Here is a 71721-nt window from a genome sequence, read left to right as displayed (position 1 = left end):
CCTCGTAGTATCGGCGGCCATCCGAAACACCGCCCGTCACTACTATGACATGCTTGCAAGCACCATGTACGATTCTATCGTTTGCAGAGTTGTAGATCTCGCCGGGTTCAAGAATATTAAACCGGAACCCAACGTAAGTAGCCACCAGAAAAATGATGATTACGGCGGTGCAAATTCCCTTCTTCAGCATGCGCTATGCTCCGAACGGAGCGGTTATGATAAACGTACTGTAAAAAGAAAAAGCCTATGTTTAAGAAAGAATACGCTAATAGTAGACAGTGATTGTTTGTTCCATGGGAAGGGTAAACTACATGTAATAAACAGAAATGAAAATACCAGAAGCTCCCGAATTGTCGGACCGAGATTATTCCGCACATACGGGAAAACAATGTGTAAAGGTAGACCGACTTGGTGGACATACGGAGACAGATCTTTCAAACGGCCATAGTACATGAACCCCGGCCGGGCACCGTATGCATCAACAAGTGGCTGACCGGAAAGGAACCCTTACACTAATACGAATATAGGCTTCGGATGCGACAAAAGTAGCATCCGGTAATCTATCGGATGCAACTTTAGATGCGACTTTGTCGCATCCGAAAAGTCGAACAATACAATACATATATTGGATTTATAATAAAACATAATGACAAAGTTAAACATGAGTTATAGTTTGCGTTTATCTTGAAAAACTCAAGTGATAGATCGTCAACCGAGATGCGGCCATATTCACCATCACACCATAAGACTCCCAACATGTTTTTGAACTCGTAGTATCGTAGGCCATCCGAAACACCGCAGCCCGTCACTATTATGACATGCTTGCAAGCACCATGAACGATTCTATCGTTTGTAGAGTTGTAGATCTCACCGGGATCAAGAATGTCAAACCGGAACCAAGCGTAAGTAGCCACCAGAAAAATGATGATCATGGCGGTGCAAATTCCCTTCGTCAGCATGCGCTATGCTCCGAACGGAGCGATTATGATAAACATACTGTAAAAAGAAAAATCCAATGTTTAAGAAAGAATACGCTAATAGTAGACAGTGACTGTTGGTTCCATGGGAAGGGTAAACTACATTTAATAAACAGAAATGAAAATACCAGAAGCTCCCGAATTGTCGGACCGAGATTATTCCGCACATACGGGAAAACAATGTCGAAAGGTAGACCGACTTGGTGGACATACAGAGACAGATCTGTCAAACGGCCATAGTACATGAACCCCGGCCGAGCACCGTATGGATCAACAAGTTGCTGACCGGAAAGGAACCCGTATACTAGTACGAATATAGGTTTCGGATAAGACGAAAGTCGCATCCGGTAATCTATCGGATGCAACTTTAGATGCGACTTCGTCGCATCCGAAAAGTCGAACAATAAAAGACATATATTGGAATTATCATAAAACATAAAGACAAAGTTGAACATGAGTTATAGTTTACGTTTAGCTTGAAATACTCAAGTAATAGATCGTCAACCGAGATGCGGCCATATCCACCATCACACCATAAGACTCCCAACATGTTTTTGAACTCGTAGTATCGGCGGCCATCCGAAACACCGCAGCCCGTCACTACCATGACATGCTTGCAAGCACCAGGAACGATTCTGTCGTTTGTTGAGTTTTAGATCTCGCCGGGTTCAAGAATGTCAATCCGGAACCAAACGTAAGTAGCCACCTGAAAAATGATGATCACGGCGGTGAAAATTCCCTACTTCAGCACGCTCTCTGCTCCGAACGGAGCGGTTATGATAAACGTATTGTAAAAAGAAAATCCAATGTTTAAGAAAGAATACGCTAATAGTAGACAGTGATTGTTAGTTCCATCGGAAGGGTAAACTACATGTAATAAACAGAAATGAAAATACCAGAAGCTCCCGAATTGTCGGACCGAGATTATTCCGCACATACGGGAAAACAATGTCTAAAGGTAGACCAACTTGGTGGACATACGGAGACAGATCTGTCAAACGGCCATAGTACATGAACCCCGGCCGAGCACCGTATATATCAACAAGTGGCTGACCGGAAAGGAACCCGTACACTAGTCCGAATATAAGTTTCGGATGCGACAAAAGTCGCATCCGGTAATCTATCGGATGCAAGTTTAGATGCGACTTTGTCGCATTCGAAAAGTCGAAAAATACAATACATATATTGGAATTATCATAAAACATAATGACAAAGTTCAACATGAATTATAGTCTACGTTTATCTTGAAAAACTCAAGTGATGGATTGTCAATCGAGATGCGGCCATACTCACCATCACACCATAAGACTCCCCACGTGTTTTTGACCTCGTAGTATTGGTGGCCATCCGAAACCCCGCAGCCCGTCACTACCATGACATGCTTGCAAGCACCAGAAACGATTCTGTTGTTTGCAGAGTTTTAGATCTCGCCGGGTTCAAGAATGTCAATCCGGAACCAAACGTAAGTAGCCACCAGAAAAATGATGATCACGGCGGTGAAAATTCCCTACTTCAGCACGCTCTATGCTCCGAACGGAGCGGTTATGATAAACGTAGTGTAAAAAGAAAAATCCAATGTTAAAGAAAGAATACGCTAATAGTAGACAGTGATTGTTGGTTCCATGGGAAGGGTAAACTACATGTAATAAACAGAAATGAAAATACCAGAAGCTCCCGAATTGTCGGACCGAGATTATTGCGCACATACGGGAAAACAATGTTTAAAGGTAGACCGACTTGGTGGACATACGGAGACAGATCTGTCAAACGGCCATAGTACATGAACCCTGACCGAGCACCGTATGCATCAACAAGTGGCTGACCGGAAAGTAACCCGTACACTAGTACGAATATAGGCTTCGGATGCGACGAAAGTCGCATCCGGTAATCTATCGGATGCAACTTTAGATGCGACTTTGTCGCATCCGAAAAGTCGAACAATACAATACATATATTGGAATTATAATAAAACATAATGACAAAGTTCAACATGAGTTATAGTCTACGTTTATCTTGGAAAACTCAAGTGATGGATCGTCAACCGAGATGCGGCCATACCCACCATTACACCATACGACTCCATACGTGTTTTTTACCTCGTAGTATCGGCAGCCATCCGAAACCCCGCAGCCCGTCACTATCATGACACGCTTGCAAGCACCAGGAATGATTCTGTCGTTTGCAGAGTTGTAGATCTCGCCGGGTTCAAGAATGTCAAACTGGAACCCAACGTAACTAGGCAACAGAAAAATGATGATCACGGCGGTGCAAATTCCCTGCTTTAGCACGCGCTATGCTCCGAACGGAGCGGTTATGATAAATGTACCGTAAAAAGAAAAAGCCAATGTTTAAGAAAGAATACGCTAATATTAGACAGTGACTGTTGGTTCCATGGGAAGGGTAAACTACATGTAATAAACAGAAATGAATATACCATAAGCTCCTAAATTGTCGGACCGAGATTATTCCGCACATACGGGAAAACAATGTTGAAAGGTAGACCGACTTGGTGGACATACGGAGACAGATCTGTCAAACGGCCATAGTACATGAACCCCGGCCGATCACCGTATGCATCAACAAGTGGCTGACCGGAAAGGAACCCGTACACTAATACGAATATAGGCTTCGGATGCGACGAAAGTCGCATCCGATAGTCCAAATGTCGCATCCTAAAAGTCGAACAATACAATGCATATATTGGAATTATTATAAAATATAATGACAAAGTTCGCACTCGGCTTGCGTTCGTTTTCTGTCCACGAACCCGGCGTGTTTTCCAGATGGCGTGCAAGAAACACTAGCCAACTGAGTGAGTATGTCTTGCGGAGTTAACTTCTTAGGTTTACGACGTTTCTTGTGGCGATCTATGTAGTGATCGCTACTTTTCCTCAATCGATGACACGTAGGCAAGAATCGGCGATGGTCGTAGTAGACGATCTTGTTTCTAGTCAATGCAATGAGATTTGAACAACAATCAATAATCGTTGCTTATTTGTTGATGATTAACGGTCTTGAGACTTTGTAATGGTGATATCTCATAGGTAGAGCTAGTAGAGCGTTTGGTGTCATTGGCAGAATCGTTTAGCTAGCAATGAGTCGATCATTGTAGATGTTGCCTTTGTATATAATCCCTTGTTTTTTCCTTGTCAGATCTTCTCATTAATATATTGATGCTATTTGTGTTTGAGAAAGAAAAAAATGAGTTAGCATCTATTTTTTATTTGAGATGGTTATTGAGATGGTGATTGAGGTCCATGAGTGTGGTTGATTTATTTTTATTTGAAATAATTTATGTCAATTGTTGACATATATGTCAATAAATTGTGTAAGTTGTTGACATCAATGTCAACAAATCAACAAAGTTTTCACTGTTGTCATTTGTTGACGTATCAACAAATCATGTTATTTGTTGACATTTATGTCAAAAAATTAACAAACTTTTCAATGTTGTCATTTGTTGATATATATATATATATATATATATATATATATATATATATCAATTAATTGTGTCAATTATTGACATATATATTTCAATAAATCGTCAAACAAACTCAGATTAAAAAAAAAAACCCCAATTTTCTTGCGAGACTCGGAGAAATTTTTTTAGAAAAAGGGTAAAAGTGGATAATAAAAAAATATCCTCCCTCCTCTTTTAACTATTATTTTTGTCCAAATTATACTTTTTGTGAAAAGTGAGAATTGGGTTATGAAATGCTAGTATATTGGTCCTTTTCTCTTAGAAGAATCGAAAAAAATCGTTTGAAAATAAAAAAGAAGTATCTATATAGAGGTTTGAAAATGTGAGCCGTTCTAGGAAGTAGCATCTTCAAACAAATGAGAAATTGCTCCATTTGCCACCAATTTCATAACATTTTCTCATTTTCTACAAAAAAATTAATTTTTCTCAAAATGCCACCATCTATGTCAACAATGTTAACATCTATTTTTGTCATTCACTATGAGATGTCAACATTGTTGACATTTATGTCAACAATGTTGACAACTCGGTGGTATTTTGGGCCAAATTAATGTTTTGGTGGAAAGTCGGAAAATATTATAAAATTTGTGGCAAATGGGGCAATTTCTCCAAACAAATTACCTGTGAAACTTTCCCGTTTGTATTTGGACAGACACATGGTACTAGGGTTTTTTTTTTTTTTTTTGAAATTATGGTACTAGGGTTCGGACCATGTTCATGTAATTTCCCCGTTATTGAAAGATGGTGAGGCCGTTTGGCTTCCGGGCCGGGTCGGGATGAAGCTTATCCAGTTCAAGATGAAGGAGATTAAAAGGCGTGTAGCCCAAGATCTACCACAACATTCAGACCTTTCTCTTGCGCCTCTCTCTCTCTCTCTCTTACCGAAGATGATTTACATGCGCGAACTAGAAGGTCCCTTACCCTTTCGCCGCCCCACTACAAGTATGTGTTTCCCTAATTCTTTCATGATCTATGTATCGGCTAATTAACACAGCCTAATCTAATCCTTGGCTTAAATTACATAAAATTAATTTTAGTTTTGTCATAATAATAATAATATGCCAATTGCAGGCCCCGAGCTGCAGAACTACGTTGATATGATGAAGAAATATGAGGTATCGATGGTTTATGTATAGTTTTTATTATTTACGTAAATAATTTATTGTGTTATGGTGATGAGATTGTTTCGTATATGCGTTTGTCAGGGATATTATGTTGATCCAGATATAGCTGGTCTCTGTGGTTTCGGGACTGGTATGTCCGATATGACGAACCCTCTCTTCATTGCGGTAGCGAACTCCGGAGTTAACCAACATAACATCAAGAATGTATGATTTCTTCTTCGGATTTTGTCTCTTGTTTCGATCAGGTTATAATAGTAATATTGCTTCAGGGTCTTAATCTGACAATTAAGAGAATCGTGAGAGCTTATCAGCGAACGGTACAAGGAATTATGCTTTTTATAACTCTCGAGGCGTCGGATGAGAAGTTTTATGAGATGCAAGTTGTGTTGCTGCCCCGCCCGATTTTTCAGACAGAGCTTCTTGAATTCAGGCCCGCCGTTCACTATTCCGAGTAGTAACAACTTCAGTTTGAGTATTAGTGTTAGTATTTAGGCTGTGTTTATTTCCATTCAGGTTTTAGTCTCTACTAGCAATAGAGCATCATGTTATGTTATATTATGGTCTTATTAGTATTTAGACTGTTTATTTTATATTTAGGTTTTAGTCTCTACTAGCAGTAGAGCATCATGTTATGTTATGGTCTTAGACTGCTGTAATTTTCGTTTTCTTGTGCTGAATATTTTCTATCTTCATTCCTATGATATGTTTGGCATGTCGAGCAACTTTAAAATCTGATTAAGGTAAATTAGAATTTCCCCTTTAATCCTCTCTCTCAACCCTTCTCAACTTCACCTATCCCTTTATTTCACGATTTCCCTCTCTTTCCATTCTTCCATGGTCATCAGAGAAGTAGAGGTAAAAAAATATATGCGCCGTAGATTTTTAATTTTATTTCATTTGGGTTAGAGATACTAATGTTATGTGGCTCTGTCAATTATCAGCCATGTGTTTGTTGAATTAACTTTGACAGTTTGGAATGTCATTCAGATTAAATTGTAAGAAACACGAATATTATTTGCCTGCCGTGTGTTTGTTGAATTGACTGTCAGGAGTTTTTTTCACTTCTTATTAGACCATCGATGTATTCTTTGATTCCTATTCTGTTTCGTATGCTACTCTAAATTTAGAGCTTTGGACTTTATCACACTAGTTGTTGTGCATCACTAGAGCCATGATAACCGATGAGGAAATTAAATCACTCGGAAAAAAAAAATTGCGATCACTGGATTTCGTTTTGCTGATCAGAATAGTTGGAAGAGAGAACGAGGAAAGACCAATTACCAAATATTCTTCTAGTATATATGTTATTCAAATCGAATCACATTTTATTGGCATCATCAGTCTCTTCATATAAAGCATAAACCGTATGAGATTTACGAAATGATCTCTTTTCCATGTTTTTTTTTCTTTATCATTGGAATTTCAGCGCGACGAGACTTGCAATCTATCAGTGGTATAGTTTTTTTTTCACATTTATACTATATATGTATAACCACCACACATCCCAAAAGAGATTTAAAAAAAAAAAAAAAAAGAGGGTAATCACGTGAGGTAAATATGCGTTTCCAAGTTTTGGAAAGAAAAACAAAAAGACAATGCAAAGTTGGCGCTTTTGCTAGAACTTTAGTTTATTAGTGTACTGCTGTGAATTGCCATGTAAAAGTAACTTATTCACTTTGATCATGGTTTATATAATATGCATTGCAGATGTTTATGTTACTGTACAGCTGTGAATTGTGATTTTTAGGGCTATGATTTATGCCAATGATGAGGAGAGTACAGAATGCATATAAACCCATGATTTTAATTTGAATTCCCAATGAACATGCTATGAATGTGCATTTGTAGTGAGACATCAGTATCAGCTTCTTTTTTTTCTCTCTTTCTCTCTTTTTTGTGTGTGTGTGTGTGTGTGTGTGTGTGTTTGTGTGCTCATCTGGTCTTTTGGGTGTCTTGACTGTGCTCATTTATAGGTGATTTGGTTTATACTCTTCAAGCGAGCTTCATAACTAAGAAAAGTAGACTTTATTTACCTCAAAAGTAAATTCCCATGGCTGCGATGCATTCAATTCTTGTGCTGCCTGCCTTTGTTAATGTTTTATCTATATTCATAAGTAAAGTAGTCACTTGTATTTTTGTGTAACTTTTTTTATTGTATTATAATAGAAAATAAATTTCGCAATCATTTTTAACCAACTACAGCTTTTATAGGAAAGGTGCTTTGTATTTACTATGTTGACAAAACTTTAAAATTATCATAATAGCTCAGAATGTTGTGGCCTCCGAGAGCAGTGCGTTTTTGCGAGGGAAAAACATTAAAACTTCTTCTTTAAAGACACGGCGACTCCAAAAGGAGTTGCCGTTTCTAGGATATGCAAGAACTCGCCATTATACTAAAATACACATAGAATATCAAACATATATATATATATATTGGGATTTCCTTATTATTCACTAAATTAGTTAGAACATTGGCTAAATAAACATAAAGTAACGCATGGTTGTTCAATAATTTTTCATATGACTAAGACATCGAAAATGAAATTATTTATAAAATTTAATTAAGTTTTCTTTATTAGTGTCTAATATAACAACCATCACTTGTTGTTCTATGATTTTTCATGTGATTAAGACCTCCAAAATGACTTCATTTATAAAAATTAAAATAAAACATTAAATTAGTACCCCCCAACTCTTAATAAGCTACAAAAATAACTTGTTTAATGTTATATATTTTTTTTAGTTGTAATTTTGTCACCTATCCATTAACAATTATATTCTAGAACTAGCATGATTTGTCAAATTGATTTTCAATCAAATCTTTAAAAAATAATTGAAATTAGCTATTGCAAGTGATAATATCAAATATATGTACTAAGATTTCTTTATTAGTTTTTAAAATATAGAGAACAACCACAATCAAGACAGAACAATCACTAAATACACAGAGAACAACTGCCGGTTGTTCCATGATTTTTCATGTGATTAAAACATCGAAAATGATATAATTTATAAAAATTAAAGAGAAACATTAAATTAGATACTCAAAACTTTTAATAAGCAACAAAAATTACTTGCTTAGAGCTATTAATATTTTTAGTTTTAATTTTGGCCACCTTTTCATTAACGATATTACTCTAAAAGTAATATGATTTGTTAATTGTGTTCGATTTTTGATAAAATCTTTAAGAGAATGATTGAAAAGAGCTATTTCAAGTGAGAGTATTAAACATATAAACTAAGATGTCTTATTTAATTTTTTAAAATATAGAGAACAACCAAAATTAAGACAGAACAATTGCTACATACATAGAGAACTGTTGTTGTTCCATGATTTTTAATGTGATTAAGACATCGAAAATGACTTAATTTAAAAAAAATTAAATTTGATACTTCTAAGTCTTAATAAGCTAAAAAAAAATAACTTGCTTAGTGATATTAATCTTCTTAGTTTTAATTTTGGCCACCTATCCATTATCGATTATACTTTAAAACTAGTATGATTAGTCAGTTGTGTTTGATTTTCAATAAAATCTTATAATAAAAAAATGATTGAAAATAGCTTTTTCAAGTGAGAATATCAAACATATCTTCTAAGATGTCTTAATTTATTTTTATAATATAGAGAACAACCACAATTAGGACAAAACAACCGCTAAATATACAGGGAACAACCCATTGTTTTTTTTTAAGAAGGGAACAACCCATGTTGTTCCATGATTTTTCATGTGATTAAGACATTGAAAATGACATAATTATTAAAAGTAAAGTGAAACATCAAATTAGATAGTCCTGACTCTTAATAATCTACAAAAATAACTTGCTTAGTATTATTAATATTTTTATTTTTAATTTTGGCCACCTATATCCATTAACAATTATACTTTAGAACTAGCATGATTTGTCAAATGTGTTCAATTTTCAATAATATCCTTAAAAAAATGATTGAAAATGGCTATTTCAAGTGGTAATATAAAATATATGTACTAATATTTCTTAATTTGTCTATAGTGTAAAGAGAAAAACCAATAATAAGACTGAACAACCATTAAAGATACTGAGAACAACTGTCGATTGTTCCAATGAAAAATGACATAATTATTAAAATTAAAGTTAAACATTAAATTAGATACTACCAACTCTTAGGGGCTGTTTGGTAACGTTTTTATTTTTTGTTTTTTGTTTTTAAAAATAAAAAAGTGATCTTAAGAAGAAAAAAAACGTGTTTGATAAAGTCATTTTTAAAAAAAAAATAGGGGAGAGAATAAAACAAAAACTGGAAAATAAAAAAAACTTGTTTTCAAAATTTTTAAAAACAAAAACTCTCGAGATTCTTCTTCTCTTTGAACGCCGATCTCCTCGACGCCGACGCTGTCTCCGCCGCCGTCCGAGGCTGCCGAGGCGTCTTCCACGTGGCGTCCCCCTGCACGCTCGAAGCCCCGCGGGACCCGCAGGCCGAGCTGCTCTCGCCGGCGGTCGACGCGCGCCGCCAGAGACGCGGGCGTGAAGCGCGTGGTGATCACGTCGTCAATCTCGGCTATGGTTCCGAATCCTTCGTGGCCTCCAGGGAAGGTCTTTGACGAGGATTCCTGGACTGACCTTGACTACTGCAAATCTCGTCAGGTCTATAGTCTTTTTTTTTCTTTTTCTTTTTCGTTATGTTTAGAAATCTTATCCGCAAAAAAAAAAAATATATCATTATTTTACGAGAAAATTTGTTATTAAATAATTTCACATTAATTTGTTGCTTAACAGATAAATGAATTATTTAGCCTTATTTAGTAATCTTATTTCTAAATTATTGTATATGTTTATAACCCATTCCCAGAATTATTAGCTCATGCTATAGCTCTCTCAAAAAAAAAAAAAAAACAACAAAAAAAGACTTTAATTTTTATTTTTTTTTCTTCGTATTTTATACTTTAAATAATAACAAATTCACCCCATGATTTTTGTTATACTTTAAAAGCAGACAAACCAAACATGTTTTTTATTTTTTATTTTAAAAATGTGATTACCAAACATGCTTTTGTTTTTTCGTTTAAAAACAAAAAAACAAAAACGCAATTACCAAACATGTTTTTATTTTTTAAAAATTAGAAAACAAAACAAAACAGAATTTGTATTTTGAAAAACAAAAAACAAAAATGTTACCAAACAGCCCCTTAATAAGCTACAAAAATAACTTGATAATTAATATTTTTAGTTTTGATTTTGGCCACCTATCTATCAACGATTATACTCTAGAACTAGTATGATTTGTCAACTGTGTTCGATTTTCAATAATATCCTTAAAAATGAATGAAAATAGCTATTTCAAGGGATAATATCAAATATATGTACTAAGATTTCTGAATTCGTCTCTAATGTAAAGAAAACAACCACAATCAAGACTGAACAATCGCTAAATACAATGAGAACAAATGTCGGTTGTTCCATGATTTTTCATGTGATTAAGACATCGAAAATAACATAATTTATAAAATTAAAGTGAAACATTAAATTAGATACTACAAACTCTTAATAAGCTACATAACTAATAAATTGCTTAGTATTAATAATATTTTTAGTTTTAAATTTGGCCACCTAGCTATTAACGATTATACTCTAGAACTAGTATGATTTGTCAAATGTGTTCGATTTTCAATAATATCCTTAAAAAAGGATTAAAAATAGCTATTTCAAGTTATAATATCAAATATATGTACTAAGATTTCTGAATTTGTCTTTAATGTAAAGAAAACAAACACAATCAAGTCTGAACAACCGCTAAATACAATGAGAACAAATGTCGGTTGTTCCATGATTTTTCATGTGATTAAGACATCGAAAATAACATAATTTATAAAATTAAAGTGAAACATTAAATTCGATACAACAAACTCTTAATAAACTAAACAAAATGACTTGCTTAGTATTATTAATGTTTTTAGTTTTAATTTTGGCCACCTATCTATTAACAATTATACTTTAGAACTAACATGATTTGTCAATTGTGTTCGATTTTCATTAGAATCCTTCAAAAAAGATTGAAAATGGCCGCTTCAAGCGATAACATCAAATTAATCTTTAACATCCGCTAGTATTAGAAATAACTTGCTTAGTGGCCGCTTCAAAAAAGATTGAAAATGGCCGCTTCAAGCTACAAAAATAACTTGCTTAGTATTAGAAATATTTTTAGTTTTAATTTTGGCCACCTATCTATTAACGATTATACTCTAGAACTAGTATGTTTTGTCAAATGTGTTCGATTTTTAATCATATCTTTAAAAAATGATTGAAAATAGCTATTTCAAGTGATAATATCAAATATATGTACTAAGATTTTTAATTTGTCTCTAATGTAAAGAGAACAACCGCTAAATACACTGAGAACAACTTCTGGGTTTTCCATTATTTTTAATGTGATTAAGACATCGAAAATGACATAATTTATCAAATTAAAGTGAAACATTAAATTGGACCCTACAAACTTTTAATAAGCTGAAAAAATAACGTGCTTAGTATTATTAACGATTATACTCTAGAACTAGTATGATTTGTCAACTGTTTCGATTTTGAATAAAATCCTTCAAAAATGATTGAAAATAGCCGCTTCAAGTGATAACATCAAATCTTTAACATCCGCATCTTTTGAAATAACAACCGGCACAATGGAACCTCCAAATATGGGGCTAGGAGGTTTGTGTGTTATTTCAATAGTAACTTTTTTCTCGATCAATGCTTGTTCTCTTAAAAATAGTTGTGTCCACCACTTTTTTAACTTGACGATTCTATCAATTGCAAATCCCTTGGCCATACCAACTTCAATCTATTTCCAAGAGCCACCATCAGTATTCTTCAACTTTTTCATCACTCTATATGTGAATGTAAATGCAACTCATATCTGTAAAAGATTGTGAAACAAATTTGTTTGATAACTATAGTTGATCTCAAAGTATTGTAAAGCAAAGTTAAAAAAAAAAAAAAAATTATACACCAACTTCACTTTCCTCTAAAAACTACAAACTATTTACAAAACAAAAGTATATTTTCAAACTTATTTCATAAACTATTTTCAATCATGAACCAACAAAGAAAAAGCAACAAAGAACAACCACCATGAACACATAAAATTGTTTCATTTCAAAATCGGTTGTTCATGACCAATAACGGTTTTTCCAATTTGATGTTTGTTCAAAAACTATAATAACCCTTTTAATTTTATAATGAGTTTATTTATATAAACAATCATCTTGGAAAAACTTATTATCTTTCAAAATACAAATAACAGATAGAACAACCGAGAACAGCCACAAATAACACGAGTTAGTTGTTTTCCATATTCGGGGTTGTTCCCAACTGTAACAACAATAGAAGCTCGAATGAATTTTTTTTTTCAATTTTCTAAAATGTCGCTTATAAATGTAAAATAAAACTCTTTAACTTAAGTTTAACAAGATCTTGAAGCATTATATTTGTAAGAACTTAACCTTTCTTCCATTCACTTTCAAAATCCACTTTTCAAATACCATGAAAACTCTGGTGAGTTCGCTCCGGGATCTGAGAAACAAAAAAAAAATGTTTTGTTATGAAGCTCAAAAGTAAGAAGAAGGAATGTGAAAGCAAAGTGAAGTTTGATCAAACAAAAAAAGTGGAGAGAGAAGAAAGTGTTACGTATTGGACAAGTATGAGGAAATAGAGAAAGACTCTTTCCCTCTCAGCAGATTAAGAAAAAAAATGAATAAGGTGAATTTTGTTTTCTTTTTTATTTATTTTTTGTTTAAAAAGTCGTTTTGCAAATAATTTTTTTTGAAGTGTCAATTAACTAATAAAAATATGTCAAAGGCCTCCACAATTTTTTTTTTTATTTAAAATCAGTGAGTGTAATTGATGATTTGTTTGTTTTACAAATTGCCATACTTGTAAAGAAATAGTTTGTTTGTTTACAAATGTAAATATTTGCATTAAAAAAAAATCAATGTGTAATTATTGATTTATTTGTTTATAAATATAAGTGTTTGTTTTATAAAAATATAATTTAATTTTTTGTTGTTGTTGTTGTAACTTGCAATTAGTTCTCAGTTTTTTGTTTCGTTTCTGTTTTTTTTTTTTTTTTTTTTTTTTATTTTATTTTATTAAATGCAGTGTGAATGTCATTATTTTTTTTTCTAGAAAATTGATTTTATTTTATAGACTATTACTAGTATTTTTTAAATTTATTTTCAAAACTAAATGAAGAACAATTCAACCGTCTCTAATAGACTTGATGGTCTACTGATTATTTATTTAAAAATTAAAATTATGAGTATTTATAAATGGCTAAATTTATTTTTGTCTTTTATTTTTTCATTTGTTACTAAACTCATAATGGTTGTGTTTGACTTGGTTTATTAAGTTTGGTTTTAAGTTTTTATTTTCTAGAAGCCCAACTGTTTTAAAATGTTTGGTAAAAATAGTTTTTAGTAAAAGTTGAAAAATATTTTTGCAAAATATAAAAAAAAAATTGAAAGCAAAAGATATTACTTAACTCTCATGTCACTCTGTTAAAAATAACTAAAACTCTAAAACTCATAATTTGATGATTTTATTACTAAAATGAATGATAATTATTTTCTTACATAAATCTCATTTAGTGATCGTTTTCTTATTTTGTGTTGTTACAAAAAAAAAATTAATCGGTCACAAAATATAAAATTTCGTGACTGAAATATATTATAATATTTATACAATTCATTTATTAATAAAAAAATTTAAATTTTAATTGATTTTGATCAGCACCGGCCTAATACATATTGAGGCCTTAGGCGAGAACACAAAATTAGGCCTTCTTAAAAAAGAGTATCAAAGAAACGATGATACATTTAAAAAAAAATTATAATCTTCAGCTATAATTATTATTTTATGTTCTCACGGCTCATAAAGGAAAAAAAAAAACACAAATAAAAAGATATAATTTAACTAACCACAGCCGTCTAAGAAAAAAAAACCCCAAAAAATTAGACTTTTAAGAAAATAAAATATAAAACCTGATTTTTCTTTTGTTTCCCTAAATTTGTGGAAAAATCACAGCTCTCTTTCTTTTCCAAGCTTTTGGAAAATTTCAATTTCCTACCTTTGTTTTTTTCTTCGGCGGCACACACAAGCAAGGTTACCCAAAAAAAAATGTGAACTTTGAGATATGCTATTTTTTTACATTTTCACTTCAAAATTGGATTTGTATTTCTTGTAAACAAAGGTCCATTATTATTTATTAGTAGTATAAGTGATAGTCATCGTACACACTACTACGGCTAGTTGAAAGTCAAATATTGGACCATCACAAGTTTTTTTTTTTAAGAAGCCTTCAAAAGATTATGACATATGCTATGGCCGATAGTCTTTTAATGTTTTAAAATTGGGCCTTTATTTCAGCCAAAAATAAATGGGGCCTTAGGCATTGGCCTAAGTTGCCTAAGGCATGGGCCGGGCTTTTTGATAGTAAAAAAAAATAACGTAAATTTAATAATATTTATGTTAAAATCTTTGTTTTAGACTTTTAGACTACTTCAAATAAAATTTCTTCCCGGATTACATTTTTTTTAAAGGATAAATATTAAATTAAAGTGGGACCGTCCAATGAAGATGTGGGTCCATAGCTTTCCACATTGGTCGCGACGGTACATCCAAAAGTCCTCATTATTTATTCATAAGACCCCCCATCAAGTAAAATAAAATTACTTCAACCAATCATGTCTGGATCCTCGTGTTCATTGCTGTTCTCACATGCACCAAAAAGACCTAACTACCCTCACTTAACGTCGAAAGACTAGTGTATTGATGGAGGGCATTATCGGAGTTTCTCCATCTAAAAACCACGTTATGATACCACGTAAGCCAGTTTTGTCTATTTCTTTTCGTCACTATCTATGTTTTGCTTTTCCAAAAAAGCAATATTAAATATGTATATATTATAAACCGAAAAAAGAGATAAATTAAATAAAATATGTTGGGTCTCTCGATTTACGAGTCTTTAAAATTTTAAAAACGTTCTTTTTATTCTTCCTCTTCTTCTTCTTCCACCGAGGAAAGAACAAAGCAAGTAAGAAGAGAGTGGGAACGAGTGATACCAAGAATGGTTTCTGAGTTGGGTTTTGTGTGTATTGCTACGGCGATTTGAAAATACTTCATTTTTATTTATTTTTTGGGTTTTTTTGTTGTTGTTTTTAAATACGAAGCTCTCTGATGGGAAACTGCTTGGGAGGTGTCTCTAACGTCGAAAACACTCTCAGCTCTCGAACCAACACTTCTGGTGATCTTTTTTCTTTCATTTCTGTCTGTTTTTTTTTAATTATTTATATAAAATTTGATCATGATAAACTCGAATCTGAATCTGCTCGTGATCGGTGTTTGTAAAAAAATAAAAATAAAATTATATTTCCAATTAGCTTTGGATTTTGTTTTACTTCATTCTATATATTTCACATTGAATAAATTCAGTTCATTGTTCCCCGATTAGCTATAATTAGGTAAGTATTTTGCTTTTTTCTTTTCTTTTTCTTTTAATCATTGGTATGTGTTTTGGAATTTATAATTTCGTAGCTAACATTTAAAGCTTGGTCCCTCTCAATTGGCATTGCTGTCTATTCTCGCGTGGGTTTTGGAAGTTTCTAGTTTACATTATTTTCCTATATTGCTGTTAAAAAATCAATTAATATTAAAGTTTTGTTACCGTTTCTCATCAATCGAACAACTAGGATTTTTTTTTTTTGGTTACCTCCAGTTCTTTCCGTGCATGTTTTTTTTTTTTTTTTTTACTTCTTTAGTTTTGAAACTATATTCTATTTTTAGTATTGCTTCTACTTCATTAAAAAAATTATTTATGGAATATTTCATCTTTCATGTGGGCTTTGAAGTAAAAAACCAAAAATAATTTTTTTTCTTTTTTTATAAGTAGATGCTTGAGTACTTGATTTGTTATTGCCTGAATGGAAGACTATTTTTTGAAGGCCGACAATGGGAAGACTTGTAGCGTCAACACAAAGAAGCTAGTTTCTTTACTTGACCTGGTATATGATAAATAAATGATTAATTATTCATATGAAGCGTTCAATGGAAACAAGTCAAGAACGAGTCAAGAAGACTTGTTCCATTGTTGTGGTAGCTGTTTTTTGCTCTTTAGAATGATTGGAATCATTGGATATTGTGGGTCCTTAAGCTGCTAATAAATGGAACTCATTACTTGTGATCTAATCACCAACTTCAACGAGATTTTAGGGATAGATATGATAAATGTCAAGTTACCAAGTGAAAATGACTCTGGTAATCACAAAGGTAAAAAAATAATTGGGAAAACACATGACAATGAAGGCGGTGACTCGAGTGTAATCAAAGACTTAAGGGGTTAGATAGGAAGTACTAATTGCTTGTTGTGGCGATTTTATTTGTTTATTATGCTTTAACATAATTAGTTTTAGGATGGAAAAAAGGTCATGCTCGTGAACTGAAGATAAGTTATGGATTTATTTCCTTGATACCTTCATTGTACTCTGTTAAAGGCGCATTATTTTGTGATAGGCATACGGGTTATGTATGGTTAATGCAGAAGAAGCGATATCTCAGTTGGGGAATAATCATTGATCACCATTGCGAATCATTATAGGCCGTGTTGATTTCTTGGAGAACAAGCAATTAGGATACCGAAGCAGCTACGCACTAGTGCTTTAATTGTGCTAGTAGTCTTAACAGTGTCTTGATGCAGTTTTGTTTTATTTCAATGGTACTTAGGAAATCTTAAGACTACCTAAGTTGGCATACGATTGAACTTAAGGCCTAGCAAAACCCCGTATTGTATTTGAATGGCAAGCCCTAGGTAATAATTGGTGGTGAACTGGTGATTATAGCAAGTAGAAAAAACTTTTGCACGGTGTTGTACTTGTATGGTAGGTAAAGAATAGAATACTACAAGAAGGGCAAGATTGGTCCTCGTGAATTATGTTTTATGGGACAATTTCATTAACACAAATTGTTTATTATGGTAATTAGGGATTTTATAACGGTATTTAGGGGTGTGTTAGTTAATAATTTCTTATTTTATTTCCAATTTGAAAGTCACAGAAATGTGCTTCAAACTTGAATGAATATGAATACTAGCATTAAAGAAATATTGGATTGTATTTTTTGTATAGATATTCAATGTAGGAGCAGAGACAATATGCCAAGTGGCTATATTTTGAATCACTATATAGGAATTACATGATGTGGTATATTTGCATTACAATTATTATTCTCTTCTGCTGTTCCTTCCCAAAAAATGAGTTATCTCTACACTCAATTTATCATGGGAAATAAATTTTGGTTGATTATTATTGACGAAGATGATGTCGTATTTTTATAGATACTAAAGACGAAATTTGATGTTTATTTTTTGGCTTGTTAATCTCAGGAACCGCGCATGGCGTGTATAAAAGCAACGTTTCTTCGGCTCTTTCGAGTCTGACGGTCCCAACACACAGCGAAAGATCCACGTCTGGTAGTCTTTACGCGTACAGGTCCGAAGAGGAAATACTATCGTCGCCGCATCTAAGATCTTTCACACTGAACGAGCTCAAGAAAGCGACGCAAAGCTTCCGGTCACACCACCTCATCGGGGAAGGAGGGTTTGGGTACGTCTACAAAGGGTGGATCGATGAAAGCTCGTTTGGGACGTCAAGGTCTGGAACCGCGGTCGTGGTCGCGATCAAAAAGCTCAAACCCGAAGGCCTTCAGGGCCACAAGGAATGGTTGGTAAGCTTGCTTTCTTCATCAATAAACACTCCATATACTTTCATGTGATATTGTAATTTATATATACATATAGTTGTGGGTTGCTGATACTTTCCTTGCTTTACCGTTTTTCCTATGTTTTCGAATGATCTGCATTTGTGACCTACTTTTTGACATAGTGAATTTCTCTCATTTGTTCGTGGTTTTTTCGGGTCTTGGGTTTTCCACGTAGATATATCTAGACATGTTCTTGTTAGAAGTGCGAGTCTAACTCACACCCAAAAGCTAAGCTCAAACGAGCCAGACATTTATAAAGAGCACATTGCACAAATCCCAGTCGACAGGTGACATTATAATCGATTTATAACATAAATACACCAAACATTTTTGTGTGGTTGCAGTGTGAGGTGAATTATCTCGGCCAACTTCATCACCCGAATCTGGTCAAACTCATCGGATACTGCGTGGACGGCGATAACCGGCTGTTGGTTTATGAGTACATGCCCAAAGGAAGCTTGGAGAATCACCTTTTTAGACGTACAGATCCGAAACTCTACTATTGTTATAACCACATTCTTGTTGTTAAGCTTGAACCGAGCTTTGTTTTGCAGGTAGCGCCAGGCCGCTTTCTTGGGCATTAAGGATGAGGATCGCCATAGACGCGGCTCGAGGGTTGTCGTTCCTGCACAATTCCGAGGAACAAGTCATTTACCGCGATTTCAAGGCCTCCAACATTTTGCTTGATTCGGTCGGTTTTAAAATTGAATATGAATCCTTAATTGGTTGTTGTTTGATGATGTATTTGGCGGTCCCCTTTTTTACCATCTTTGTTTGTCATTTTCACCCATCAGGAATTCAATGCGAAACTGTCAGACTTTGGTCTGGCCAAAAACGGCCCAACTGGCGATCAGACTCATGTATCTACTCAAGTAATGGGTACTCATGGCTACGCTGCCCCTGAATATATGGCTACAGGTTCTTTCTTTTCTTAGCTTTTCAACGTAAAATAGTATCTGAACTATGACGCGCTTAGTACTTAGGTCACTAAACTAATTTCATGAGCAAAATAGTCCTCAAAGTTAATTCTTTAACATTTTAGTCTTTTACTTAATAAACTTTTTAATAACGTCCAACAAATCCAAAAAAAAAAAAAAATCGCTTTTATCTAGCATTTTCATGATTAGATTGTAATTTCATTAGTATTTTGTTATGTATATAAAATTAATAGTTGATTTAAGTTGGCAATTATGTTTTAAACTTTTAGGTGATTGCTTATAAAAAATAGTTTGAAGACTATTTTGCTCCGAAAATCATTTAATAGTACAGGGACTATTTGCAGAAAACCTTTTTCTATTTTCCTTTTTGTTTTTCCTTCAGTAATGAGAGAGTGTTTGCGTGAACAGGTCGACTAACTACGAAGTGCGACGTGTACAGCTTCGGCGTCGTGCTCCTCGAGCTTCTCTCGGGACGCCGAGCCGTCGAAAAGACCAAAACCGGGACGAATCAGAACCTGGTGAACTGGGCGAGACCTTTCTTGGGAGACAAGCGAAAGCTGTTCCGGATCATGGACACGAGATTGGAGGGGCAGTACTCGAAGAAAGGGGCTACGAAGGTCGCTTTCATGGCCCTCCAGTGCCTAGGGCACGCCAAGGACCGGCCTTTGATGTCCGAGATCGTTCAAACACTCGAAAAACTTCCGCAACACTCTGTGCCTCCCTCCTCGTCCCCGACGAGGCACAGCTGCCACGCTTCGCCTCTCCACAAAAATAAGAGCCCGAGAGGGTCTCCGATGCCTCAGTTCTTGAAGTCCCCGCTCGTTAAGTTTCCCCATCGCCAACCTCGAGTGTAAATTCATTTCGGAAAGAGAGTTTTTTTTTTTTTTTTTTTTTTTTTTTTTATATAGGTATAGGAAGAATATCATACAAACTCTTACGGCTACCATTGAAAGAAAAACAAAAGAAAAGAAAAATGTCGGCGTCCTTTTTTTCCCGGATTGGGGTCGCAGGTTTCGAAGTCTCGTGAGGAAATTCAAGGTTTGACTGTATGTTGGGGAAGTTTTATTCCTAATGGAAGATACTCAAATTGTGTCTGAAATACTAACCTCTGCGCTTGTCAGTCAAAGTAAACATTAACAACATGAATTATTAAGGATAGAGACAAAGGTGCTTATGCAGGTTTTATAAGATCATATGAATTATTAATCTCTCATAACTCCATCAGAGAAACTAACATCTTCAAGCACTGCTGTTAGGTTTTTGGAGGATTTCATATGAGACTCACTTGGTCCTTACATTTGAATTGGCTACTTGTGTGATAAGGAAGATCTTCTATTGCTGTGCATTCTGTGTAGTTTTCATGTGTTTTTTTTTTTTTTTTTCTTTTTCTTTAATGAGATCAAAGAAACTTCTTTTACGCTACTTCATATACATTATGAACAGCTAAAATTAGAAAGCAAACAATGATGCAGTACATCTATTTTTATTATTTTTCTATAGGTAATTAAGTGGGAGTGTAATCAAAATTAGAAACAGAGAAATGATAGAATTTCCTGTAATTAGCTTTACATGTGAGGGGTAAACTCTAAATTTCAGGATGAGAGTGGGCTGCTTCTTAATATATGTATAATGTATGCGGGAGATTTAGGAATAATTGGTTTGCAGGGGTATTTTTGAAATACTAGCATATTTGTTATTTCTAGTGGCTAGTTGTTTAGATATTAGGAAAAATTGATTACAAATTCAATATCTAATTCAATATAGATAATAGGCGATATGTCTAGCATGTCCTTATTTTTTGTGCTCCCGTTTACATTTAGCCCTCAGTTTGACAAGAAGATGTAAATTATTGGAGCATTTGAGAAGGTTTTTCTGATCCATAAGTTGTTTTAGGTTTTTTTTTTTTTTTTTTTTAATTTATGATAAAATTCTAAATTTAAGTTACTTTTTCGAATGTTTGTTCATATAATATAATATAGATGGCCGCTGCCAAAAGAAAAACAATCTTTTTGTATGCAAGGACATTTGGTTTAAAAGATCTTTTTTTTTTCTTTCCATAATTTCAATTAATACTAGGCATTTGTTAAAAATATGAAAATTATGTGCTATTTGACCAAAGCGGTTCTTCTTCTTCTTCTTCTTCTTCTTCTTCTTCTTCTTCTTCTTCTCTCTCTCTCTCTCTCTCTCTCTCTCTCTCTCTCTCTCTCTCTCTCTCTCTCTCAACCGACCAAGAAGAAAAAATATCGAACCACTGGACACGCACAAATTTAGTCATCGGATGTCTTGTAATGAAGAGAGCTTTGTTAATCAATTTTCATGATTTCGAAAACCTCGGCATTCGTGGATATGCCACTTATTTTTATTTATCAAATTTATTTACATATTCGAAATATTTTGTTATAATAAAATTTAGGTTTGATATTGTTTGTACGTATTTTTGAAAAGTAGGGACACTGAAAAATTGGAAGAGTTGTGCTATTTAACATTACTAACGACTTTAAACGAGCAATACACTCTATGACACGTTGATAATTTTTAAACAAAAAATAGTGTTTAATGTTTTGATTGAGAATCGTGAGAAAGTTGAAAACTGTAGCAGCTATCGCACATCTGTGAAAGTTACTGCCATGAAAAAATAACGGTAGATTCGCAACCACCCGCAAATCTGCGATTGAGAACCAAAACAACTTTAATTTGTTCAAAAATCTTATATCTACTATGAACAACTCATAAAACCTCCATTTTCAACCAAAATTTACATCGAACAGCAATCCATCAAATACAAGAATATTCTATCTACTAATCAACTTTTACAAAATTCTGACTTGTTTAGAACTACTAATAATATCGAAAGAGTGTAGTGTTTTTATTTGAAATTTATGTGCGAAGGGCATTTAAATTAATGTACATATCATTTTTAATATATAACGTATTTATTTATAATATGGCACATAGTTTACAAAATTAATTTTATATATTTATTATAGATTTGGGATATAAACCCAATTTAATGTATCTTTACAAAATAATCACAAAATAACCCCTGATTTCTTCCAAAATCACCGCGTAGGCATTTTGCGCATACGTGGGCTCTCCACTGGTTCAATGCCACCCTTTTTTTTTTTTTTGACGTTTCATTTCTTTTAACAAAATCAGAGACCTTTCTCTCACCGGTGAGTCCACGAAACCCAATTCTCTCGATCAGAGTTGTATTCCTTTTTTTTTTTTTATCGATCGTCAATCGAATCCTGAACGATTGGATGTTTTCGCAACGTTATTTGGCGTGATTTAGTGAAAAAAAAATGATGGCTAATTTCACTTTCGAATAATTATTATAGATTTCTAGGGTTTGGAGGTCCGACAATGGTGTTGGTGTTGGCTTTGGGCGATTTACATGTCCCTCACAGAGCACCTGATCTTCCTGCGAAGTTCAAGTCAATGCTCGTTCCTGGGAAGATCCAACATATCATTTGCACTGGCAATCTCTGTATCAAAGTATGTCTCTTTCTCTCTCTGTATTTGATTTTTTCATTTCTATGTTTCAATTACCTATAATTTTTTGTTAGTTTTCCTATACATGAAATCTCTGAAGAACAGAAGGAATTCTAATTTAGGTTGTGATCGTATAGTTGTATTGATTTTCTAGTGAAATCGACTTGGCTGATCAGCTTCGTTGAAGCATATTATTTTTAGGGTTTCATACATAACCAAAATGCCAATCATATTTCCTTTGTCTGGTAAAAAGATTCAATACTGTGTATTCCAATGGAAGATCACACTCATGCCATTTACTTTGGTCTCTCCCTTTATTTAGTTTTTACATATATAAACATGGAAATAGTAAATACATACGAATGGGACAGCGAGTTACAGATATAGTATTTCCTTTTAACAATTGTTGATCTTATCTCTACGTGATCAGACCATAAAAACGTCACTGGCTTGAACTTTTGTGGATCATTTTTTTCAGGAGGTTCATGACTACCTGAAGACTCTTTGTCCCGACTTACACATTGCTCGGGGTGAGTATGATGAGGAGACACGATATCCCGAGACCAAGACGCTAACCATTGGTCAATTTAAGCTGGGTTTGTGCCATGGTCACCAGGTTAGTCTCTAAGCATATGATTAAACAATGCCATTTTTTTTTTTTTTTTTTTTGCGTTTCGTAGTTATCTCGTGCCTAATCTGCCGTATAAGCTGCTACATTTTTTATATCATCATCTAGCTCACAGAAATTGCCCATCGTTTTTTTTTTGTCATTACATTTCATAAAATGTCAAACTAAAGGTACGCCTAGCAATTGCTGGTGTTGTCAGTCCCCCAAATGTTGCGGGGACCTGGGAAAGATAAAGGAATGAATGAGGATTAAGAGTGGAAAAAATTTGAACCAGACCAGTAGACCAAGGGTTTGGATAATTCAGGGGTGGTCTATTAACCCAGTAACGGAAAAATATTAGGAAACTCCATTCGATGCTCGGTTTCACATATCATAGTCTCGTTTTCCTAATTATATCTATAAGAATCTTTCAGTAGGGTATCTGATTTTGAAGGTACTTTCCTGTGCTAAGTTCTTTGGTTTATTTATTTATTTATTTCTTATGACATTTTCGGAAATGAAATCCTATAATCAGACTTTAAACAATTCTATACATGAGTAATAATAAAAAGACCCCTAGCCCTTCTGTTTTTACTGTGTGATTCTAATTTTTGGTTTGCGTAAATATTGAAACAAAGGTGATTCCATGGGGAGACCTGGACTCGCTGGCGATGCTGCAGAGGCAGTTGGACGTGGATATTCTGGTGACGGGACATACCCACCAGTTCACAGCGTACAAACACGAGGGCGGCGTCGTAATTAACCCGGGTTCGGCGACCGGGGCCCACAGCAGCGTGACCTACGATGTGAACCCAAGCTTCGTGCTGATGGACATCGACGGCCTCCGAGTTGTCGTTTACGTCTATGAACTCATCGACGGCGAGGTTAAGGTCGACAAGATCGATTTCAAGAAAACCACCACTACCTGAAACACACAACACTTCTCATAACTTTTTTTTTTTTCCCTGATTCTGTATTTGATTCATGGTGCTCTCTTTATGCGTTCTGGGTTTAGGCGTTTGGAACTTTAGGTTCCTTAGTATTGATGGGGACAGGAATAAGTTTTTTTTTTTTTCTTTCTTTCTTTTCTTGTTCTTTTCTGTTTACCATTCACTGTTTTGTTGTCTATTAAGCCATCCGACGTTTTCAAGCTTCGCACTGACGTAAGATACAGAAACATTAAGAAATCAAATTACTCTGATTCAAGGAAAAAAAAAGTGAATTATCTGTTTTGGCGATGACATTTACACCTAGTGTACAACAAAAAGTAAACATATAAATTACAACGGTTAACGGCCACGCTGAAAATTTGAAGGTGGTCATTATTCTCGACCGTTCTGCTTCCGACTTTGTGTCTTATTTCTGTTAATATAAACCCATCATGACTTTTACTGTAAATAATAAATAAATAAATAAAAGCCCTTCCAAGAATATCCCTCCCCAACCAAAAAGAAAAGAAAAAAAAATGAAGAGTGTATGACTCTGCTAACAAAATTTTAAACCCATCCCATCTCTTGGCAGAACTGGTTTAAAGGTGAGAGACTTAATAACTCCCTTGTCATCCTCAAATCACATCTCTCTGCACGGAATTCTTCAACAGCTATATTTTCATGTGGATCGGTGACTTGAAGAATATCGCGTGGCAGTGAAGATACGAGTATGGGTTGAGATCTGCAGCGCCCAACTTTTTGCCCAACATATCGCATCTCTCAGCTAATGCTTTCGCCCAACTTTTCGAATCTCACAGCCAATGCGCATTGCTTTCTGCCTTTGAACAATTCGGCTAACGACAGAATTGCTTTACGTATCATCAGTTTCTTCTGTTCCCCAATAGATTTTTCATCTTCGTTCACCGTATTATCGCCATTTGATTTTCTATCATCGTTTACTGGTTCTACATTTGGCTCCGGGAATTCAGCACATAATCTTTTGATCCATTCCTCCAGAAATGAGGCTTTCTGCACGGGGCAATACAATAATTATCAGTTCAATAGCGTTGAGAAGTCCACTTCGCTTTTAAAGACAACTTGAGTGGTAAGTCTCAAAGTAACAAGAAAATCAGTTAGATCTTCAACTGAAATTTAAAGAGAAATTGCTTAATTTACCATCAATTTCATAACATTTTCCACCAAAAAGCTAATATTTCCCAAAATGCCACAGCTATGTCAACAATGTTGACATCTAATAGTGAAGAGCAAACATAGATGTCAACATTGTTGACATAGATGGTGACATTTTGGGAAAAATTAGCATTTTGGTGGAAAGTGGGAAAATGTTATAAAATTGGTGGCAAATTAAGCAAATTCTCAAATTTAAATCTGACACAGTAGTGAATTGCGTTACTCACTTTGATGAGAAAGTCTTTTAGAGGTTCTTGATTTGTGCTTGAAGCAAGACTAAGCAAGTGCAACAAAGTTGATATCACCTGGTTATTACCAAAAAAAATAAATATCAATATCATCTCAAAACCTAAATGAGGGTGTACGTGTGCAACACTAATTTCGCAAATCAGATTCTACAAAGAAATGAACTTAAAAATAGTAATTCTATTTTTTGTTATATAAGAGAAACACAAATATTGAAGGGGTTGTAAGAATAAAATACGTAGATTCAATGGATGCTAAACCTGCTTCTCAAGTGCAATCCTATATTTGAAACTTGATGGTGCTGAAATATGCCCGGAACCTAGATTTTCTACTAAATGCACCAGACTCTGAACAACATCCGAGAAGGAATTCCCATAATCTGCAGTGAAGCCAATAAATGGAAATAAGTCTTGTATAAAACCAAATTCAACAAAATCTAATCGGATCATGTTTCATAGTATGTGGCCAGACGATAACAAATGTCCAACAAGTTAGACACGCAGCATATACCAGTGAACTTAATAATATAACCATAACATATACACATTGTTTATTAAAAATTAAATTAATAAATAAGTGCGACTCACCAAGTACTGATGAAGGCACAGCCAAGGCCGCGGCAGCTTGTATTCTGATCTTAAAGTTAGACGAATCTCGTAATAGTAGTAGAAGAATGCTAAACACTGATGGAGCCCTGCAGAACAATTTGCAGATTTTGTTTTAACTTCATTAAAATTGATGGAGGCAAATCTTGAAGTAGATGTCAGTAATGGAGGAAAATTATTATTTATTAGCCAATGTACACAAATGCTCAGTTAAATCAAAGTACTAAATACGCTCAACTTTTTTACTCTTCTCCCTCCTTTTCTTTAGTGACAAGATTTCTATAAAACATTAGTAAAAAAAATAAAAATTGAAAGCACAATCCAGAGTTAGGATCGAGTCGGGCCATACCAATCCATCTCCTGCATTCTTAATGTCTCGTTCACAAATAGGTTGCTCAATGCATGACAAACATTCCACTGAACCTGTGTACCAACATTCAGTCTCGATTACATAGCAAAAGGACAAAAATAATAATGACAACAAAATGTTTTTATACTCTAATTTCTAATTAAAAAGATGAATCCAAATTACCTTAACATTCCCAGTAGTAACACAAGAAATCAATGCTTGCACAATTTTTCCAAGCACAAGCGAATCGCCCAAAGACGCTAGATGGTGTGAGTTTGATGAGAATCTGCTATTACTTATCTGACTACTAGTTGATAACGAATCCTCTTGACTGTTGATCTTCAAAGATGTTCCAGTTTTATCCATCACCTTGTCATGTAAATCGTGTGGACTTGTGCATTTGATAAACCTCGAAAGGCTTCCAAGAGCCCTCACAGCATTTGATTTAACCTGATGATAGCAAGAAGGTTTACAGTTTTTCTTTTTCTTTCATTTTTAACTTGAGATACCACAGCTGAATAGTCAAACCCATCTGGCTAGAACACATTAAACTTTGAGAAAGAAATGGTAAAAATAATTAACCGTGGAGAACATAGGCTACGTACCTTTTCTCCATCATTTGATAGTCGTAAACCGCAGCTAATTAGTAATTCCAGCGATTGTGAGATTGCTTTTTGATCTACAAACGAGTTACATCAAGTGAAGTCCATGGTGATTCAAAATAAGCAAAACAGTCATATATTAGTTCTGTTAGCACTAAAAGCCACCTGTAAACCCCTCCAAAGAAAGAACAGCAATGCGTTGCCGGAAAGAATCGCATATGTTAGCCAAAGCCCACGAAGCAGTTATTCGCACCTGAAAAATCAAATTAGAGGAAACATTTACTTCCACGTGAATGATAAAAAAATGTTTCTTATTATGAGGAAAATATAAGCAGAAGAAATACCGAGACTGCAGGATCGTGCGTATTAATCTCAATGACATGGATGAACTTCTCAAGTATCTCTACACTATATCATCAAAAGAAATTGTCATCCTTTAATGCCCACAATAGAACATAAATTATTTTACAAGCACCATCGAGGTTTCTAATCACCTCTGAAAAACTTGGGGAAAACATGAAATGACACCAATGGCACGACATCCAGCTGATCTAACTGAAGGCACCGGTTCTTCCTTTGCTGCAAAAATCTGTAGTACTTTAATTGTTATGGTACGTACACTGTTTATACTTGCATGGCAAATAAGAAATGAAAAAAATATATCAAACCACCCAATAATAGATTGCTCACCACATAAGAAAGAACAAGTTCTTGTTTCTCCCTCGCTAGAGAGAAAAATACGGAGGATGTAATACCAGCAAAACATGTAACTGACGCAACCCGCACCTAGTAGAAGAGGAAAATAAACAGTTAGACCAGTTTTTTTTTTCCAGATAGAAAGAATTATGAAATACCAGTTGTAAAAAGGTATATGTAGAAGAAGAAGAAAAGAAAAAAAGACATTTTTTTTTTCTTTTTCCGCAAATTTATAATGTCGACGCTAAGCGTCAAAGTGAACTAACCATTGGAGAGGAATGTTGCATCATCAAAGGCATATGCTTCTCCAGTACATCAGACCATTGCACTAATCCACACTCGCCTTCATTGCAGCAGTCTTGACTATTCTCTGTCTCGTACAATGGAGCAGATAAAACTTTTTTCGTCCTCATATGATCAGAAGTAAATGGGGTTTCCTGAAGCTTCTCATCCATGAGATCCTCTGTTCCTTTGAATCCAGATATTGCACGTAGACATTCATCCAGAACCTGGTGGTAAAGTGATTAATGCCTCTTCAGAATGAGTATCAATTTTTTTAAATATCTTAAATGTAACTATGTATGACATCTTGGCTTCACTGCAGCATAACATCTTCCTCACCTTTATATTAGCTGTAAGAACTTTTTCTCCTAAAACACCAGTTGTGTTGCTTGTGTGTGCCTTCCATTTTCTTGCATTGACTTCGGCATTATCTCTCTTTAAATATCCATAAACGATGGCAGAAACTCTTTCCCAGTAGGACAACATTATGCTAGGGTAGTTGTGTGACACTGCTCGGAGGGCCTAGAAAGAAAAAATATATATCTCTACTCTTGTATTATATAAAATAATAAGAAGAAGAAAGCTTATGTATATCTCTACTCTTGTAACATATGGTCTGACCAATGCAACTACATAGCTAGCCACTTCCTTCAATTACGGCTAAATGAATTCAGCACAGTGATGAACAGAAAAGAGAAAATGACAAAAATATTCCCCAAGTTTCATTGAAATGACACTGTTTACCCTTATTTTTAATAATGACAAATTGAAGCTTGTGCTTTTACTTGGGTGATAAAAATCTCCCATGTGCTTTATGAAATAGACACAAATATACAATGTCTTCAAATTTTTAAATATTGCAATTTGACGATTAGAAAATCTTATTACATTTACCATCCCTTACTAGCTTAAATTTGATTTTTCTATATTTGTAGATTTTATCTAGTTCTTTAGAGGAAACTGAAATTTATATTACAAAGAGAAAGCTTCCACTAGTAGAAGCAAAAAACAAGCTAAAGGACACTAGGCCTGCCCAGAACAAGCTCAGACAAACTGTAGGAAGAAAAGCATGAAATAAGAGAAGAAACCCAAAACTTAATATTCCATTGTCTAAAGAGATGTCTTAATTGTCAAATAATGTCTAAATATGCTGTCCCAAAGAATGTCTAAAGAGATGTCTTCATTGTCAAATATACATTTTTTTTCTTTTATTCCATACAAAGCCAGAAAAGCAGGTAGGAAAACAAGTTTCCCCCATAAAACACAATCATCCCAACAATGCCAAGCATGTTCTGCCTTTTAGGCTTTCACGGCCCAGGGATTACGAGGCACGTGAACAAATTTGGATAGAGCGGACAGATGATCACCATCCGACTTGGAAAATCGAGCTCTTAACGTAAACCAGGAACTTTGTTCTAATTATATCATTAGCAGTCTCCAGACCAGCCGAGGAAGAAACAAAATCAGAAAGAGGAAAGGACTATAAAAACGACATAGAAAAACTGGACTGCTTAAAAACAAGTTACTTAAAACAATCTTGCATAAATGACATGAACCATTAAAAAATAAAAAGTTGAAACAAATAAAATTATATTGTATTAACAAGCTAAAACAATAAAATGAAGATGTTATTTCTCAAATGATACCTGGAGGGACTCTAAGCATACTGCAGGATTGCTTGCATGTTCCAAATACTTGAACAACATAGAAAGAACATTCGACCTCTTTTCAACCAGACAAGAATCTGTACAAAACACAGTAAGGAAAACACTTCATAATGTTTAAACTTTAAACACATTAGATTCTAATACATGGTTACAACCAAGGGAGTACAAATATCAGGTTTGATGTACGACCAAGATCTTGTACTAGTTAAATGTTCCCTTACGACTAATGATTTTAAAAGACAAACAAACATCGAGTTTATAATCAGAGTGAAATTTTATTATTAAATAATTAATAACATAAAAGATTGAATTCCCATGTAGAAGGGTCAAGGCTACTTCATATGCTTGCAGGACAAGCTTACTAATAGCTAAAAATAATCTAATTGCATATCCTGTGCATGATCCTTTCCAAACTTTTACCTTTGTTTCGCTCTATAGTTTCTACTATTGGATCAGTAGAATCCAGACGGCTATCATTTTCTAAAAATATTAAAAATTACAACTCCACATAATAAAAATATCACCTTTAGGCATCTCTTTAACAAGCATTTCCTTAACATGTAATGAGGGGGGCGTGGTAGAAAAAGCTGCTGACAAGCAACTAATAGAAGCAATCTGTTGAAAGGTATTATGTGGAAATCAGTATGTGGGGGTCAATATATTTATATGTAATATATACTTTAGGAAAAATAAAGTACAAAAGAAATCCTACCAGAAGACCTGTCTGATCACTTTTTAATGGAAACCCAACTTCAATTCTGTCTTGTAGAGATGTAACAACAGTCGGCAACAGTTCAGGAGGCATTCTCGAATATCTGTATAGTTACAGCACAACAAATACTTCAAGAATTTTATCCGAAATGAAAGCTGGCTAAGCGATAACACCAGGTTCTACACTCATATCCCGGACTTGTGCACGTAAGAAAGCTCAGATGCTATGCTAACTTCTTCGCTTATTATTCACCTAAACAAGCCAAAGCTGTTGTTCACAGAGCCAAGTTTTCACCCACAATAAGTATAGCATGCATTTTTGTAGCACGTCATTTTGTATCAGAACTCAGATTTAGATTATGTTGACCGAGTGAAGTGGACTATGATAATGTACGTGATATCTACAGAGCGACTGAAGTTAAGGTCAGGACTCTAACTTGTGATCCATTGTCACATCTCAATTCCAAGAAAAAGCATAAATAAACAAATAATAAGCATTGAAAAAGAGGTCTATACGGTGTAGATGATATCAAAATCATGAGAATTCTGAATAAGGACACCAGAAGTCTGCCATGATTTTCTCGCTGAACCAAGTAAAGAATGCCTATAGAAAGAAGAAAAAAATCATAATATAAAACTTGATATTACATGCACAAAATAGAAAACGGAAGACAGAACTGAAGTAAAGCACTTTGTCAAACCTGTATGAAGCTGCACCAAGATATGCCCTAAGGAAACCGAGAGTGCTGTGAAAGATCCAAATTTTGAAGGTTCCTTGTATTCTGCTACTTGCAAAAACACAGAGGAAGGCCCGTCCAACATGACAACCAAAGTCATGGCAGATGCAACTCGGACCTAGGATACATGAACAACAGAAAGAAGGAATTTAAGAACATTGTAGATCTTTTGTCTTGAAGGATATGACTACGAAAAGCAGTTTACCATTGTTTAATATACCTTCAGGTAAGGGTCGAATAACAAACAGGTTATCAGAGTTGCTTCAAACTTCCTGTAACCCAGCAACAGAAAATAGCATTAAATAAAGAAATAAGGAAAAATATAATTCCTGGAATATAAGCATAGGTTTCGCCACAGTTAATTAGAAAGAGCTAGTGTATCACCTAGGTTGTAGTACATCTGCAGTTGGTAGGAGCAACATCCAGTGTGAGGTGAATGACTTTGGATCAGCTTGACAAAGATCCTGCCATCCAATTTGAACCGGAGAATCCCATGGATGTAAAAAGGTTTTAAAATCGTTCTCAAAGAACTTAAGGAAAAAAAATTAGATTACCTGTATGCACTCGATGGCAGCAACTCTGACCTTCGATTTACGGACGCTGTCAGTGTCTCTGATTGGGCCATCACTATCACTGTAGTCTGAATCTGACGATGCAATATCTTGTCTAGAAGATTCATGATCAGAGAAACTTTGAGAGCTTGAAGCTACTGTATTATTACGTGAAGTGTCCCTTTTACGCAAATGTGGAGGCCTATAAGCGCCATTATTTGTTCTTTTAGGTTCTTCCAAATGAGACACGGGGTTTCTCGAACTAGGCTCCTTTTCCATGTGATCATTGACTGGATATGGAAGTTGGGGCTTGCTATTAGTTCCATAGGTGAGGAACATCCGCAATGCAGCTAAGAAACTCGATACCTGAACATATATACACATACACGGTAAAAAATAAATAAATAAAGAGTCACATTAGAAGATGTAAAAAAACAATGCCTTCAGAACACAAGTCAGTATCAATTCTGAAAACACAATATCACTCACATGGTCAGACATTGAGCCCTTGGGATCCTTAAGAACCAAATGTAGAAAGTGCAAAAGAGCCTCGTAAAACCTGAAAGATAAATAAAATTACCGTTTGTAAGGATGAAACTGTGCAACATCAAAACTATTAAAAACAAAATATTAACTTTTTGTCTAATCCAGTTAATCACTACCTAGACATGTAATTTTCTTCCACGAGAGTGCTCTTGGATGCAATAACATCCATCACTTTCCTACACACCTGCACAAAACACACACACACTCATGAATACTATAAAACATAACATTCAATTATATCCAGCGTAAAATAACTATTTAACCTCTATGCTTTGTTTCCATATATCGTCAGGGAAAGACCCAACTCTGGTGATCGTCTCAGCAAGCAGCGTAAATGAAATTGTCTGAACCTCCCACAAGGTTGCAGACTGTTGTGGAACCCTCTTTCCGGTTTCCGAAAAATCCCTTTGGTTGCTGCTTCCGGTGGAGCGAGACAATGAAATCAACTCTCTGTGAGAGCTGGCAATGATGCGGAGGAGTAGGTTCACCAGTTGAATGCCATCCGAAAATGAGCTTTTTCCACGATATCCACTGACAAGACATCTAAAAGGTAATACAAATTAGTATTACAAAATAGGGTTTATATCAAACTGTTATAAGGGCGCTCTCACAAGACCTAGCCAAATTAACTTTTCTCCTTCATGTATTCTCTCTGTATACTGGAAGAGTAAGGGTTTGAATAAAGCCAAGTAAAAGAACTGCAGATAATTGTACAGTGATCGTCTTGATAATCCAACAAGGGCATTGTTTAGATAAGTCAAACAGTATAAGAACTTCAAAATTAGGAGAATTTAATGACGACTTACATTCATGAAAGTCCCAACAAAACAAAATATTGGCCTATTTCATGCAACTACTTTTCGCCTCTGCTGTGATAAGACTGTCCCAAATTGCATTCACGAGAATAAAAGTTATTCCTCCCAAGTCTAAACATCGGTCCAAAATTTTGAATCACCTATCAAGCGACTCAACTACTTAAGAAAAATCAATAGAGATGAGTATGAACTACATCATGGGTCAAAAACTCTGTCTTATATGTTTATTCATATCTACCAAGCTCTACAAAGCCATAGCCTTTACCTGAATTACTTGGCAACACAAACTTCTTTTTTTGTTGTTGGTAAACCTTAGAAACCCAAAAGTATTTGGAGGAGAAAAAGAGACCAGACCTCAAAGTAGACAAACACTCAAACAAAGGCTGTGTCAAAGCTCTGCGAGTGAAAAATTCGATCAAGTTTCCAAGGCACCGCAGAATCACAGTCCACGAAGAAGAATTCAGTTGGAGCGAAACCCGATGGCATATCTCGTGAACCTACTAGTACTTACACATATAATTAGAAATCATACCAAAATAAAAAATAAAATAAAAAAGAGAAAAACTATTAATGGAATTACCAAGCGCGAGAGTTGAGTGAAATTGGAGCTGGAATCGGCGGCGACTTCCATTAGGAACAACAAATCGGAGGTGGCCTACATGAATGCGATACGAACCGGATCAGAGGAATCATGAAATGATAGAGAGAGCTTCGGATTTTATTTGAAATTACCTCGTGAGGAGGGAGGTCGGAGGAGGCCGAGAGGAGAGCGGAGGAGTGAGGGAAGAGGAGTTTTTCGAGGAGTTGTGGCGGCGATGGAGACGAAGGGGACGAAGCGATCTCGTCGCGGAGGCTCAGAAACGCCGTCCGCCATGTTTGTACCGGCGACGATGATACTGCCATGGCATTTCCTGATTTTGATATTAGTCGGAAGTATTTAATTGTTGCGCTTCTCAGTTTGGAGTGTAATTGTAATGGTTGTGGTATTTGGGGGCAAATTTTGAAACAATGCTACGCTTTGTGGAGGAAACTTCAAACTATTAAAAAGACACTGATATTTGTTTTAAATAGGTACGAAAACACATTTTAAGTTAAAGAGTCAACCAACTCAAAAAAAAAAAAAAAGTTAAAGAGTCAATTTTCCAAGAGTATAAAAATAAAAAAATTAGAGATGCTCAAAATTACAAATGTAAATACAAATATATTTTGGCCTTTAATTTTTTTTTTTGCCCTTTAATTTTTTTTTTTTGCCCTTTTTCTTTTTGTCTTTCATTTTTTTTCTCTCTCATCAATATATTTTGTATAATAATGTTAAAATTTGTAATGATAAAATATTGAGATAGCAACGGTTTTCTATAATGTTAATATGTTATTTTACTCTCCTACATATACCTTCTTAATATAATTAAATTTACAATATTCAAAATCCACAAAAAATATGGGTCTCCTATTTATATCTTTATAATATAATTGATTTTACAATATTCGAAGTTATAAAAAGTGATTAAAAGTTCATGAGAAAAAAAAAAGTACAGAGAGGTGTCGAAGAAAATAAAGTTCTATCTGAAGATATGCGTCTGGAGCGAACAATTTTTCGGTTTATCTTTCTTTTAATTATTATTTTTATTAATTTTTTTTTCATTTGTTTTAAAATTTTATTTTATAAAAATTGTTCATCCAAATTTGTTTTATTAATTTTTGTCAACATATTAATATTTATTAAAAAGTTATAATTAGTCGAACAAAATACTCATCTGGTAATATGAAGAAAAAAAAACATAAAAACAAAAAAATTATGTTAAAATACTAAAAAAGAACAATTAAAGAACTTATTTACCCAATGATAATTTTTTTTACTAATTTGATATTATTATGGAAAAACAAAATCTTGAAAAGAAAAAAAAATTAAAGCCTCCACGTGTACTAATTTGATATTATTCTAATTGTGATTACTACTGTTATAGATTGCAAATAAGGCCTTATCAAAGTATGTGGTTGATATTTATGTCAAAGTTGAGCACAAATGTGAGATTACTTCCAGCATAAACAAACAAAAATTCAAGCTGATTAATACCAGAGTATCATAAATATTGTTGGAATGAGTAGATTGAAAGACTATGGATACTGGTAAAAAAAAAGTTATCTTACATGGTACAGGTGGTCCATGAGATATGCTATATATAGAAGCTATGACATTGGCTCAGCAATTTAGAAAGCCGGATGTCTTAACCATGACATACAACCCGAATTGGTGAGAGAGGAACAACAACGATTATGCAATGTAGAATCATAAAAGCATTTTTCTTACATTTTGTAATTTTGTTACGCATTACTTATCTTTAAATAGTTTTATATTTTCTTTATTAAATTCTCCTTTTTTTTCTCTTTGATATTTATTTCTCTTCACCTTATATGTGTCTCGATATTTCATTGAAAGCGAACGCAAGTTTTATTTACCTATGAAAGTCTTAGCAATGTACAAATTAAATTTTTTACATTTTATTCATGATTTTTAAGAGTTTATTTTAAGAAAAATTATACGAGATAAGCCACTTCAAACGTGGTAATTGCAATCTAGCTGACGTTTAAACAAACTTTCAAATATAGCCACAAGTGATGACGTGACCTATATTAATCATGATGAAAATTACATCTTTGTCCATTTTAGAAAAATCGGCTAAAAAAAAGTTGTAGCCCACGTTTGGAATCATTTTTTACAGCCAACGTTTATTATTTTTGAGACTTTAATACACGTCTCTACTATTTGAATTTCTTTCCTTTTTTATAGTACACGTATTTTAACAACAAATTCTACCATTAAAGGACTAGATATGATTCTCTCTCTCTCTCTCTCTCTCTCTCTCTCTCTCTCTCTCTCTCTCTCTCTCTCTCTCTCTCTCTCTCTTGAAAACAATGCGGCAATTCCAGAAGATTACGAAGCCCATGCTCGCCGCCGTCGAACAAGATTTTAGTTCCTTTATCTTCACCGTCGGAGCCGCCCCAAGGAGCCGACCGGCGTCCTCCCTCCATGGCGACGTCCAGGCTGTCGCCCGTGCCGACTGGGACTCCAGCGGGCGTCGAATCTGGTGCGTGGGCACCGGAGTCGCGCGGGTCTGCAACGCCAGATGACGACCTCGCCGGAGCGTCTGCTGGGACTCCAGCCCGCATCGGATCTGGTCCGCTGGCGTCGGGATTGCTCGAACCGACAGTGCCGGTGGGGGGCGAGGTCTTGGCGAGCGTCGAGGCGGGCTTGTGCGTGCTGGGACCGCTCGGATCTGGGGCGTCTGAACGCGCTAGCCGCGTGCCGGTGGGGGGCGAGGCCTTGGCTAGCGTCGAGGCTGGCTTGCGAGCACGGGTATTGGCCGGATCTGCAGCGTCGGGCGCCTCTCTCGCCCAAGAGGACCAGCTCGCCGGCGTTCATGGTGCTAGACGCTCCATTCTCCTTCGCGCGTCTGATGGCTTAATTTCTGTTTATTTTGGTTTAATTTCTGTTTATTTATGTTAATTTCAGTAAATTTTTTAAATAGAAACGGAGCTGAATTGATCACAAGTCGAGCAACAAAAATGTCAAAGGTTGAGAGATTGATAATGGTGAAGCTTTCATGGTCGGATGCAGTTGATTTTAGATGAATATTAATTCTGTTGAATATTTCTGTTTATTTTTGTAAATTTTTGTGTATATTCCTCCTCATCGTTTGTGGCTCAGACCCACCAAACTCAATCTCTCTCTACAACTTCCCCATATTCAAGTTTATGTGTAAATTTTCTGTTTATTTTGGTTTAATTTCTGTTTATTTATGTTAATTTTAGTAAATTTTTTAAATAGAAACGGAGCTGAATTGATCACAAGTCGAGCAACAAAAATGTCAAAGGTTGAGAGATTTGATAATGGTGAAGCTTTCATGGCCGGATGCAGTGATTTTGGAGATGTCGGTGTTTGTGGTGGGTCTCTTTGAAAGTGAAATGAAAAGTATGGAGAGAGAAAGATCTTTGAATATTAAATGATATCCTTTTTTATATGGTTGTGAGATTGTACCCGATTGTGTAATCAAATGACAGGATTAAAAAATTCCCTTATAAAACTATTGCCTTTTAAACATATCTTTTGAATTTGGTCTTCTACAAATGTTGGCTACTACTTTTAAAAAGAAAGCATTATAATTACTTAGGGGTATTTCAGTTATTTTGTACCCGTAAATTTCAAAAATTGGCTAGATTAAAAAATTAACCAAACATTGGCTAGATCTCAAAAACCACGTTTCAATTTGGCTACGTGGCTAGTTTGTATAAGAAAAATTATACGAGATAAGCCACTTCAAACGTGGTAATTGCAATCTAGCCGACGTTTAAACAAACTTTCAAATATAGCCACAAGTGATGACGTGGCCTATATTAATCATGATGAAAATTACATCTTTATCCATTTTAGAAAAATCGGCTAAAAAAAAGTCGCAGCCCACGTTTGGAATCATTTTTTACAGCCAACGTTTATTATTTTTGAGACTTTAATACACGTCTCTACTATTTGAATTTCTTTCATTTTTTATAGTACACGTATTTTAACAACAAATTCTACCATTAAAGGACTAGATATGATTCTCTCTCTCTCTCTTGAAAACAATGCGGCAATTCCAGAAGATTACGAAGCCCATGCTCGCCGCCGTCGAACAAGATTTTAGTTCCTTTATCTTCACCGTCGGAGCCGCCCCAAGGAGTCGACCGGCGTCCTCCCTTCATGGCGACGTCCAGGCTGTCGCGCGTGCCGACTGGGACTCCAACGGGCGTCGAATCTGGTGCGTGGGCACCGGAGTCGCGCGGGTCTGCAACGCCAGATGACGACCTCGCCGGAGCGTCTGATGGGACTCCAGCCCGCGTCGGATCTGGTCCGCTGGCGTCGGGATTGCTCGGACCGACAACGCCGGTGGGGGGCGAGGTCTTGGCGAGCGTCGAGGCGGGCTTGTGCGTGCTGGGACCGCTCGGATCTGGGGCGTCCGAACGCGCTAGCTGCGCGCCGGTGGGGGGCGAGGCCTTGGCGAGCGTCGAGGCTGGCTTGTGAGCACGGGGATTGGCCGGATCTGCAGCGTCGGGCGCCTCTCTCGCCCAAGAGGACCAGCTCGCCGGCGTTCATGGTGCTAGACGCTCCATTCTCCTTCGCGCGTCTGATGGCTTAATTTCTGTTTATTTTGGTTTAATTTCTGTTTATTTATGTTAATTTTAGTAAATTTTTTTTAAATAGAAACGGAGCTGAATTGATCACAAGTCGAGCAACAAAAATGTCAAAGGTTGAGAGATTGATAATGGTGAAGCTTTCATGGCCGGATGCAGTTGATTTTGGATGACTATTAATTCTTTTGAATATTTCTGTTTATTTTTGTAAATTTTTGTGTATATTCCTCCTCGTCGTTTGAGGCTCAGACCCACCAAACTCAATCTCTCTCTACAACTTCCCCATATTCAAGTTTATGTGTAAATTTTCTGTTTATTTTGGTTTAATTTCTGTTTATTTATGTTAATTTTAGTAAATTTTTTTTAAATAGAAACGGAGCTGAATTGATCACAAGTCGAGCAACAAAAATGTCAAAGGTTGAGAGATTTGATAATGGTGAAGCTTTCATGGCCGGATGCAGTGATTTTGGAGATGTCGGTGTTTTTGGTGGGTCTCTTTGAAAGTGAAATGAAAAGTATGGAGAGAGAAAGATCTTTGAATATTAAATGATATCCTTTTTTATATGGTTGTGAGATTGTACCCGATTGTGTAATCAAATGACAGGATTAAAAATTCCCTTATAAAACTATTGCCTTTTAAACATATCTTTTGAATTTGGTCTTCTACAAACGTTGACTACTACTTTTAAAAAGAAAGCATTATAATTACTTAGGGGTATTTCAGTTATTTTGTACCCGTAAATTTCAAAAATTGGCTAGATTAAAAAATTAATCAAACGTTGGCTAGATCTCAAAAACCACGTTTCAATTTGGCTACGTGGCTAGTTTGCCCTTATTTTAATTGGTGATTTCTTTAGTGCATATTGTTTAAGAAGGCTTGATAACACAAGTTAACATCTACAAATTTTACTTGCTATTATCATTTATAATATCTTAAAATCATTCGCGCGCGTAGCGCGTTACTAAAACTAGTATATATATATGTTACTGGATTGCAAAAGAAGGTTGACTAAATTATCTTATATGTTTTCAGTAAGGGAAAAGCATAATGTTAGGCTTATAGTTTATGTAGACCTATAAATCTATGTTCTAAGTATATAAAAGAAAATGGTTTCGTTAGGTAAATAGCCAACTTAAACGTTTGATATTACTAAATAACCAACGTTTCGTAAATTTCAAGTAAATAACCACTGTATTTTATTTACAAACGTAAAAGGACTAATGTACCCAATGATTAAATTCTCGGTCATTACATTGTTTTTCTTAATTGAAATTTTTTTCCAATATTATTAACTCATGCAGTTAATATTCGCACAAATCAATGGAAGATATGTTATTAAGTCAAATATCACACGCGGTCCATTTCATTTATCATTTCAGAAAGAAAAAAAAGGAAGAGATCGTTGACTGAAAAAATTATCTCGGAAAAATGAAGTTTTTCGGTCAACAAGGGCTGTCTCCACGCATGTAATTTTTCTTACTCATATTCCACTCATCATCTTGGTTTTGTCATATTGTACTTCAAATAATATTTGAATTTTTAGATATTAGGGTTATTTTAATTTTTACGGTGATTGTGTAAATCGGACCCATTTTTCAAGTTTTATCATTTTATGAAGTCACCATTTTTGTATGTTGACTACATTATATTTACATGAGATTTACGATGTTATTTACAGCTATTTACTTGATTCTAGCAAAAGTTTTAAAAATGAGTTATTTACAATTATTTACACAATCTTCATTTTCTTGTGCACAGAATGATAATATGGCGATTAAAGTTGGTCAGAAGAAACGCCGATCAAAATTACGGAACACCTAAGTGGATATAGAGATATATTAATTAATAAATTTTGTGTCCATACAATTTGTAATTTTGTATACTCGTGCCGCTGTATTTAATGTGACATTGTATTTACACAGTTTTTAATACAAATATATATATAGTTAACTAGACGGTTATTTACTTCAAAATGATATAAATTTTGTGTTATGTGCAAAGTATTTACTGAAAGTTGTATATATTAACACTCATTTACAATTATTTACTTTATAATTACAAAAAATTTGGAGAAAAGTACCAATTTTATATAATTCAAATTGTGAGTTACAAAAAAGATTTGAATAGCTTACGTATCTAGTACACGTAATATACTAATATTTGATCAGACATTAAATACTAAATACACGTAATCTCATAACTAAATACTAATTAATAGGGAATTATTATTTAGCTTGACCGAATAATTCAAATTTAAAACTAAACTGCCTAAAATAAAAAGATTTGAATGTCTTAACTACTTAATACACGTAATATATCAATATTCAATACAATATTATGTATCATTAAAGACTAAATGGCTTGAATCTCATAACTAAATGCGATAAATAGATTGACCGAATATTCCAAAATTAAAACTTATTTGCCTAAAATATTATTCTCATTTACCGTAGAAAAAATTAAATTCAAAATCAAACATAATTCCGAAAAAATAAAATTCAAGTTTTTTAAAAAAAGCTGCCGATTATAATATTTATTATTGTTATAACTATTTAAACTATTATTTATAATTATTTACAACTGATTACACTATTATTTACAACTATTTACAAATGATTACACAAAAATAAATCAGAAAGACATAAACGTAACAATATTTACAACTGAATACAATTATTTACGAAAAATTTGGATCAATCTGTACATTAGCGCAATAATTGTCTCATGGCTATAAAAATTTCGAAACGACAATATAACCTCCATTAGATCTTCAATCTACACAACCAAGATTCAACAATATTTCAAAACAACAAATATATCAATAGAAATAAATCAAAACTATGAAGTAATTCCACGGTCACTCAGTCCCGTCCTCAAATGTGATCTTCAGCCTCGAAATCCCCAAGGAACTCAACGGAGACAAAATCTCTATTATTGTTTATATTGTCAATTTAAATACTATAATATTTAAAATTTTGAGATATTAAAAAAAGGTGATGTAGTTAAATAGCCAATTTAAAGTTATGAATTTGCAAAATAGTCAATGTTTGTCTTAATTTAGTGAAATAGTCAAAATGTGCAACAATCTGGTTTCAAAAGGAATTTTGACCCCAAGATTAATATTTTTTAAACGTGATAAATTGCTTATAATAATCGTCAAAAATTTTAATCTCGGCTGTCGAAAAAAATTTGAAAACATAAATTTGACTATTATGCTGAAAAGTTAAAACTTTGGCTATTTTGCTAATCAATCAGTTTCAAAGGTCTATTTTGTCAATTTTTCCAAAAAAAAAAAATACTAACTTCGTATATACAATTGAGAAATAAGTTATAAGTGGAGTTTCTCTCCTAAATATATATGTTAGTTGGGCCTTTAAGCTGATGCCCGTAATCAAAAGCCCAATAGTACGATTACATACATACATTTGGGAAAGTACGCGTTTAGATTACTTGAAAGTCGAACTTCAACTTCAAGTATGACTCTATAGCCAAAGCCTTATAAATATGATCACGATCTGTACTTTCTTCGCCAGACACACACACATACGCACAAATAAATTAATCTCGCTCTCGCTCTCGCTCTCGATCTCACGAAACACACACACAAATAAACTCAGCACTCTTTCTCTCGGTATCGCTCGATGGAGACAGATTATGATATGAGAATCATAGACGAGCCTATTTGCACAGTGGAGGCTTCCGAAGGAGAGGAGACGGAAAGGGGCAAAGTCGTCCTCAACTTCACCGCCAAGTTCTCTCTCGCCGCCGACTCCGACTCCGAATCCACCGTGTTCCGTCGCACCTTCGTGGCTGAGACCGACTCGCTAATATATCAAGGAGAGGAGAGCGAATCTTTGGTGGGCGAGATGCTGAGGGTGCTTCGAGTGCCGCTCCTCCTCTCGCTCATCGATTCCATCATGGTCGGAATCTCCGACTATGCCGCCGGAGCCGATTGGTGGCTGGGCATCCACGCCACAGTCAACATCCACCTCATAGTCCAACGCCTTCCCACGCCCTACCACGACCTCGACAACAACACCATTATTCATTTATATTACAACCAAGAACAACACGACCAACACGATCACAACTACAACGAAGAACAAGACGAGTTAGACAACCAACACGATCACGACTATGACGACGACCTGTGCTTTGTTCCGGCCTGCGACCACTCGATCCGGGCATTGGACAGGGTTAGGGTTTCCGATTCGGACGTGGATTGTCCGGTTTGTTTGGAAGATCTTCCCGCGGGATCGGTGGCTATTCAGTTGCCGTGTTCTCACACCTTTCACGGCGATTGCATCGTGAAGTGGCTGAGCATTAGCAAGTTTTGCCCGCTTTGTCGTTTTGAATTAGATAGCTGCGATGCCACTAATTAGTTTTTTTCATTTATTTTTCATCGGACTAATTGTTGAAGTATTAAGTGTATGTAACTCTTGATTAGTGTGTTTATGATCAATTTAACAGTTTCTTGCAATTAAAAATATATGTGATTCTATATATATTTTTTTTTTGCATATATACATGATTTTTTTTTTTTTTTTTTTTTTTTTTGAATATATTCAATTCATGTATATATGGTATTCTTGTCTTTGCATACCTTACAAGTATTGATTCATTCGTCTCACAAAAATATTACAACCTAAACAAGAAAAAAAAATAATCTTTTACAAACACAAATACCATAGCTAATACCAAATATAAATCAAGTATGAGCTACTCAGCCACCTTTGCTGCCGAGCCCCCGTCACAAGGTGGACCACGAGCCCACTGACATGTCCGACTTCATTCATTCCGAAGACAGCGACAATAATGAAGGCGATGACGATTACAGCGTGGTGTCGTTTGTGTAGCTCAGTGACATATTCCATAACTATTGTGGAAGTCTGTTCCTCTGCATAGAAGCCAGATCAGTTATGTTCGAATTGTTAGGCTATTGATAAGACTTGTAATCGAGGACTTTATTAGAAGTGTGGGTCTAACTCACACTCAAAAGCTAATTGAAGAGTGGAGAGATGTCAAACACTTATAAGGAGTACATTGCTCAAGTACCCAATCGATGTGGGACATTCTAATACACTCTCCTCACGTCCAGGATGGATAACTAGAGTGTGAAGTTTGTGAGAATTAACATTCACGGGTGGTCACACATTCAAAATTGGGTCCCGCTCTGATACCATATTAGAAGTGTGAGCCTAACTCACACTAAAAAAGCTAGCTCAAGATAGTGGAGGGATGCCAAACACTTATAAGGAGCACGTTGCTCAAGGTCCTAATTGATGTGGGACATTCTAATAGACTTAAAGTATATAAGCTCACCCAGATTGATTTTAGAAGGTAAGATCATTTATTACTTGTACTTTGAAAGCATAGAGTACGAGAGAGATCAGGATTTGTGTGAGTGTTGTAAGGACGAAGAGAAGGGTCTTGATTCACCGAAAACACTGGTTCAAGATCAAGTCTGGTGTACTGGTCTAGTCTTCTTGTAATGTGTACTCTTTGAAGGAAGTGGATCGATAAATGTAGCTCTTTTGTGTCTCACTTGGAATAAAGACATTTCGGCCTGTTCCAAGGATAATAGCTGTGTTTGTATTCTTACTGCAGGATAACTTCCTGCACAAGATATTCTCTGGTTTTATGTTTGATCTATTTCAGTTTTGTCATTTTAATGTTTTCCCACATTTTGAATATATTATATCCATGTCAGCCACATAATAATCTTTAGATTTCTATAATGAAGTTGGATTACTTGAATTCATATTGCATACCCGGACCAGAAATTCCACTGCAACAAGCTGTTATAGGTCCAACAGACAACTCAAATAACATGGTAAACACCAAGTAAAAAATATGTATTTACTTGAAACAACACAAAACTGCTTTACTTGAAAGAAAGTAAGAAAAAAAAAACACAGAAATCACAACTGCACAAGAGTCTCAATGTACAAACTACACTAGGTAAGCATATACGAAATAAACTCCAAAGAGACAATGTCAAGCAAGGCCGACGGCGTCGGCGAGCAAAAAGCTCTGGACGTAACACGCCCCTTGGTAACGCTCGGCAGTCCTCGAGTGGTTTCCGAGGAAGAGCGTGGCTCCGCGGGCCGAGATCTCCATCAGCGGGAACACCGACTCGAAGCTGTCGAAATCGTACATCGACTACAACATCGACTACGATATCGTGTGAAGATTATAAGTCATAGTCCTCGACCCTCCCTTCAGCCCTGCACTCCCTCATTCTCCAAACCCCGACCCTCCCTTCAGCCCTGCACTCGATGAAGCACAGAGTCTCTCCGACCCCCCAAACCCACTCCGCTCGAATCATATAAACCGATTGGTGGCTCGGCATCAACGCCACAGTCAACATTCACTTATATTCCAACGATGAACAAGAAGACCAACACGATCACAACTACAACGCGGTGAGCTTTGTTCCGGCCATCGACCACTCAATCCGGGCTTTGGATAGGGTTACGGTTTCCGATTCGGACGTGAGTTGCCCGGTTTGTTTGGAAGGGTTACGGTTTCCTATTCGGCACCAGTACTAATTAGCTTTTATTTTTTTATTTTTTTGTTCATCAGACTAATTATTAAAGTATTGAGTGTACGTAACTTTTATTGAGTTTATGATCAATTTGATAGTTTCTTGCAGTAAATTATTATTTTAATTTGACATAAATTCAATTCATATATATGTGGTATCATGTATATGCATACCTTACAAGTATTGATTCGTTCGCCTCACAAAAATATTACAACCTAAAACATGAAAAGTAAATAATCTTTTACGAACACAAATATCACAATTAATTGAGAATATAATTCAAACATTTGTTTAAAAAAAAAAATCTTAATCATATAAACCGTGTAGTACTATATTAAAAACAACAACAAAAAGGCCACATCATGCACAGGTCTATTTAACAAATGTCTAAGTTTCAAATAATCAAAAAATTATAATTCATAATATTTTTATTTCCAAGTAGATAAACAAGAGTGTTTTAGTTACTCTTTCTCACTTCTCGAAGAAACATCAAATTTATAGTCTCACCTCTTGTAGTGAGACTCTATAAGATCGGCTTGTTGCTCACAACGTACCGATTCATACTCGTGACGAAAGTCATCGAGTATGTACAAAACAAGCTCATCGTTGGTGATGAAAGATCCGATTGAGTCAAGATTATTAGCGATGCTTTTCATCTTAAAAATGTACTCCCAATTAATGAATATTTCATTTCTTCTGAGTGCAAATCGTATAGTTGCATTATGCGAGCTCGAGAGTTTGTGTGAAACGAGGCGACGCGAGTTTACAAGAGTTCAGCTGAGCTTCGACATCGATTTACGTGCCCTAGCATGGCCCTATAGAATGTTTGCCAAAATAAAGTAAAAAAGGAATTATAATTTGCATTGAATTATATTTATGTAATGTAAGGGGAATTAACCTAGCTTACACATTTTAATTTTTTTTAGAATAGAATAACTTCTTATTATTTTTATTCCGAGAATATCACGTGTTACTGATTTTTTTAAATAGATCACTTCTCATTCTAAATCCGAGAGTATCTCAATTATACAGTTTCTTTCTTAATATAGCTCAACTCATATTTAGCTTTTTCATACTTTTCTCAATTATTCAAAAATTATACTAGAAGTTAAAGATAGCAATGTAAACTAGCCATATATCTTTGGTAGAAATTATATTTATGCTATATTTCCAAACTTAATTCCTTATTTGGTACTTTTTTTTTATGTCAGAAATACATAGTTTTTTTTAACACCATTTTCCGTATATATATTTTTTTTTTTTGGTTTTACTTGATTTTTTTTTTTTTTTTTTTCTGAATCTGTAGCTAATCCCCAATACGTAGCTTTATTGGGCCCTTGCCCAGATGCCCCTAATTAAAAGCCCAATACATTTTGGGAAACCCTACGCGTTGATCTTAAGGCAAGATTTAAATCCGTAATTAGAAAGTCGAATTCAAGTATATACCAGAACTTATATATATGAAAACGTAGCGGATTCTATAAATACAACACAAACATTACTCTCCCTCTCACTCTCGCGACACATACACCAACCAAACCCTATAAATACCAATTGATATTCACAAAACACGACAAACACAACAAATTCCATCTCTCTCTCACTCTCTCTGTATGGACTCTGAACGTAGAATGATCGTCCGCGAGTTTTCTTGCGCACTAGAGCAAGAGAGTAATAACGACGGCGTAGTAGAGCCGACTCTGTCGTGCAAGAAGCTGTTCATCACCGTGACCGCCAAGTTCTCTCTCCTGTCCGACGGCGGCCGGAGCTCCGCCGTGATCCGGCGGGTGTTCGTATCGCCGATGGGCCTGATGATCGGAGAGGGGCAGGAGGAGGTCTGCGAAGATCTGGTGGCCGACATGCTCTCGGCGGTCCACGCTCCTCGCATTGACGACTCTTTGGTCAACGGAATCCGCAAAGGCCTCAACTCCATCGCTGCTCGCGTTGACTGGCGGGACCCACTCCGCCTGAGCGTGACCTTCGAGCTATTCGTGGACCGGCTACCCAGGCCCGATCCCGCGGCGGATCGCGAACCTATCGACCTCACAAATCTCTTATATTCCTCCTCCGACGAAGACAGCGACGAAGAAGAAGAAGAAGAAGAAGAAGACAGTGAAGAAGAAGAAGAAGAAGACGAAGAAGATTACAACGTGGTGTCGTTTGTTCCAGCGAGCCATGACTCGATCAGGGGTTTGGAGAGACTTAGGGTTTCCGCTTCCGGGGAACACTTCGAGTGTTCGGTTTGTATGGAACACGTTGCCACCGATTCTGTGACGGTTCGGTTGCCGTGTTCGCACAGTTTTCACGAAGATTGCATCGTCAAGTGGCTCAACACCAGCAAGTTTTGTCCGCTTTGTCGCTTTGAAATGCCTTCCGCTACTAATTAGTCTTTATTTAATTTTTTTTTTTTTTGTAAATCATACTAGCTTATGATTAGTGTATCAGAGTTATGATCAATATATTTTAATTTCGTGTGATTGAATATGTCACGATTCTAATTTTGCAAAAATTTAAAATGTCTGTGTGTGTGGTATAGCTTTGCATACACTGTAACGTATTGATTCATCTCTAATAAAAATATTAAACATGAAAAATTTTCGTTATCATTTGTTCGTTCATATATAGAAAAAGAAGATAAAGATATATAGATCATAATATAAAAATATATAAACAACAACAAAAAGGCCATATTTGCAGGGGGGGCCGGATCATGTGGTAAAAGCCCTAATTAGGCCTCTGGGTTACCGTCTTCTAAACTCTAGGATATTAGCTTATTGGAATAACTGTCGAGCATGTGTTTTTGGGTGATTATTATATAAATTATGATGTGCTCAAGTTTTTTTAGCTTGACTAGTCTATCTTTGTAGCTTCTCTTCTTGTCGAAATTTTGCTCGATCGGGAAGTTTGGTTCTTACCTTATGCGTATGAGGTAAGAACCGTTAGTTCCTGTATTCAGTGATTTTAGAGTTTATTTGTTTGGATATATTTAATAAAACATATTCTCAATACTTCAAACATAGTTAAGTACTTGTGACATAACTAAGTACTTATGAAGTCTGTGTGGTTTTTGGGAGTAATATATAGTTTCAAGGCTCATCATTATTTTGCTGAACATTATTTTTCTAGCTCGTCCATAATTAGGAACCAAGTAGTTGTTCTCTATTAATTTACTGTGAGGCTCCTTTCAAAACTACAACAGCTAACATTTTTGTAGTGACATTCAGCATATTTCTAACAATTCGTATCAGATCGTACTGATTTACTTTTCTTCGACAATGTCTGTATTATTCACATAATACTTTATTCAACTCATACGATTTTTTTTTTATTTGATTGATCGTATTCTTGAATTCGTGTTTATCCATAAAACAAAATTACTATTGTTGTTGTATATATGTATACTTACACTTTTTATATGAAATTCTAAGATTTTGTTTTCTCGGGATAAAATGCTTGAATTATATTTGCTATTAATTCAATTATATATTAATGGATATATTTTTCAACCATAAAAGAAAAATGAAGTCTCTTTTCATGTTTTAGGTTTGTATTATTTGCAACATTTTTTATGAGAGGAATCGAGTTTAAGTTGGTATTGCAATCAAGAACTCTGGATTGTAAAAGAGAACATCGAGAGAAAAAAGAAAAGAGAATTTTATTGAATCGCATGAATCAATTACAGAGCAACAAGGCTTTTATAACAGCCAAACAGTAAATTCACAACTAACTCACATAGTGAGACGACACCGTATGTTAGATAGTCAGAATAAAAGAAACGACATCATTTACAATAAAACAAACTTAAACAGATAACTTGCAGACTAGGCTACCGAATAAAAGAAGAAAGAAACAAGAGAAAACTCTCATTCCTCAATACACCCCCTCAAGATGGAACGTAAAGATCAATGAGGTTCATCTTGGACAAAATATGACGCAATGCTGGAGCAGGCAAAGGCTTAGTCAGGAAGTCCACAAGCTGATCATTCGTTCGAATTGGCAAAATCTTCAAAGTGCCTCGCTTGATATGGTCTCTGACAAAGTGTAGGTCTATCTCCAGATGTTTAGTTCTCTCATGAAATGAGGGATTAGTAGCAATGTGTAACGCCGCTTGATTATCACAAAAAAGAGCTGATACACATGAAGGCTGAACTCCAAATTCTACCAGTAACATTTGAATCCAGATAACCTCTGATGTAGTTGCAACTACAGCACGATATTCAGCCTCAGCAGAAGACGTGGCAACTGTGTTTTGTTTCTTTGATTTCCAGGAGATCAGTGCATCTCCCAAAAACACACAAAACCCAGTTATGGAGCGCCTAGTAGACAGGCAAGTTCCCCAGTCTGCATCTGAAAAGGCTCGAAGATTTGTTGATGAGGAAGATGAGAAATGTAGACCTAGACCAGGTTGTCCCTTGATATATCGCAGCAGGTGATGAACTGCTTGTAAGTGAATTGCTCTTGGTGCTTGTAGAAACTGACTTAGAGCATGAACATCAAAGGTGATATCCGGCCTGGTGATGGTAAGATACAGCAATCTACTAATCAATCTCCGGTAATGAGTCACATCTTCTAAGAGTTCACCTTCTGTACTTGTAAGATTGTGCCTTGGTTTCATAGGAGTGTGAACTGGTTTGGAATCCAGGAAACCAAAATCTTCTAAGAGTTGCAGGGCATAATGCCGTTGAGTCACATCAATTCCGGATTGTGACCTGGCTATTTCAAGGCCAAGGAAGTAACGAAGAGGCCCCAAATCTCTGAGACGAAACATTGACTTCAGCAAGCTTTTCACCTCCTCTATCAAAGTTGCATTAGGACCTGCAACAATGATGTCGTCCACCTATAGTAGAATGGTCACAAAATCTTGACCATAGCCTTTTGTGAAAAGACTATAATCAGACTTTGATTGTTGAAAGCCATTTTGGACTATAGACTCCGTGAACTTGAGATTCCACTGTCGTGATGCTTGTTTCAATCCATATATTGATTTGTGTAGCTTGCACACCAATTTTCCAGAGCCACTTGCACACACCCCCTGAGTGTCAACTCCCGGAGGTACTTCCATAAATACCTCCTCAGATAAATCTCCATTCAAGAACGCATTCTGAATATCTAGCTGAGCCATGATCCATTTCTGAGAGGCACACAAGGCTAGAAGTAACTTGACTGTGACCAGCTTAGCAACCGGAGAAAAAGTGTCAATGTAGTCAACACCCTCCTTCTGAGTATATCCTAATTTGGCGACCAATCTTGCTTTATGGCGAGCAAGAGTGCCATCAGAGTTGAGTTTATTAGTGTAGATCCAACGGCATCCAATGGCTTTGGCTTTGGGTGGAAGAGTCACTATAGACCAGGTCTTGTTTGTCTCCATAGCTTCCAGTTCTTCATTCATAGCTTGTCTCCATGCTACATGCTTCACGGCTTGATGATAATAAGTCGGTGCAGAGTTAGCTGTTACAGAAAGGACAAAGTTTCTGAAGGAGAGAGATAGCCTGTCATATGAAAGAACTGTAGTGATGGGATGTTTAGTACAATAACGTTGACCTGATGTAGTGTTGAGTAAGTTGCAGTGGTAATCCTGCAAATATTGAGGAACAACACTGACTCGAGTAGACCTTCGAACATGAGTTGTATCAGATGACTTAGTGAGGTCAGATGGAAGAGGATCAGGCTCAATGCTTTGATCCTGTGAATTTGTTTCTGGTACAGGTGATGGTGGTGTTGATTGATCAATAGTTGTGTCTCTTGGAAGTGATTCCTGATTGGTATCACTATCCTGAGTCTCAACATGGTGAGCTCGTGGCAAAACAATTTGATCAAAGAGGTTTGGACCTGAAACATTTCCTGAAACAAATTTGAAAGGAAAGTAATTTTCATGAAAAAAAACAGCGCGTGACATGAAAACCTCACCAGTTTGCACATCATACAATTTATAACCTTTAACACCAGGTTTGTAACCAATAAAGATACATTGGCGAGCTCTTGGTTGAAATTTGATTCTATGAGCTCGAAGGTTCGAAGCAAAGACCAAAGAACCAAAAACCCGCATAAAACCATAATCAACCTCCTTATGAAATAAACATTCATAAGGAGATTTGTTTTGTAAAATAGGAGCAAGAGTCCTATTGATGATGTAAGTTCAAAATTCAATTGGAACATGAGATTGAAAAAATAAGGCACGAGCAACATTCAAAAGATGTTGGTGCTTTCGTTCAACAACAGAATTCTGTTCAGGTGTCTCAACGCAAGAGTATTGATGCATAATACCATTTTTTGAAAAATAATCTGAGAAAATCAACTCTTTTGCATTGTCAGAATGAAAAAGCTTCACAGATGTATTAAACTGATTAGAAATGAGAGAGCAAAACCGAGGAATGATGGTCTGAACTTCAGATTTGCTTCTCATTAGGTAAGTCCAACAGTATCTAGTACAATCATCCACAAGAGTGAGGAAAAATCTGTGACCTGTTCTAGACACCACAGAATAAGGACCCCATACATCACAGTGAAGAATATCAAAAGGGTTAGAAGACAGATTATTATGAGAAATGAAAGGTAATCGTTTCTGTTTAGCTAAGGGACAAACAAAACATGGTTTATTACACGAGTGTGAAGAAAAAGCAAATTTTCCTTTTAAGGAATCCAACTTTTTAAAAGACAGGTGACCTAAGCGATCATGCCAAATCTGAGCTGTCACTTTGTTGATGTGCACATTGGAGACAGTGTCAGATAGCAGGTAAAGGTCACCATACTTCTCACCCTTCCCAATCGTCTTCAATTTCCTGCAATCCTGAATTTCAAAACCATGTTCATCAAAAATCAATTTGACCTTTGATTCCGTGGTGATTGCACTCACAGAGATCAAATTGAATTTGAATCCTGGTACAAACAGAACGTTTTTAAGAATGATCTTATGTGCAAGATTGACATCACCATAATGGTGTACAGGGATAACAGTGTGGTTTGGCAAGGTTACACTAGAATTTTTCAAGGCCTTAAGACAAGTGAATAATGCAGCATTAGAACAAACATGTCTAGATGCGCCTGAGTCTATTAGCCAGGAAAATTTAAGATGATCATTATGATTTTCATAAACCACACTGTTAGTGATACATGTCCTGAAAGAAATGGTGTTGATGTCATTTGATCCTCATGCGTTGTTCAAGGCTCCTCCGGAGGTGTGAGTAGAGGACAGTTGATTGGAGAGGTGTTGAATCATTTGGTGGATCTGCTAATCACTGAGGAGAGAGGTTGATCCAGTCTGGTGTTCTTGATCTGCACCTTCCAACACATTCGCTTGTCCTTTGACACGTGGCTTGTATCCAGGCGGATATCCGTGGAGTTTGTAGCACTTGTCAATTTTGTGTCCTAACATTTTGCAGTATGTGCAGAGAGGTCGATCTTTCTTGGATCCTTTCTTTTGATCATCTTTCACAGCCATCGCCATCGAGTTTGATTGATCAGCTCCTCCAAGAAAGTCGATCCCCACGGACCTTTGTTTCTCTTCTTGCGACACCATGGCGAAGACTTTGTTGATCGGTGGAATAGGATCCATCAGAAGGACTTGACCACGAGTATGAGTGAAAGTCTCATTCAATCCCATGAGGAATTGCATTACGTATTCGTGTTGGAAAAAAATATTGAGATCTTTCACTCCTCCACAAGTGCACTTTCCACAGGAACAATTAGGTCGAAAATTGCACAATTCTTCCCAAACGCCTTTGAGTTTCGTGAAGTACATACCAACACTCTTTGATTCTTGGATCGTGTTCATCAGCTCTCTCTTCAATTGGAAGATCCTCGGCGAGTTCGATTGCTGATAGCGTTCTTCAAGATCTTTCCAGACTTCGAAAGCACTATTTCCAGAGTTCAAAATCCATGAGAGAACAATGTTATTGTTGCGATTCCAGGCGTTGTAGAGAACAACATCGGAAATATCAGGTTTGGAAATCGATCCATCGATGAATCCGAGTTTATTCTTCACTGACAAGGCGATCTTCATTGATCTTGACCACGAAACATAGTTATCGCCATTGAGGAGTTGAGAAACTAAGACAATTCCTAGAGAATCCGAGTGGTGGATGTAGAACAATCCTTTTGGATCATCGATTTCGGATCTTCGATTAGATCCTCCGGTGACGGCAGTATTCCCCGATGTTGGCGTGGCTTCATAGGACTCCATTGATGCAGAGTGAAGGTTGAAGCGAAACGCAAGATGTCAGAGGAACCCTAGAGATCTTGATTCTGGGAATTTGAATAGCGGAGCTCTGATACCATATTGCAATCAAGAACTCTGGATTGTAAAAGAGAACATCGAGAGAAAAAAGAAAAGAGAATTGTACTGAATCGCATGAATCAATTACAGAGCAACAAGGCTTTTATAACAGCCAAACAGTAAATTCACAACTAACTCACATAGTGAAACGACACCGTATGTGAGATAGTCAGAATAAAAGAAACGACATCATTTACAATAAAACAAACTTAAACAGATAACTTGCAGACTAAGCTACCGAATAAAAGAAGAAAGAAACAAGAGAAAACTCTCATTCCTCAATAGTTGGGCAAAAGAAACACTACATACACACATAAAAGATTTGTATTGATATCCTTATTTTTAATTGCATGAAATTAAATAAAAAAATATAGATCATAATGAACACACTAGTCTGATGAAAAAAAAAAAAAAAAAATTAAACAAAGTTAATAATGACTGTGGCGTTGGACGAGCATGTCGATGTTGACGGTGGCGTTGATGCCGAGCCACCACTCGGTTTCGGAGGCGACAGCTGTGATGCCACTTAGGACGGAAAAAACGATCGAGAGTGAGTGGGAAGCTGGCACGTGAAGCTCCGTCAGAATCTGAGCCACCATATATTCGTTCTCCGCCTCGTTCCAATCCCACGTCAGCACTTCCACCGGCGTGACGAGGGTTCGCCGGAAAACGGCGGAGTCGGAATCGGAGCCGCTCACGAATGAGAAATTGGCGTTGAAGCTGATGATTGCTTTTCCCTTTTCTGTCTCCGCTACTCCTTCGCTGGCCGCTACAGTGCAAATAGGCTCGCCTATGATTCTCATGAAATTATGATTAGCCTCCATCGAGAGAGAGAGAGAGAGAGAGAGAGAGAGAGAGAGAGGGAGAGAGAGAGAGAGAGGATTGGATTTGTTTGTTTGTGTTGTTCGTGAGAGCAAGAGATTATTTGTTTGTGTTTGTGTCTGTGGTGAATGAAGAAACTACATATTATATTTATAAGGTTTGGTTGGTGTTTAATTTACAGAGTGAACTTCGACTTTCTAATTTATTCGGTATGGTTTCCCAAAATGATTAGTTCATTAAAAGGGAAACGACGAGAGGACTTCTTTCTCTAAATATAAAGGGAAAGTAAAGCCTTGGAACTTGGGCGACAAGTTACAGATATAGCAAATCTAAAATAATTATTAAAAAAGCGTCTAAATATATAAACGGGAGTTAACAAAAATATGGTTTTAATGTCGATATTCATACTCAAACTTTCTCCCCCTCCCTCTCTCTCCATTTATTTAATATTTGATCCCATGATTTATTTAATATTTTATGGGGCATAAATGAGCTCTTTTTTTCTGTTTTAAAAAAATTAAATAGTTTTATTTACATCTTTATATCAAAATTATAAATAATTAAGCTACTTTAAACTAAATAATTGTAATATAACCATCATTTTAATCTTTTAAGAGAAATAGTCGCTTTATAGTGATGAGATATTTGTTTAAACTATCCACAATTCTATTTATAACATATATTACACTTTTTTTTTTCAAAACTTACAGTTTGGGTGGGATTCAATCGGAGATGCTCGCGACTCGCGAGGACGGAGCGTTCAACAATTCATGTGTGTATATAAATATTTTTGTTAATTTCATGCAATTAAAAATAAAAATTATCTCGTGTTTTAAGGTAATCTCATTACTTAATTAGGTAATCATATTCTTAAGAATATTTTTCTACGGTAATTCACATCAAACAAGGTAATCTAAGATACCTGAAAATGTGATGCTAATTAACATTACTCTTATCAAACAGATTCAAAATATTTTATACCATTACCAAATAAATTAAAATAGCAATATAGAGTATTGACCCTTAGTTTTATAAAAATAAAGAAAAAAAAAAACCATATTTCAACTGTAGCAAACTTGTTTAATTATGAGTGAATTCACAACATAAATATATAATCTACTATTTCTTTAATTTAACTATAAAATTAATTAAAAAAATATATGATGGAATGTATTGAAAATAGGTATTATTGGAGAGCTGAAGCAAAAATGATTCTGAACGCTGATAAAGGCAAAAATGGTGTTGTCAAATTTCGATCCCTTTACCAGTAGTCCAAGACAGGTTTTATTTTAAAAATCATATATTATTTTTTTCTCCCGATTTTAGATCTGTGCCTGGCAGCACATTTTGTTTCTCACTTGCATCTACTTCATTTCTTGTTTCTTTTACTTCTTTCCTTCACGCGTGACACGTACATAGCTTATATATATGCGTACAAACTACAATGTAGTCTTATTTTTTCGCTCTTTTACTTTTAATACCTAATAAATATGAGAGCTGATATATAACAATGTCAACAGCTATCAGTGTAGAGAAACATAGGCAAATTTTTTGGGCCCCAATAATGCACAAAAATGGTGGGTCCCACTGCTTTCCTAGTAGGGATGGCAACGGGTACGGGTACACCTATTCCGTTACCCACCCGTTATAATATTTTTACCCGTTACCCGGACCTGTTTACCCGGATTTTGAGACGGGCCGGGTAACGGGGATACCCGCCGGGTAAGTGGGTTAAAAATATTGGACCCGTTACCCGGTTTAAAAAAAGGGTAGCGGGTCCGGTAGACCCGCTTACCCGTTTATAAAATAAAAATCCTTTAACAATATAAAGTTTAAAAATAATAAAATTTAGGTGAAAAATATTAAAGTGCTATTACAATATAAAGGACATTAAAATTCAAAATAAATAAAAAATACAAAAAAAGTCTTCATTACAAATTGGATCATCTTCATTGTAAATTTGGTCATTTTCATTGCAACGTTATCACACTGGATCTCATAAGTTATTCCCTAAAAAAAAGGGTGTAACATATATGAAAGAACCAACTTTTTATTATTCTTATGTATAAAAACAATGTTTAAAATATATCATCTAATTAGGTAAACATATGATTAATTATATTTTTAAATATTTAAAAGTTAACGGGTCGGGTCCCGGGTAACCAGGTACGGGATGGCTATTCCGTTACCCGTACCCGGACCCATTAAAACCTTAACGGGTATTACCCGTTTACCCAAAAGGAACGGGTATTATCCGACCCGAATAAATCGGGTAACGGGCCGGAACACGGGTAACGGGTCAAATTGCCATCCCTATTTCCTACGATGTTCCGCATACAAAAATCATTTCTGAATGAATATATACACACATATACTACATGTTACATGAATATAATATATATTTCTAAAAATATAAATACATAATATATATAAGTAAAAACACATATATCTTTGTAAAAAAATCTATACTACATATTTTGGATTTTTTTTTAATTATAATATCGTATTAGTTGGTATATCGATATATCAACGATATAATTTCGGTATTAACAGTAGTCGGTATATATATTTTTATAGGATACTAATCGATATATCAGTAAAATCAAAACTTCAATATCGATAGCTATGTTAATTTTCGCGTAAAGGTAACCCAACACTGGTGATTAGCCCTCGTGATCATGTGTCACATCCATTATTTTATGGGTTTACTAGATATATAGCCTTATAAATAAAAAAAAAAATTGTTATATAACCAATATTTCGTTAATTGTAAGTAAATAGCCATGACTTTTTTATTAACATGGCATATTTATGTAAATACCAAAATTTCTTAATACACAACTGGATATGAAATGTTCAAATTGTCCATAGAATGACACATCATCCGAATAGTTATTTACTTATAATTAACGAAAGGTTGACTATTTAGCAATAATCACAATTTTTTTGTGGCTTAATTAATTAGAATTTTTTTAATTTTATTTGATGTTTTAAGGGTTTCATATTTACACCATATTTTTACTTTCACTCATTTAATTTTGTAAAAATACATTATTTGTCTCAAATTTTTTAGAGTGATAATCTTTTATTCCCTTATATCAACAAATAAGGATATTAATCGTGAAACAAATTTGAATTTGAAGAATTTGCATGTTGCAACTAACCAATGACCTAGTTTTTTTTTTTTTTTAAGATTTTAACTAAAGTTTTATTTTATTAAGAAAATAATCCATCAGATTAAAATAAATTAAATTAACTAAAATCTCTTTTTGCTTTTGCAACACTAAATCATAATTAATCCGTTGAGTCAATCATTTAGAGAATTTGTTTTTGTAAAAAAAGGTATCGTCGGAATAAGAAAAGGTTTTTAAAATGTAGTAGCGCTGGGTAGTTTCAGTTATTTATATATGGGCTTATACCAAATACATAGGATTCAAGACTTGATCTCCAAGTCTTTTACCATGAGGTCAACCATTATTCCCACTAACTAATTGCCCAAGTTCCAAAGCCTGCCTACGTGCATGGCTAATTATCACCCTCGTACAGCTATATATTCGAGTAGGACTTCAGCTCAAATAAAGAAAATAAAAAAAAATAAAAAAATCCGAGTAGGACTAGATATAGCTACAAAATTTAGTAAATCATAATCCAACTCCGACATTAAAAAATCGTAAAAAAAATCTTTATAAATAAGTTCCCCCAATACCCACAATAATCACTATATATTACACTATCAGTAAGACTGATATAATATCATATTATAAAAAAATATGTACCTATACATCATGAACTCCCTGATCCGACTTTTGGGCGAGCCAGAGTTGGAAGTGAGGCTCATGGACTTCTGCGCCGAATCTCCGTTGCCCTCCGGCGACGAAGAAAATGTCTATATCTCCATCAGCTCGCTCATCATCTTCACCGTCCCAAACGGACGCGGGGCCCACGCGCACCTCTCGTGCTTGGTCCCACTCGCCGGCCTGACCGAACCCTCCATCGCCGGGATTTTCCCGGCGCCGGAGCTCCTGCCCTCCCTCGCCGGCGAGATAGTCGCCGCCGCCCGCCACATGGCCGACCACCGCCCGCGGCCGGGCCCCGCGGTGCTGCGCATGGAAGTCGAGGTGGTCCTCCCGGTCGACAGAATCCCCGGCGGCGAGGCGACAGAGGAGAGACTGATCGGTTTCGTTCCGGCGAGCGAAGAGTCGATTGAGAGTCTGGAGAGAGTGGTGGTGGATTCGAGGACGTCGTCGCCGTCGTCCGTGGATTGTCCGGTTTGTTTGGATGAGATTCCGGCGGGTTCGGAGGCGGTTCGGATGCCGTGCTCGCACCTTTTTCACGGCGATTGCATCGTCAAGTGGCTCCACAATAGCAAGTTTTGTCCCATCTGTCGTTTTGAAATGCCTGCCGCTAATACTAATTAGTTACAATATATTTTTAAGAAATCATTTTTTTTTTGTTCTCTATGTAGTACTAAATCTTTTTTACGGAATCATATAAATGTATACTCAATTATTCTTTTAGTTGATTTTTCTTTTCCTTCTTCTTATATTTGTAATCGTATCATAGACCAGGCATTCACATACATATAGAAGAATTCTTATTTGTATAAATCAGTTAGTCTTCGCCATTTGAATTTTGGATACTGAGTTTTTCTTCTTCTTTGAAGTATGTACCTTTTTTTCAAGACCCCTTATTCATTCCTATTATTTAAATGCAAAGCTGAACTTAACAATGAAATCATGTGCGTTAAAACTTAAAATGGTCATGCACAAATGAGAAAAATGTTAGAGAATGGGATTTTAGAGGGCAAAAATTATAAACAGGTGTGGGAGATATGTTGGATATTAATTTTCCTAATTTTTTATTGGGCGGATAGGCTTCTATTCTAAATTAGGCCCCTTCTTTAAAATTTGTACTCCAACTATTAGTTTATATAATCCAATAGCCAATTTAATCACGTATTATTTCAATATTCTTATGAAGTCCCTAGCCAAAAAGAAAATCAAACGATTCTCAAGTCCCTTCTTGTTTTCTCCATTTTTTTTTTCGTAACTCCAAGCAAACAACGAGTTTGCTTTTGAGTCAGCGAAGACGTCCTTCTCCGCCAACGAGCTCTTCCATAGAGGCGTGGTGAGGCCGCTAGAAGCAATCGAGCGTGGGCGGTCATCGACGCTGGATCTGCCTCTAACGCGGTAGGGTAGAGGACGTACGGCAAGGTTGCTATCGCCGTCGGATCTGCAAAGAGATCACGCTCTTCGTCGAAGAAGTGGATGCTGATGGACTTTCTACTATTCCAGAGCGCGTCTAAGAAGACAGACTCGAGCGCTAGAATTTTGAAGCAGAAGATCGTGACTCGGGGAGCTAGGCCGTCAGAAGCGAACTCTCTGTACGAGCTTGACCGTGCGATTCATGAAGTTTCGGCGATCACGTAAGGCTCAGGCTAGGGTTTCGACTGGAGGAAAGTGGAGACTCGGGGGTGTGGTGAATCAAATGTGAATTTGAAGAAAATGATTTTTGGTAACTCTGATTAACAATGTCCTTCCAATGTAGATGATAATTTGCCTATTATTTAAATGTCCATCCAATGTAGAGGTTACTTATTAACGAATCTCAATTTTTTTTTGTACAACTAAATTCAATAAGTTAAATCAAGTAAGCAAAAGACAAAACACAATAGTAAAGCACAACTAAATTTAGCATGGAATATCCCAAGAAGTGCATAAAAATATTATAAGATTATTTGTATAAAGCGACTAAATTAGAATTATAGATAGTTTCAAGGATCGAAATACCATTACCGTTACCGTTCCGACCTTTCGAATTTACTGGTAACCCCCCGTACCGTAAAGGAATACCGGGGGAAGCGGGAAAAAAAAGAGAACCGGTACCGTTGAACTTACCGTTACCGTAGAGGAATACCGTCAAATACCGTATTTACCGAGGGGAATTCAGAAAAGAAATATACAAAAAAACGTACAAAGTACGACTCCATGCTCCCGAGCCGCTTCAGCTACTGCCGGATTCGGGTTCTGGTTGACGTCGTCCATGTGAACTTCGTCAATCCAGCGGAGCATTTCGTCATCTCCCTCATTGTCATTCCCCGAGCGTTCGAAAGCTCGTTCGATGATATCCAAAGGATCCATCGGGTTGAGGTTGTTGTCGTGAATCCGAGTTGCTTCACGGAGCTGCAACTTCATGTTGTATGAGCAGAAAACAAGCTTCTCGAGTCTGCTGTACGCTAGACGGTTCCTTTGTTTTGTGTGGACGAGGGCAAATGTACTCCAATTCCTCTCACAAGCGGAGGCGGATGAAGTTTGTGACAAAATTCGAATGGCCAACGTCTGTAAAGTCGGGGTCCAATTTTCGTAAAGCTTCCACCACTCACCTGCAATCATGTGATATAAATCATATCATGTAATTTCTTACCATTCCATGACATAGTTAATGCATACAATTCATCTCACAAGCTTACTTGCACAAAGGGTGCCTCGTGTCGAAACAACACTTCCTTGTGAGAAGTCCCCTCGAGCGTCTCAAAATGCGATTAACTGTAATTAGAAAATCAAATAAGACTCATATATTCTGAATGTGATATAGCTTGTAACAATTTATAGTTTTATACCTCTCTCCCAAGAGTTGACCCATCAAGATCCGGATGCAAGAAGTCGAAAACCTTTGTGACAGCGGCCATGTGAGTATTGTTCATGGTTATATCGGGGTTAAACAGCAACTTTGGATTTAGGAAGAAAGCTGCAATGTGTAGTGGATATTCCATTTGAGTACTCCATCTGTGGTTCACGATGTCGACAACCCATTTCTTCCCACTCATCGCTTCCAACTTCTTTTTCATCTCGTGGAAGACGTAGTATAGTAATCCCATCGTGAGATGCACCTCAGTGTCCACTAATCGAAGAGTGGTGTACATCGGCTCGAATATGGCACACACTTCGTCCACCGAATGCCAGAATCTGGGATTTAAACATGTCTCGGATATGGATGTACCTGTAGGACTTGCACTCAATGTGGAATCATCCCACCATTGACTACTGAACATCGTCCTCAACGCAACTCTCTTCTCTCGGAGACTTCTGAGAGCTAGATAGTTCGTGGCAAATCTTGTTGCGCCGGGACAGATGATTTCACTTGGGGATGTCTCCCGTAACTTGGACAACACAGTGCCATGGTTGTAGATGAACTTAGTCGTATCCCTCGCAACTTTGATAGTTTGCTTAACACTATCTCTCTTCCAATATCTTCAAACATCAGATCTAGACAATGTGCGGCGCAAGGTGTCCAGTACACATGGTACTTGCGTTGTAATTTCAACCCGGCACTCTTGTAGTTCGAACCGTTGTCGGTCACAACTTGGACGACATTCTGTTTTCCGATTTCTTTGAGCGCTGACCTCAATATTCCGTAGATGTACTCCCCTGTTTTCGTATGCTTTGATGCATCAACGAACTTTAAGAACATTGTTGCACCAGCACAATAAACCATAATGTTTATGATGCTCAGTCTGGTCGACCCCGTCCAACCATCAGTGAGTATGGTGCAGCCGTATTTTACCCACCGCTTCTTTTGTTCTTCAAGGTAGTTCTACGCGTCTGCAACCTCCATATCGAGGTACTTGTTATGAATTTCATACGGAGTTGGTATAGGAACGCCTGGACCTGCAATATGCCAATATACATCATGTTAACGTTTCAAGAACACATGCGATTCGACAATATGAAAATAAAATTACTTATCACGAATTGAGGATTACCTAGGTCTTGAGCGGACGATATCATGTTTTTGAACTCATGCAAGGCGGCCTTACTCGCCGGCACATGTTGATGAACAAAGAATTTTGTTATGTGTCTTCCGAGCCACGTTCTCTTCTTCGGATCCACGATCTCATCAATTTTTGTTTGCTTCGCACTCGCTGACTTATATAATGACGGAGCAGCTGGTAGAGATTTTGCCGTAGAACCACTGTCGGGCCCCGACATCATCCGAGCCTCCCATTCCGTCTGCGCTGCCTCTTGTCTTGACCTCTTCATAACTGCTCGTAATTGCGCTTCGTAGTCTTCTTCATTTGATTCTTCCACGCCAACATTTTTAGTCAATGTCTTGCGAAGCGTAGATTCCAACGACTGTTTGTTCTTCTTTTTTACGACATTGCCTTGAAGTAAATCTTGCATCTCTGGTTTCACTTCAGGAGGGACTTTCTCACATAATTTGACACTCCTCGTTGGGTCTACATGGGCTAGGTGGTTTTTCACTCTCGTGATGCAGCCACCTCCCATAATGTACTGCTCGCAAAATATGCACTGGTGGCCGCTACTTTTTCCGAGAATGAGTGTGCAATACTTCCTAGCTGGGTCGGGGGACCGACATTCTTGCAAGTCGTAATCTACAAATTAACAAATTAAAAACAAGTCATAACAATTTCTTCATAAATCAATAAACAAGTTAACATAACCTTAATCATCACTAACTAATCACAAAATTACTATATAATTCGGATTAAATACAAATAAATTACAAACATCAACACAAACTCTAAAATTAAAAACAAGTCACAAAATTTCTTCATAAATCAATAAACATGTTCATCATAACCTTAATTATCAATAACTAATCAAAAAATTACCAAATAATTCGGATTAAATAAAAAAAAATTAGAATCATGAACAAAAACTCTAAAATTAAAAACAAGTCACAGAATTTCTTCATAAATCAATAAACAAGTTCATCATAACCTTAATCATAACTAATTAATCACAAAATTACCAAATAATTCGGATTAAATCCAAAAAAATTACGAACATCAACACAAAATTAAATCAACACTACATCAATGATCACAACTATCAATTTATACTTAATCTTCAAAAATTATCAAGAAATTTCAAGTTTTAAACTCAAAATCATCAAAAAAATAAAATTTGGCCGGGAAGTGGACCGGGAAAGGGATTACCGGCGGGATCTGGGAAGATTTGGCCTTCGGCGCGTCGGGAACTGGGCGAGACGGCGGGATCCGGTCGGGAAGATGGCAAATCTGGTCTGGGTCGCGGCGGGTTTTGGTCTCCTTCTTTCCGTCCCAAATGCTGATTTTTTTAGGTAAACCGGGTATTTATACCCGGTTTTGTTTTTTTTTTAATTGGACCGGATCGGGAAGTGGGAACCGGGTTCCTACCCGGATCCCGGTCCGGTTCCCCCGGAACCCCCGAAAACTTCCGATTTTGGTGATTCCGGTGCCGGAGAGCTCAAAAAAGGGGGAACCGGACCGGTTCCCCCGAAATTTTAATCCTTGGATAGTTTTAAACAAGTATCACATCACTATAAAGCGACTATTTCTCTTAAAAGATTAAAACGTTGGTCATATTATAATTATTTAGTTTAATGTAGCATAATTATTTATAATTTTGATATAAAGATGTAAATAAACCATTTAATTTTTTGAAACATAAAAAAGGGCACATTTATGCCCCATAAAATATTAAATAAATCGTGGGATCAAATATTAAATAAATGGAGAGAGAGAGAGAGAGGGGGGAGAAAGTTTGACTGTGAATATCGACACTAAAACCATATTTTTGTCAACTCCCGTTTATATATTTAGACGCTTTTTTAATATTTATTTGAATTAATTCCTTTTTTACCCCTTGGACTCGTACCTCGATTTCATTTCACCCCCTGGACTCGGAAATGTTGCAGAACTAATCTCAGAACTTAAACACGTGTTACGACTTGCCACTTCCGTCAGTATTTGGACGTTAAATTTAACTTTTTGATGACGTGGCAATATTTTAAATGATATAATAATATTTTCTATTATTCTAATTATTTTTAATATTTAAATATTATTATCATATTAAATAATTAAATATTTCTATCCCCCTCTCCTCTCTCTCTTTCCTTTCTTCTTCTTCTTCTTTTCTTCTGTGCATTTTACGCTGGTGAATGTATAAATACGAGCTTTCGTTTTCCTTTTCAAGATATATTAAATATGGGTTTAAAACATTCGAGTTCTCGCGGTGAGGCATCTTAATTACCGGCTTGCCATTGATGGCGTTGATCGTCGCCGTCGTTTTGCTGTTATCGGCGCTGAGTGGAGTTATCTCCGGCGACGCTGAGACTCTCTTGAGGCTGAAATCTGTTCTCGATCCCGGCGATTCCCTGCGGTGGCGCGTTGAGGAGAGTGGGCGACTCTGCGAGTGGGAGGGAGTTAGGGCTTGCAAGGGCGGTAGGGTTACGAAGCTGGTTCTGGAACATTTAATCTCACCGGAGTTCTCGACGGCGAAGCATTGACTGACCTTGACCAGCTCCGAGTTTTGAGCCTCAAGGGAAACTCGATTTCCGGCCGAATCCCCGACCTCTCCGGCCTCGTCAACCTAAAGTATCTCTTCCTCAACGAGAATGATTTCTCCGGCGAGTTTTCTGGCTCGATCTCCGAGCTTCACTGATGTGAACCTCGCTGCCTTTGCGATGAACGAAGCTCAAATCGTTGCGGAACTACGTGGGTTGCCTCAATAAGTCTTTGCTTCAATTTGGATGAAGGTTTGCGGTTTTGTTGTTGTAGGGAATTTTTGGTGGTTTTTGGATAGGTTAAAAGGAAGTGTCGGTTTGGTGTTTTGGGTGGAGTGATAATCACCACAATAGTTTGTAATTTGAACTATTGATAAGATTGAGGGGGGAATGAAAGACGCCACAATAGTCTATGGAATGAAACTATTGATAAGTCTAGAACTCGAAGAACGCCACAAAGTTATTTGCCTTGATAAGTTCAACGATTTAGAACCTAAGAAATTAGAGAGTATTTTCTCACAAAAGTGTTTTCAGAAATGTTGATTCATAATCTATCCATTACAAAATAGGTGCTCATGATTTATAGATTCATCAAGAGACTTTTCATAATCCAAAACTGAATATTAATGCATAAATTAAATCTACTTAAACACAATAATAAAAGCTATAATTAAATTAATCGAGAAGAACACAAAACGTCATTTTGAAAGCCTCAACGTCAGAATTCGGCTTAAATCCCGAGACCCCACATTGTGGGTCTTGTTTACTAGGTCGATTCCACTCAGAAAACACTACTCTTTTGTTCATTTCGGTGATCTCAACATTCTTGAAACTATAACCCAGTTTGCCCTGTATCATTCTCCCCGTGTTTGACAGAATTCGTCCTCGAATTTGATGCATTCTTAGGTGGTCCGAATGAAGAATGACAATCTTGATGAACTCCAAAATACTCAATTCAACCTCAAATAAATAAGACACGTCAACGAAAATTGTATCACCTCCATCGGATTGATTGATAATAGGAGAAAGAGATATCTTCGTGTCTTCCTCGTCTTTGTCAAAGATTAGCTCTTCGAAGATCGGATAGTCAAATATTGGCTCTTTGATGTTATATTTTTGGAAAATCGATTCGTCGTTGAATTCCTCGTCATTGAGTTCCTCGTCGTATATTGGATCACCCAATGGCTCAAAAAAATGTTCTTCATCTTCAACGTCGTCATTGAACACGTATGACATGGGGTAGTCTTCAACGAACCCAGCAAAAAGTTGCATGATTCACGATCGTCTTCGGCTCTGATACCAAATGATGTGAACCTCGCTGCCTTTGCGATGAACGAAGCTCAAATCGTTGCGGAACTACGTGGGTTGCCTCAATAAGTCTTTTCTTCAATTTGGATGAAGGTTTGCGGTTTTGTTGTTGTAGGGAATTTTTGGTGGTTTTTGGATAGGTTAAAAGGAAGTGTCGGTTTGGTGTTTTGGGTGGAGTGATAATCACCACAATAGTTTGTAATTTGAACTATTGATAAGATTGGGGGGGGAATGAAAGACGTCACAATAGTCTATGGAATGAAACTATTGATAAGTCTAGAACTCGAAGAACGCCACAAAGTTATTTGCCTTGATAAGTTCAACGATTTAGAACCTAAGAAATTAGAGAGTATTTTCTCACAAAAGTGTTTTCAGAAATGTTGATTCATAATACATCCATTACAAAATAGGTGCTCATGATTTATAGATTCATCAAGAGACTTTTCATAATCCAAAACTGAATATTAATGCATAAATTAAATCTACTTAAACACAATAATAAAATCTATAATTAAATTAATCGAGAAGAACACAAAACGTCATTTTGAAAGCCTCAACGTCAGAATTCGGCTTAAATCCCGAGACCCCACATTGTGGGTCTTGTTTACTAGGTCGATTCCACTCAGAAAACACTACTCTTTTGTTCATTTCGGTGATCTCAACATTCTTGAAACTATAGCCCAGTTTGCCCTGTATCATTCACCGCCTAAAGGTTGTCATCCTAGCGGAGAACGAGATCTCCGGCGAGATTCCGCCTTCGCTGCTCAAGCTCCGCCGACTATACGTCATGGTCTCTACGGAAACAGGCTCTCCGGCGAGATTCCTCCGCTTAACCAGACGAGTCTCAGGTCTCTGAACCTCTCTGGACACCTGCTCTCCGGCGAGATCCCTGCGAGCGCCGCCGTGGTTCGGTTCAATGCGTCCTCCTTCGCCGGGAATCCGGATCTCTGCGGCGAGCTCATCGGAGTCCCTTGTCGGAGCCTCACGCCATCTGAGAGCCCCGACGGCGAGCCGACTCCGGCGAGGAAGCCGCGAAACCGTGAGAAACTGGCTTGGATCCTCGCAGGAACCCTGGGAGGCGCGGCGATCCTCGTCGCATTACTAGTCCTGATGTTTTTCCTCCGGCGCCTTATTGAAGAAAAGAAAAAAAATGCAGAGAAGAAAAGAAAAAAATGCAGAGAAGAAAAGAAGGAGAAGAAGAAGAAAAGAAAGAGAGAGAGGAGTGAGGAATAGAAATATTTAATTATTTAATATGATAATAATATTTAAATATTAAAAATAATTAGAATAATAAAAAATACTCTTATATCATTTAAAATATTACCACGTCATCAAAAAGTTAAATTTAACGTCTAAATACTGACGGAAATGGCAAATTGTAACACGTGTTTAAGTTCTGAGATTAGTTCTACAACAATCTCAAGTCTAGGGGTGAAATGAAATCGAGGTACGAGTCCAGGGGTAAAAAAGGAATTAATCATATTTATTTAGATTTGCTATGTATGTAACTTGGCGCCAAGTTACAAGGTTTAGTTTCCCTTTATATTTAGAGAAAGAAGCCCACTCGTCGTTTCCCTTTTAATTAACTAATCCTTTTGGGAAACCATACCAAATAAATTAGAAATTCGAACTTCACTCTGTAAATTAAACACCAACCAAACCTTATAAATATGATCTGTAGTTGCTTCATTCACCACAAACACAAACAAATAATCTCTTGCGCTCACGAACAACACAAACTAATCCAATTCTCTCTCTCTCTCTCTCTCTCTCTCTCTCTCTCTCTCTTTCGATGGAGTACAATCACGGTGTCATGAGAATCATAGGCGAGCCTATCTGCACAGTAGCGGCCAGCGAAGGAGTACCGGAGACAGAAAAGGGAAAAGCAATCATCAGCTTCAACGCCAATTTCTCATTCGTGAGCGGCTCCGATTCCGACTCCGCCGCTTTCCGGCGAACCCTCGTCACGCCGGTGGAAGCGCTGACGTGGGATTGGAACGAGGCTGAGAACGAATATATGGTGGGTCAGATTCTGACGGAGCTTCACGTGCCAGCTTCCCACTTGCTCTCGCTCGTTTTCTCTGTCCTTCGTGGCATCACAGATGTCACCTCCGAAACCGAGTGGTGGCTCGGCATCAACGCCACCGTCAACATCGACATGCTCGTCCAACGCCACAGTCATTAATAACTTTGTTTAATTTTTTTTTTTTTTTTCATCAGACTAGTGTGTTCATTATGATCTATATTTTTTTATTTAATTTCATGCAATTAAAAATAAGGATATAAATACAAATCTTTTATGTGTGTATGTAGTGTTTCTTTTATGGTTGAAAAATATATCTATTAATATATAATTAAATTAATAGCAAATATAACAAGCATTTTATCCCGAGAAAACAAAATCTTAGAATTTCATATAAAAAGTTTAAGTATACATATATACAACAACAATAGTAATTTTGTTTTATGGATAAACACGATCGAATTCAAGAATACGATCAATAAATAAAATAAAAAAAAAAAAAAAAAAAAAAAAAAAAAAAAAAAAAAAAACGTATGAATCAAGTATTATGTGAATCATACAGAGATTATCAAAAAGTATATATATCAGAACAAAAATTAGAAAACGCGTACATCGGTGCATAAAAATAAGATCTGATACGACTTGTTAGAAATATGCCAAATGTCACTACAAAAATGTTAGCTGTTGTAGTTTTGAAAGAAGCCTCACAGTAAATTAATAGAGAACAACTACTTGGTTCCTATCAAGAGTCCCACATCAACTGAGTATTACGATCATGAGCTCTTTATAAAACTTGTGGGTTACTCCTCTAATTACCAAGCTTGGTTTTAGATGGAACCCCACACCTTTAAGATGATATCAGAGCGACATTCAGCGTTTGATTTTCTAGGTTAGAAAGATTCTTCGTCATCCACGATTCCCTGTAATCGGAATCGATCTCTACATCTCCTTCTCTCGAGGACTCCAATGGCGGCTCAGACGGAAATGGAGATGTCCGAAGCAAGCTCAAGTGGAAACTCACGTAGGTCGAATTTCCTTCACCGCTGAGAGTTCTGATCTCATATTCTTTTCGATTCCAAATTCTTCTCTCCATCGCTTCAATGATGGAGGAGGCTTCATCGACGGATCTGCGTCGGACTGTTCAGAGCGATTCTCGGCAAGATTCTTTGCAATTCGTCGCCAATTCCAAGATTTGTTTCTTCTTCAACGTCTGTTCAATGACACTTCAAGAAACCTCGATGGAAGATGAATCTGCAACACTGCAATCCCTAATACCGATTCAAGGTATATGTTCCTCTCTTTTCTCGATTGAAGAATCCGATTCCCTTCCCGTGCTTCCACGGCAGAATCTGGTATCTCATCGACGGAGAGCTTATTCTGATCGGGCAAAGAGACGAGACGACGTTCCATTCTCTCAATCCGGTGTAGGAGCGAGACAGAGTTCCGATCTCGAAGTCCAGACGGATCTTTACTATCTCAGGAAAGCCTTGGTCCCTCGATTGATCAATGGAGACATTTATGTCTCTTCGTGGCGTTCAAGACAGAGTGACGACGCTGCGTTCAGGGTCAACTCCATCACCAGCCGCAACCTCGATCCCGTGCCTTGGCTCATCTTCCTGCCAGAATTCTTTTTCCGGCGAGTCCAGCCATGTTAAGTCTTCAAGAATGTTTTTCCGGCGGTTAACGCCGTGCCAATGCGATCAAGGTTCTTCTGCGACAAGTTTCGCCGAGTCAAGAACTTTCTCCGGCAAGTCCCCGCCGTGCCATTTCCATCCAGATCCTCCGCTACTGTCTACCTCGCCTGCAGAGTCGCAGCGATTCGTCACCGAAGTCGGTTCGACAATCTCTCTCCCAAACCACGGTGCCCAAATGTTGCGAATTTTCTCGCACACGCAAGTGCACGTGGTTGCAATAGTAATAAATCGTAAGAACGAGTCGATCCCACGAGGACTAGCTAAATTGAAGATTCAAGATTCACAAGTTTGAATGAGAACCCAAAAATAATGATAGAAGGTTTGTCACAAAATTATCTAGCAAGTAAATAAAATAAACAACAAAACTAAAGAACGGTTTTACAATTATGAAGACGGAGGACTATGGTTTCACGAGTTCAATCTACGGTTCGGATTCACGGAAATTACGCACGATTATTGTTGTTCATATATTACTACTCGTACTCACGCTAATCGTATCACTAAATCTCTCTCGAGCATCTAGCAACCTAAACTCAATGCCGGAGTTTTATCTCTCGATCTCAACTCCTAAAAAGCACGACAAGCATTCACAACAAGAGTACACACACGAGTCTAAAACAGTCTAGCTATCTCTAGCCTAGGAATGTATTTTAGTAATCCAAAACAAAAGCACAACAATCTAATCTTTCTCAAGCATTAGAATTGAACATAAAACATGCATAAGGTAGCTAATCTCATACAAGGCATTAAACATGGAATTGAACTAAGCAACATGACAAGAGCAACAACAATAAAATCAATCTATTTAGGGATCCATAACCGTCAAGAACTCGCTACACCATAGCCCTATGGATGCTTAGTTCATGGTGATACAAAGAACAAAGCAAACATAAATCAAGAACAATGAAACCAAAATAATCTTCATAAATAAATGGAGTTCAAGAGATAGAGGAAGAGGATAAAACTATGGTGGTGGTGGCTGGACGAATTCCGGTGAGATGGCACTCCGATCTCCTTCTTCTCCAAAGCAAAACCAAGAGAAACTCTAAGGAAAAAATGAAGAACAAAGAAAAGCTCTCTCTCACATGAGATGAGATGAGATACCCAAACCCTAACATGCCTTAGTATGATTGTATTTGTGTTTTTAAGGATGAATGAGGTCATTTTCGGAGCCATCTGGACCTTTCATTTTGATCCAATGGCCAAAATCCGCTCAGAAACGCAACATTGGAAAAAGCTGATTTCGAGACCGCGCGGCGCGCACTTTTGTCTGCGCGGCACGCAGATCATTTTTTCAGCTTCGCGCGGTTCGCGCGTACGATTCTGGAGGCAAAAACGGCGAAATTTTCGTCCGCGCGGCGCGCGCTTTTTTCCGCGCGCCGCGCGCTTCCCGGTTCGCTGCACACCGTTTTTTAAACGGTCGTAACTCCTAGCTCCGATGTCCGATTTCAACAAATAAACATGCGTTGGAAAGCTAAGAGGGAGCTCTATCCAATTCTGGAAGTGGATCATCCAGAATCATCATTTAAAAATCCCAAAATCCTGCCGAAGAGGACGTCGTTCCTTGTTTCGCTCCAAGTTGTCCAAATGTGTATGAATCTCCTTGAAATTGTTCGGAATCGTCACATGATGCGCTAATAACCTCTTCAAGACTCAATTGACCTTTTAAACATGAAAATCACTCACAAACATACAAAAACTATCAAAAACACTTGAGGACTCGTTAGTTTTTAGTCTGGGAAATAGGAGTTTTACGCGTAATAAACGCACCTATCACCAAACTTTTCCGGTGGTTCAACCGTGGTTTGGTGTGTGGGCATAGAAGGGATCACTGCCGCGACGGTGAAGAGAGCGTGGGAATTCAAGATTGTTCAACGTCCGTGATTATCATATGAAGTCTATTCAGAGTTGCTTGGCATTCGCGAACTAGTTTTGCTCAAGGCTTGTCATCAGAGTTCAACAAGTCTCTGAGGAGGTCAACTGAATTGCGTTTTTGCATTTGTTTGTCTTGTGTTCAGTCCAAGATGAACTTTTAAGAAAGTTCATCTTGATGGGGTGTATTAGAACTCACTCAGGTTTTTAGTTTGTGTCGTTTTTATTCTTTTGTCAATAGTTGTCTTTTATTCTTTGTAAACAGGCTATATAATCTTCTGTACAATTCATTTTTGAATCGAATAAAAATATTTTTTTCACTCTGGTTCATAGACGAACAGAGTTTCATCCCCAAAATTCGATTTCTTCTATCTAAATCCCTAGAAATCCAATATGG

The 71721-nt window shown here is 36.4% G+C and overlaps 5 protein-coding genes and 1 pseudogene across 7 annotated transcripts; 5 read left to right on the top strand and 1 right to left on the bottom strand.

The window, feature by feature from the left end:
- The first annotated feature begins 5137 nt into the window (after positions 1–5137).
- On the top strand, positions 5138–6283 carry LOC149383862 (uncharacterized). Its single transcript, XM_089629392.1, has 4 exons — positions 5138–5403; positions 5533–5576; positions 5667–5789; positions 5855–6283. Exons 1-4 carry the CDS (start codon positions 5238–5240, stop codon positions 6038–6040), a joined length of 519 nt encoding a protein of 172 aa, XP_089485518.1. The 5' UTR covers positions 5138–5237; the 3' UTR covers positions 6041–6283.
- A 9282-nt stretch (positions 6284–15565) lies between these two features.
- On the top strand, positions 15566–20624 carry LOC149383861 (putative serine/threonine-protein kinase PBL18). Its single transcript, XM_089628280.1, has 6 exons — positions 15566–15855; positions 17989–18329; positions 18710–18845; positions 18920–19056; positions 19160–19283; positions 19712–20624. The coding sequence occupies exons 1-6, from the start codon at positions 15789–15791 to the stop codon at positions 20155–20157; spliced, it is 1251 nt and encodes a 416-aa protein (XP_089484406.1). The 5' UTR covers positions 15566–15788; the 3' UTR covers positions 20158–20624.
- A 1722-nt stretch (positions 20625–22346) lies between these two features.
- Positions 22347–24552, top strand: MAG1 (Calcineurin-like metallo-phosphoesterase superfamily protein). Its single transcript, XM_089628281.1, has 4 exons — positions 22347–22476; positions 22642–22798; positions 23274–23411; positions 24041–24552. Exons 2-4 carry the CDS (start codon positions 22667–22669, stop codon positions 24329–24331), a joined length of 561 nt encoding a protein of 186 aa, XP_089484407.1. The 5' UTR covers positions 22347–22476; positions 22642–22666; the 3' UTR covers positions 24332–24552.
- Positions 24419–34314, bottom strand: LOC149383859 (ARM repeat superfamily protein). 3 transcript variants are annotated; one of them, XM_089628276.1, is made up of 27 exons: positions 34062–34312; positions 33910–33984; positions 33684–33826; positions 32778–33057; positions 32631–32698; positions 32458–32527; positions 31972–32334; positions 31802–31881; positions 31638–31689; positions 31382–31535; positions 31197–31284; positions 30682–30784; positions 30494–30584; positions 29949–30046; positions 28642–28824; positions 28287–28529; positions 28015–28110; positions 27819–27913; positions 27669–27732; positions 27490–27577; positions 27328–27401; positions 26906–27172; positions 26723–26796; positions 26356–26462; positions 26029–26147; positions 25750–25827; positions 24419–25360 (listed from the first exon to the last, which is right to left on the bottom strand). In XM_089628276.1, the coding sequence occupies exons 1-27, from the start codon at positions 34230–34232 to the stop codon at positions 25112–25114; spliced, it is 3573 nt and encodes a 1190-aa protein (XP_089484402.1). In that variant the 5' UTR covers positions 34233–34312; the 3' UTR covers positions 24419–25111. The 3 variants fall into 3 exon arrangements, with proteins under 3 accessions (XP_089484402.1, XP_089484403.1, XP_089484404.1); XM_089628277.1 differs by having other exon boundaries at positions 27669–27727; positions 27819–27903; XM_089628278.1 differs by lacking the exons at positions 24419–25360; positions 25750–25827; positions 26356–26462 and having other exon boundaries at positions 34062–34314.
- A 12360-nt stretch (positions 34315–46674) lies between these two features.
- On the top strand, positions 46675–47430 carry LOC149383858 (E3 ubiquitin-protein ligase RDUF2-like). The gene is made up of 2 exons (XM_089627929.1): positions 46675–47122; positions 47213–47430. The coding sequence occupies exons 1-2, from the start codon at positions 46675–46677 to the stop codon at positions 47428–47430; spliced, it is 666 nt and encodes a 221-aa protein (XP_089484055.1).
- A 16757-nt stretch (positions 47431–64187) lies between these two features.
- Positions 64188–67920, top strand: LOC149383857 (inactive leucine-rich repeat receptor-like serine/threonine-protein kinase At1g60630; annotated as a pseudogene).
- Positions 67921–71721: the final 3801 nt, after the last annotated feature.

This window comes from Urtica dioica, chromosome 10, assembly GCF_054948205.1.
Source record: "Urtica dioica subsp. dioica isolate 48M chromosome 10, U.dioica_male_clone48M_v1_H2, whole genome shotgun sequence".
Classification (NCBI taxonomy): domain Eukaryota; kingdom Viridiplantae; phylum Streptophyta; class Magnoliopsida; order Rosales; family Urticaceae; genus Urtica; species Urtica dioica.
Note: the sequence above shows the minus strand (reverse complement) of the source record. Positions and strands in the feature narration are given on the sequence as shown.

Coding starts and splice junctions, on each gene's coding strand:
- LOC149383862 (XM_089629392.1), top strand. CDS start 5,238: ATGAAGCTTATCCAGTTCAAGATGAAGGAGATTAAAAGGCGTGTAGCC. Junction 5,404..5,532: donor CTTTCGCCGCCCCACTACAA/GTATGTGTTTCC, acceptor TGCCAATTGCAG/GCCCCGAGCTGCAGAACTAC. Junction 5,790..5,854: donor ACCAACATAACATCAAGAAT/GTATGATTTCTT, acceptor ATATTGCTTCAG/GGTCTTAATCTGACAATTAA.
- LOC149383861 (XM_089628280.1), top strand. CDS start 15,789: ATGGGAAACTGCTTGGGAGGTGTCTCTAACGTCGAAAACACTCTCAGC. Junction 15,856..17,988: donor CTCTCGAACCAACACTTCTG/GTGATCTTTTTT, acceptor TGTTAATCTCAG/GAACCGCGCATGGCGTGTAT. Junction 18,330..18,709: donor AGGGCCACAAGGAATGGTTG/GTAAGCTTGCTT, acceptor GTGTGGTTGCAG/TGTGAGGTGAATTATCTCGG.
- LOC149383858 (XM_089627929.1), top strand. CDS start 46,675: ATGATCGTCCGCGAGTTTTCTTGCGCACTAGAGCAAGAGAGTAATAAC. Junction 47,123..47,212: donor TTCCTCCTCCGACGAAGACA/GCGACGAAGAAG, acceptor CGTTTGTTCCAG/CGAGCCATGACTCGATCAGG.
- LOC149383859 (XM_089628276.1), bottom strand. CDS start 34,232: ATGGCAGTATCATCGTCGCCGGTACAAACATGGCGGACGGCGTTTCTG. Junction 33,985..34,061: donor CCGACCTCCCTCCTCACGAG/GTAATTTCAAAT, acceptor GCATTCATGTAG/GCCACCTCCGATTTGTTGTT. Junction 25,361..25,749: donor TAAAAGACTTTCTCATCAAA/GTGAGTAACGCA, acceptor TGCCCCGTGCAG/AAAGCCTCATTTCTGGAGGA.
- MAG1 (XM_089628281.1), top strand. CDS start 22,667: ATGGTGTTGGTGTTGGCTTTGGGCGATTTACATGTCCCTCACAGAGCA. Junction 22,799..23,273: donor CTGGCAATCTCTGTATCAAA/GTATGTCTCTTT, acceptor CATTTTTTTCAG/GAGGTTCATGACTACCTGAA. Junction 23,412..24,040: donor GTTTGTGCCATGGTCACCAG/GTTAGTCTCTAA, acceptor ATTGAAACAAAG/GTGATTCCATGGGGAGACCT.